Source organism: Pecten maximus, chromosome 14, assembly GCF_902652985.1.
Source record: "Pecten maximus chromosome 14, xPecMax1.1, whole genome shotgun sequence".
In the NCBI taxonomy this organism is placed as follows: Eukaryota; Metazoa; Mollusca; class Bivalvia; order Pectinida; family Pectinidae; genus Pecten; species Pecten maximus.
The window spans coordinates 2,871,444-2,930,097 of NC_047028.1; the positions used below are offsets into that span (position 1 = coordinate 2,871,444).

General features: G+C 35.5%; 3 protein-coding genes across 4 annotated transcripts; 2 read left to right on the forward strand and 1 right to left on the reverse strand.

Moving 5' to 3' along the window:
* The first annotated feature begins 17,155 nt into the window (after nucleotides 1–17,155).
* On the forward strand, nucleotides 17,156–20,839 carry LOC117341682 (solute carrier family 22 member 6-A-like). Its single transcript, XM_033903545.1, has 4 exons — nucleotides 17,156–18,393; nucleotides 18,934–19,051; nucleotides 19,247–19,319; nucleotides 19,588–20,839. Exons 2-4 carry the CDS (start codon nucleotides 18,942–18,944, stop codon nucleotides 19,777–19,779), a joined length of 375 nt encoding a protein of 124 aa, XP_033759436.1. The 5' UTR covers nucleotides 17,156–18,393; nucleotides 18,934–18,941; the 3' UTR covers nucleotides 19,780–20,839.
* Nucleotides 20,840–27,198: 6,359 nt separating this feature from the next.
* On the reverse strand, nucleotides 27,199–28,215 carry LOC117342616. Its single transcript, XM_033904814.1, has one exon. It carries the CDS (start codon nucleotides 28,213–28,215, stop codon nucleotides 27,199–27,201), a length of 1,017 nt encoding a protein of 338 aa, XP_033760705.1.
* A 7,260-nt stretch (nucleotides 28,216–35,475) lies between these two features.
* LOC117342925 (solute carrier family 22 member 21-like) lies at nucleotides 35,476–43,314 on the forward strand. 2 transcript variants are annotated; one of them, XM_033905224.1, is made up of 8 exons: nucleotides 35,476–36,033; nucleotides 37,533–37,954; nucleotides 38,322–38,552; nucleotides 39,185–39,319; nucleotides 39,961–40,043; nucleotides 40,569–40,686; nucleotides 40,898–40,970; nucleotides 41,238–43,314. In XM_033905224.1, the coding sequence occupies exons 1-8, from the start codon at nucleotides 35,716–35,718 to the stop codon at nucleotides 41,427–41,429; spliced, it is 1,572 nt and encodes a 523-aa protein (XP_033761115.1). In that variant the 5' UTR covers nucleotides 35,476–35,715; the 3' UTR covers nucleotides 41,430–43,314. The 2 variants fall into 2 exon arrangements, with proteins under 2 accessions (XP_033761115.1, XP_033761116.1); XM_033905225.1 differs by lacking the exon at nucleotides 39,961–40,043 and having other exon boundaries at nucleotides 41,238–41,347.
* The last annotated feature ends 15,340 nt before the right edge of the window (nucleotides 43,315–58,654 follow it).

Sequence of the window (58,654 nt, forward strand, 5' to 3'; positions counted from 1 at the left end):
ACAGGAAAATCCGTGCTGTTTTGTTAATTCCTTCCACAAACAAAATGTGATTTGTGAGCATGATTGTAATTTGTAATTATCATCATGAATATGAAATTATCACAGAAAGCGCTAACTTACTTTTCCTTAAATTATTCATTTTATGTGAATGATACTGTTGAGAGTCAAAATTTAGATTTACAGAATATACTGCCCTCATAAGGTTGTAAACTCATTTAATCAGTGTCATTTTAACAAATCAAAAAAAGCTCATGACAGTGCTAAGGATGCTGTATTAAACCTAACCACATTTATTTAAACACGAAATAATGTGGAAGATCAAAAGTAAGATTTCTTGGATGATAACAGCAAATGTTATTAAGAGTACATTCTGTATGTAATGAGCATAATTATATAAACTGTTAGTATCAAAACATAAAGGAGAAAAGTATCATTCTAACTGAAATATGGGAACCAGTATCACATTGTATCAGTAAAAAGTGTGAAAATGTGATGTCTCAATTTAATTGGCACTAATGAAAACATAAGCGGTGCGATAAAACAATGTCGATCGTAAGTTCAGTGTTATATTGTTGCCTTGCAATGTAAGCATTTGTAATCAACCAGCTCTATATTTTATGCAATTCAAATTATACTGATAACCCATATCATATATGCAATATAGCCAGGTAAAACATTACTGAAAAAAAAATCCCACTGAAACACCTTTATATTAATACAGAAGAAACTATGTTCAGTCTAACTAAATAAAACAACGTCCGTCGAAATTAACATAATGTGTGATAAGGACACTTTCTCTACCACTTTTATATATCTACATCGATTAAGTATTGTTGCTATCGTTCTTTGCAGTGGACGCTGATATGTGACAAGGACTGGATAGCCTCTACAATCACGACTATTCAGATGGCCGGCTTACTGATCAGTTGTGTATTATCTGGGCATTTGGCAGACCATATTGGCAGGAAACCGACATTTTTTCTGTCGTTGGTCGTACTGACGGTACTTAATGTTGTGGCAGGGTTTTCGACGTCATGGCAAATGTTTGCAGCTCTTCGTTTCCTTCTAGGTTGTGGAATTGGCGCCAACCTGACTGTATTCTATAACTACTTGATCGAATTTATACCTACAAAACGAAGGTCCCTCACAGCAGCATTTCCCTCATGGTCACTATGGGCATGTGTGTTTGGGTTTATGTCGATGTGGCTACATGACTGGAAGTACCTCCATTTCTCAATATCTAAACTGGTACTGCCCTGTCTGTTTATGTGGTGGTAAGTCATGATCTTATTCCATATTTCATCATATTTCGATCTATCTTTATTCGTTATTACACGACTGTATAATTATATACTTAAATAATTGTTCCCAACAAAGCTAATGTCGTATGTACATGAATACTACATAACTTCAGCAGGATCTACATTTAAGTTATAGTCACAATTTAGCCACATTTACACCCGGAATAATCAGCCCATTGGTAATGGCAGAAAACGTCGATTTTGACGTTACAACATGTATGGTACATGCATAATAGATAATGTTAGACTTTTTTTAAATGACACCTTTTTGAGAAATATTACCCGATGAGATTATTAAGGAGTGTGACGTTGTTCCTGTACATTTAATTATTCTTATCTTATCTTGAATCGACTCCTATTTTTTTTTTTTTATAAATACTTGCCATGACGGTTGTGAACAGGTTCCTGCCAGAGAGTTTCCGTTATCTTGTCACCCACAAACGACTAGATGAGGCAAAGGAAGTCATTAACAAAATAGCACGAATCAACGGCAAACCGGAACCGGATATGAGTAAGATGAGTTACCTTGTTGAGGAAGACCTAAAAGTCGACTCTGAACGGAAGTACAGTATACGAGATGTAGCTATGTCCCCACATTTACTGAAGTGTACGTGCTTACTGGGCATTGCATGGTACGACAATTAATTTATTTGTTTTTATAACAGATATATTGCTATTATATCTGTTAGTTAAGAACAATGTAAGGTATGCAGTTTTGGTAATGTATGTTTTTCAGTCCTAACTTTTAAATTATCATTACTTTATAATTTCGTTTGGTGAATAATTCAGGGGAACTAATCTCAAAGTTCCTTTTATGTGCTCTTAAAAAATTGCATCTTCGATGGAAACATCAACAAAACATGAAGTCAGAAAAATTGTATACATTGTATTAATCATATTTGTATGTATTGAAGGTAAGTAGTATGTGTAGTCCAAACGGTAAAATTCCCTATGAATGGGCAGATATGTCCTGAATTTCGGTTCTTTTCCAAAAGAGAGTCCAAAATGAATCACCGGACTAAAATCAAGTGTTTCTGAAAAAAAGTACGTTTTCAAAATTTGAAATGTACATTATACTAATGTATGACAGGCCACATATACGCAAGGTTTTTTTAGTGGAAGAAATGGAGCACATTTGAATTGTGCTATTTTGTTTATCAAACATGATGACTTATTGACAATAATAAGATTGATCTTAAATAAGACAGAAACAAAAGAGTGTGTGAATCTAAATATGACTATGAGATAAATGATACTCTTTATACGAAATTAATTATCTTTGATTGCACAATGTAATATGCTATCTTTATTTACAGAACAGCTATATACCAGGCGCCATGTACTTTATTTTTAGCGGTGTAATGGTTATATCATCAATCGGTATGTATTTCATCGAGGAAACAAACAAAAACCTATCGAAGATGGTATAGCAACAGACGAAAAGGGGAGAAAGGAAATGCGGAATGTCCAAGGCCTTTCAAACGAAGCGTCTGACACCAGGCTGTAACATTATCTTATCAACATGTTGATTTCGCGTTTGAAACATAATGGTTATAGAACATGTATTTGAGTATTACTACATAATGCGTTTGATTTCCCCTAACTTTACGCATGCGTTATATTATACAGTTATTGTATGGGTGTGAGTGAAATAGCACTATTATTTCCCCCTGAGACAGTAACTATTTCCCGAGGCGAAGCCGAGCGAATTGTAAATATCAAGTGGGGCAATTAAAGGGCTATATCACCCACACACATTATTGTTTTACTATATCCACATTTGAATGATACAATTTTCCTCAAGACTCATTGTACGTTATAAAAGCATAGTCTATTTCAATGATCAAAATTAATTTTAATAATATAAATTCAAAATTACCAAAAACTTTACTTGTTGTGTGTTAGCGCTGTCTATTTCAGAAACATTTTTTTTCTAACGCTTCTTCATCCAGATTATCGAATCTCATAGATGATCCATTTTTCGAAATGTTCCTGAAGTATTCTCTCGAACGCTTTTAGTAACAAACTGTGTCCGCTTCGTCTTGATCTCGTAAACGCTTCGCATCAGAAAATAGTTCATATATCGGGTAACAATAAAAGTATATTTCCCTCACACGTATATAATAACTGTGTACTATTACACAGCTTAAATTACTATTGCACGGTCACGTGCGAGTGATTGAACACCAGTGACGTTTCGTAATTTGGCCACGTGCAAACTATTGAACACCTGTGATATTTCGGAATTTAGTCCTGCCCTTTGCAGCGTCTAGGTGGCTTAGATGCCAACACTGGCAAACGACAGTAATGACGACTCCTGGGCCAACAGGAAAGTCGAGATTTCAATGATTTTAAGCGTGTTTCAGTGATTATGTAATAAGACAAGTATATCATCGGTGTCTGTGCAATATTCCAGAACACTTGACCCTCGGCCTCGTGCAATAGAACATCGTTCGACTACCAGTACCTCGTGTCAAATATTCTGGACTATTGCACAGACACCCTTAATATATATTTCTATAATATATATATGGTTGCTGTTATGAAACAGATACTTTTGGGTACAAACAAAGCCGTGTCAAAGTAAGAATGTGCATTGTGTGTATGGAATTGATGCATGTTCTTAGCAGCTAATAACACAATTATGTAGGAATATAAAGTAATACTACACTTAAAAATCACAATGATTAAATCATAGAAATGTTTCAGCTCCTGGTCTTATTTCAACATTTGGTATTACCAATTTAAAATTTCTAAAAAAATCAGTTATTGATATCCACACTCCTGTGAGGCCAAGACCATGAAATGGTGCAGCTTTGTAATGATTATTCCGATGTCGCGTTGATTCTAGATTCATGTTTACAGTGATGACCTAGTGTGTCTCTCTCTGTGGAATCCTTTTGGTGTGATGTCAATCCTGTCGTTGCATTTCAACATATTTTATTGTATAACATCTATACAAACGGGTTAGATAGCAGGCTAGGCCTATATAAGTCTTCCCCAATATAAACAGAACAATAGTAGAATTATACTAAAACAATTGAAAGTGAAGAAGTATAAGACATATGCATATAAATAAAGACAATGGAGATGAAATAGTTATGGAGATGAAATATCTTTTATGAATACAATGATTGTTTGTAATGAGAAATAAGAGTTTGTGAAAAGGGGAGGTAATAAGGTTCTAGTATATACTTTGTCAAGTTATGTTGATGTTGTTTCAGAGTTACAAAAAGTTTTTGTTCTCAGTTAATAGCTATTGCGAAGATACAGGATTGGCACCCAATCTTAAATCCAGCAACACTAGGCATAAATGTTCGTTACTCCTCTTTCTGTAGCCATCCATCTAAGTGTGCTAGATCCAGACTGAATGCTTTCATCAGATATAACAAACTCTGTGTATTGATACTTTAGAATAAAAAGACTGTAGTTGAATATACTAGTTTTAAATTAAATAAATCAATCAAAGATATTTAGGGATCAGCTGACTTTTGAAGCACATTTCTTATATCATAAATATGAACAATATAGAATATATGTAAAACAGGATAAAATAATAATCAAATACTAATTGAATGAGTCTGGGTCTAGATAATTACATGCGAATAAACATGGTTATTTTTTAATTTGATCAAATCGCTTAATACCTTTAATGAATTTTTGAACGACGTTCAGAATGTTGATATCAATATCACCAGACAAGTAAATTCAATGAGTTAATACTATAGTGGTTAGATGGTGCTGGTTATTGATATTTTGTTTCAATTCTTGCCTTTGCTATTCATATAAACAGCAATCAAAAAAGTAATGGTATGAAGTTTCGTCCCCTTGATTACATCTGCACAAAGGTGAATCTATACGATGATCTTTAAAACGGTCAAAATTTAAGTTACTTGCATTATTTCTAAGTTGACATGATATAATATTTTCTTTTCTATTACCTTTATTTTTGAAGATGTCCGTTATACGGAGTAGACCCTGGTCTAAATTGACGGGAGTGATACGTTTCTTAAGAACACCTAGAGATGGTGCATTTAGAATTTCAGTGTCTATGGAATTAAATTCACGTAGCATAGTTGGAAAAAGCTGTTTTAATAGTTTTCGGATCTACATAGTGGCGGAATAAACGTTACCTACAGAGATAATGTATTGTGTTTTCAATGTCATTTAAGTATTGCGTGACTATATCAATTAGGTATTGGGGTGCATTATGATGTAAGATTTAGCGTATTAAGATAAGTTCATGTTTTTTCGACGACTGTTCTCTGTATACTATATTATGTGGAGTTCCTTTCCTAAGTCCAGTGATAATAAGTGTAGCTTCTACCTGTATTGATTCAATCAATTGTTTACATATATTATTACAATTATCCCAAACTACAGATGCATATTCTAGTATTGATCTTATAAATGCTACGTACATTGTTATTAATGTTTTTCTATTTAATTTATATTTGAAACTTTTTAGAATGTTCAATCGTTTGTAGGATTTTTCAAAGATATTTTATATAACCCTGTCGTTGAACGTAAAATTAGTCATAAGTATTGCACAATGCCCATTACTAAATATATTTAAGGTTTTTGATTTTTGAGAATGTATTGCATTTGTAAAGAACAAGATGACTGGTTTTTTTTCTACGGAGAGAAGGATAATAATGTAGTAATACATTTTGTGTTAAAGATATACAGAGGGATAACGTATCTATATATGTATTTATTTAATAAGTGATAAATTAATTACAGGGTACTGAAAATAAAACTGCATAGATCCGCATTAATGTAGGGAATACATGAATATTCGGCTACTGTAGTGACACCTGTAGGTGACATACCCCGTGGTAGCCCAGACTACAGTATTCTTACACTATGATATACTTGTAGGCAGAGTTACAGACACCAGGTCACATATATCCTGACCCCAGATTTGCAAACTACGGCTAGTGCATTAATAGCTTAACATAATAACAATATCGACGACAATCTAGAGTATTTAAATAAAAGCGCTGTCCATAAATATTCAATATTTTCACATACAGTTAATTAATCAATCTTACTGTAAATAGTAAGGCAATCATTCTATCAAATAGATTTTGTAAGTAAATCTGATCATGCTGTAGGAAAAAAGCAGGTTAAACCTGTCAAGGCAAAAGCAGTAGCAATCTTAGATTTTTTAACTCCTGGAAATAAGAAAGAGGTGGTGCGATTTCTTAATATGGCTGGATATTTTCGAAAAGTCAGTCAGAATTTCTTTTCATGTTATAGGAGCCCCACTTAATGCTTTGTTAAAGAAAAAAATGTTAAATTCATCTAGACAGACAAATGTAATTCTGCATTTGAAAAACTGAAAGCCATACTACCACGCTCGCCAGTTAAAAATGCTCCAGATTTCAGTAGGCAGTTTAAACTTTTTGTTGATGCCTGTGATGTTGGTGTTGGTGTTGTTTTGATGCAGGAAAATGGTGAACAAAGTGACCACCCCAATTGTTATTTCTCGGAAAAAGTTTGACAAACACCAGAGAAATTATTCAACCACTGAGTTGGAATGTTTCTTCATTCATTCTAGCTCTGGATCAATTTGATGTCTTAATATGTACTACTATTATGCATTTAATAGTTTATACAAACGGAGTTTATACACGACCAAATAACTTCATTGGGTAAATGAAAAACAAAAATCAGAGAATTTTCAGGTGGAGTTTGGCATTGCAAGAGTACAATCTTGACCTAAAGCACATCAAAGGTAAAGACAATAGTTTAACTGATGCTTTATCCATACTTTAGATGTGATTTGATAGTTAAAGAAAGTTTCCTTTTCAAGAGAACATGTTTTTCTTTAACGAGGGATGTGTTATACAATTGTATATACCAGTGGTTAAAGAGGGACAATCCTTACAGAAATATTAAACTCTTGTTACCTTGTATGTAAATAGATTTTTCTGGAATCTTCTTGAGAGATGTGTCATGATATTTTGCTTACAAGTATTAACTTACAAGTGGTTGTCTACAAGATGTGTTTTAGAGAATTCTAAAAAAGAGATCATTGGAAAATGTACTTGAAAGATTTGGCAACATAGTATAAATAACAGGAGAGACTAATTGTTATCCAGAACTGGTATACAATTGCCAAGAAGAGCTATATGAATTCTATTGGACTATTAATCTCCTGATACTGAGAACTGATTTACAACTGTCAAGTACATGTAGCGGTATATGAATTCTATTGGACTATTAATCACCTGATACTGAGACTGATTTACACCTGTTTAGGAGAGCTGTGTGAATTCTGTTGGATTATTAGTTGAGTAGAACTTTGAACTATCGGATCTATAAACATTCTTAATTCTGGAGGAACAGATAGGAAAGGATTATATCAAGGAAATCTGTTATAAGATAAGTGATTAACAGTGTTGATTTAATACACCAACTTGTACACCACTTCATGTTAATTGTGAATTATTACTGAAATTGGCTTAGTTTTGTATATCGCATTAAATTTTGTGTTGAACCTAGCTGCTGAGTTTCATCTTTATATTATTATGACATACCGATTGTGTAGAACACATGAAGGAATGGAAGGTTTGCAGTTATTTAATTCTGAATGGAGTTTATTAAGATATGAAGGATCATTTAACCTAGTTTGTGTTTTGTTCGGGTTATTTTTGTAATACAGGTAAGGTGTGCAATAGACGGGTATTTTTAGCAGGTACACAACTATATAAAACGGTCACCCACAACTATGGTTATTCACTTTTAAGTCAACATATTTCAATAAAATCTGCATAACATATTTTTACATATGATGAGATTTCAGACACACACATAGGTAGAATTGGCGTTAGAGACCAAATGCAGATGAACAGGTTCAATTGTGTTTATATCTGCCGTAGGGATTTGCGGGTGACAGTCAAATAACAGCAAACAACATACTTGATAATTAGTTACAATAAAGATTACGCTGAGATTTGGGGAAAAATTCAAATAATATATATATCTGTATTGTCCTTCAAACTATTGTCCAATAGGGACACAGGTCAAAGTACCTGTAGCATTATTGGAACCACGGAACTAAATGATTCCCTATTGACGATAATGTTAACGTTTACATATGTCCTGCTTAGATGGAATTTTTAGCACTGATCCACCAACCCTATTTTGAAGAATGTCATATCACACACCTGTAAATTTACCATTTAAATTATTCTATCAATTTGAACTTTCGTTTGAATGGGTCGCCATCTACGCACTTAATGAACTCCTCTTTACAAGAAATGATTTTTTTTATATGTATACATTACATCTACATGTATTGTCCAGCCCAAACATAAAACTTTTTCTCACCCGAATATCCAATCAGTATTTCCCGAAGAATTCATCTTATTAAATCTTCCGTCCAGACAGGGAAAACTCACAATCTACTTTTAATTTGATTCTGTGGTACTTGAAATAAAAAAAAATACTTCGGAAAGGCGGTGTGATCAGAAATCCAATATACCTTTTCCTTTAAACGGCAGTCAGAAAAAAAGTTATGCTGTATCTCCTGCATGTGTATTTAAAACAAATGTCTCCCTGATCAGGTACTGTACCATTGATAAACTACAGCCTAAAACAGAAGTAAATCAGAGTTATATAAAGGAATTTGTTTTTCAAACAAACTGCCTTCGTAAACACACGTAAAAATATCACCAACATGTTTTTAAATTCCAATCAGGTATTCCAATGTATATTAACGGTGGTCATTGTAGCACGAAATTTTGGGAATTCTGCCATTATTGGTATCTCTATATGACGAAATCCCAGGCTATTTGTAAGAAAACCCACGTTGGAGATGCTTGGTAGTGCATATCAATAAGTAAGTTCCAAAAGTGACAATAAGTAGGACAATGCATGCACATCCATTACGGCTTTTACCGACCAGTTTGGTTTTTAGTAGGATCTGACTTTGCCTGGTTTTTAAGTAAGGCACAGATGACAGTATAACTTGTTACAAACAGAATATTTCGATTACTTTCCATACATTATGTACTGAATTAGGCCAAAGACTACGTTTATTGAACTCATTTTCAATATAAAATACCTATCCGATAGCACGACTTCAAGGAGATAACTCCATGATTTGCAATGTATACTGCCATGCTTAATTTAATCTAAGCATAGTCTCCACACACGTTTTCTGTTTATGATTTAATCATGCAAGCTATGCAAATTCATTGCTTCTGACGACGTATGAATCATATACTTTATATCTAGAAAATTGTGTACTTGCGTTTGGTTCTATTTAAAACCGTTAAATAATATATACTGTCAGGTAAACATTCAACAAAGCGAATAATACAAGCAAGTTGCCTGTTGATGTAGAGTGTTTATTCACAGAAAAGATAATACGAACCATTTAGAGGTATAGCAGTGGATAGATACGATAGCGTACATTTAGATGTAGTATTCTTGTTTCGTATTACACGTGTTCAAGTATATTCTGAAGTGTCTTTTTAGAAATAAACCTGACAGTTATTGTCATTTTTAAACAGTATGGTACAACGAGAATATAGTATTCTCGAATTAATTCACATGATCGGTCAATATTATATAACACGTTGTTTTTACTCTTTGTACATCATCTACGTATTTAAACTGTGAGTGAACAATAAAGCTGGGGATATCTAACATAAGAAACGCGGAGACTGTTGACAGCAGTATAGGTATACATACTAAATACTCATCTGTTTGTGAAAGGATTTGAATCATAATCTCAGACGTTAGTTGATTTCCAGTTCTCCCATTGTCGCGGGTTCGCTATTCTCGAGGCAGCAAAAAATGTATAATATACGAGCGGTATTTATTTACGTCATTCGTGGATAACTTGTTAAGCTGCTTTCAACAGTAATAAATAAAATTATTAGTCATTGTCTCTCAGCTAAATACCATTCTTACAATAACAATTACGACACAAACCGCTTTCAGAATCACGAAATAATGACAGACGGGCTATATTTCTCCTGTTACACTAAATAATAAAACAATAGTTTGTTACATAATATGTCTACAAATAAAGGAAAACTGAGCACAAAAAATGCATCTAACCTGTACATCAGACCTAATTGAGTGACCTGTCAACCCGACCGTTGCGTCAAATCTTATCCCGACATCTGAGAGATCTCAGTCTACACCACAGAGGTGATTCATTACTTTGCTTACATACGTTAGCTACTAGAAGGTGTAATGCTGACGCTGAATGCATCATTCAGTTGTCTTTTCAGAACAATAGTCGGTGTGACCTGGTTTTTTTTCGCTGGTTGAAATGTCCCCTACATGTACCAACTTACGTACAACGTTATTGTAGTCCCTGCAACGGTTGTGACCAATACGTCCTGCTTAATTTCTCTTTACTTACATGTGATATCACGATATTACAAATCACAAAAAAACGCTCGCACACTGACTTTAAAACGTATAGAAGACTATGCAATATGCGGATGTCGTGTAACTAATAAGTATTCATTGTTGGTCACTATCAAGATACGAGTTATCCCTCGTATTATTTATATCTATCTTCTTTTCCAAGTTTTATACATAATAATTTTAAGGAAAGTGAGAGTTTTACTGAGCTGGAAAAATTTACAAAAATATTTTAAATTTTGGTATGTTTCATTTCATATATGATAGCATATGATAATAATTTTTATTTGCTTATCTTTCCTACATTTGTATTTGTACATTATGATATTCCATTAAAATGGAAAGTATTATTGCCTGCTTTAATTTATGCTTAGACAAACAGTTAACAAAAGATGAATTAAATATCATCAACAATAATTAAATTGTTCGCAACAGTTTCTAAGATAACACAGCGAACAGTTGCTCTCTTAAAACGTTTAAAGAAATATTACCTCGAGTGAACAAACTTATCTTCCAATTGCTGTCACTGTCGGTGTCCGTAGTATTGTATGAATCATTAAAAACAACCATATAAAGTAAATTGCTGAATTGAGACGGTTTATTTTTGACATAAACAAACAGCAGCTGATGTTTGGTTTGGTTTGGTTTATTTGGTTTAACGTCTTATTAACAGCTAAGGTCATTTAAGGACGGCCTCCCGTGCGTGCGACATGCATGTGTGTGGTGAGTGCGTATGTGTGTTTTGGGAGGCTGTGGTACGTTCGTGTTAAATCTCCTTGATGAAAAGCGGCTGGAGTGATATATATCTAGGGGACATCTTTCTTGGGGAGATAACGTACTCGTTAACATAAAATGACATCTATCTCGGGGAGATAACGTACTGGTAAACATAACATGACATCTATCTCGGGAGGATCACGTACTTATAAACATAACATGACATCTATCTTGGGAGGATCACGTACTAGTTAACATAACATGACATTCATCTCGTGGAGATAACATACTGGTAAACCTAACATGACATCTATCACGCGGAGATAACGTACAGGTTAACGTAACGTAGCATTTATATTCGAGAGATAACTTAACATCTTTCTTGTAAATGAATGTAAATAACAATGTAATCTTTAATTGATATACATTTCCTTACATAATGATCAGCTTCTGTTTAGCATTGTCCACCACAATATTGATATAAGGCTGGTATAAATGGTATGCAGGCTTTGTAATGCATACGCCGTGAAGAACTTTCCAACTGATCAGCGATTATTTAAATCGCCTAATAACAGCGTCAGCAAAAACAGACGTGTAGTCAATGACATCTTCTAACCGCATGTGATTGTTATACGTGTGTACATAAAGACAATAGACAGGTAAAGCTGTGTTCATTGTCACAATGAAGACGCGATACCGAGCGAACCTTGCTGACTTCTGGATTTACAGCCAATCAAAATACAATCTGCTTGCACTTTTACACATTAACTTCTTGGCTAGGTTATATGCCAGTATTAATGCTTTCTTTATAGCTGGATGACATAAAGGCAACGTAAAGGGGATTTGGATTACGTTTCGAGTCTGTGACAAAGTAACATAAAGTAAAGTTATCTTACAGAAGATAAGTTCACTAGCCAAACATCCGAAATAAAGATGTCGGCTACAAGTGCATATTTGGAAAATCTAATAGAGGAATGCGGAGGATTTTCCAGATTTCAATGGATCATGTTTTCCTTTATGATGTACAGTAAACTCTCTGTGACTGGGACGATGATGATGATGACATTTGCCGGCGCGATTCCAGATTGGCAGTGTGGATTTACAAACTATTCGAATCTTAGTACGGACCCATCAATAGAAACAAAGAATATATATTATATAGATGAAACGTGCCATCCTCCAACAGATTCATCTATTGAGAATTGTCAGGAATTTAGATTTTCGGAAAGTATGCATACTGTTGTTGATGAGGTACGTTATTCAATTTATTCATCCAAATTTAGTTCAATAGAATAACATTAAGTTGATTTTGAACACGTAGGGCGAATCAAGGAATGGACGGGATGGGAAACATCATGAATTTCACCTTTTTCACAAGGTACTTACTGTTGCTTAAATTATTCATTTTATGTAAATGATATTGTTATAAGTCCGTATACACATACAAAATGTACATTTTCAGAATAAACTGCTTTCATAAGGTTATAAACTCATATCATCAGTGTCATTTTGATAAATCCGTTTGCACAAAGAAATATTTGATAACGCAAATTAACATAAGACAGGGGTAAGGATGCTGTAGTGACATCGTATTTAACCGCATGTGGGTTAATGTTGCGTCCCGTTTTGTTGCTCATTAGTGTATTCATTTAAAATATACATTGTTGTACATTGTTGCAACTTGTACATTCCAATGACGTCACAGTGTTTACAGATCCCGCGTTGTGTCTGCACTGCCTGACACGAAGGCTTCATTCTGTGTTTTTTAGTGTTTTTGTTAGTTTTCTGATAATTCAATTGATCAGGTAGGATTAAACAACCCCAATCAATATGAGTTGTGAATGTAATTTTAAGTTTAAACGGCATGTTGCGAAAAATACTTCAACTTTCACTTTGTCAGTGCATTCGTGATCGCAGCTTCGATCGGCTGTCATGGCAACGACGAGGACGGTGGTTTTATCATAGTGACGAATTTACAAACTTGCATGTGTACAGCCGAAAACTTCTAACTATACCTTATGTCTTTGGAAATCATCTGTAAATAATTAATTGAATTAATTCCGATCCATTGCATTCGTTTATTAACGTTTGTTCGTTTCTATATGCCGATTTCGATACTTAAAACACTGAAGAGTTCCAATATTGGAGAATGAACATTAACACTTGCTCTATGAATCGTCCTAGAGCACCCGACTACCCTAAATCAATACTTATGAAACAGGTAAGAGCGTGAAGGTAATTGTATGAGAACAACGAAAAGTGCTGTACATTCTTACGAAAATGACAAATATCGTCAAAATTACTTAAAAAGTAGTAAATTAATCGGCACTTCTTCAATTAACACCAGTTTATAACGCCGTTATGTAACCATACTTGAATAAATAGAAGAATGTACAGCACTTTTTCTCGGTTTCTTAGCACGATGAATAAGTGTATCATATTTGTTTGTACGACAAAATACGTTAGTCGGGTGTTCTGGCCATATTTACCGACCACGTGTTTATGTAGTCCTTCGTGCCGGTCACGTGACCACGCGAGAACACGAGGAACGACGAAAACATCCCGATAAAGACGTTGGACACCTAACATTAAAATCCGATCAAGAAAACAAACAGAACTAACCGGGAAATCATTAAATATTGAATTTATATTCAAACATGACGTTTTTTGTTCTTTTTAATTATAAATGCAACATTAACCCACATGCGACCTAAACACATATATTTCAACATGAAATATTGTGGAAGATTCATATAAAGATCTTTTGGATGATAACATAAAATGTTATTAAATATAGGAATTGTAAATACTCCCATGAACATTTAGTCTGTATAAATAAACAAGGGGAAAAGTATCATCAAACTGAAATGTAGGCACCAGTATAGTCTTGTATCACCTTTCACACTTAATAGACGAATAAAAAAAAGAATGTGAAAATGTAATGTCCCAATTGATAATAGTCTTGAAGATATTCAGAAAAATGAATTGGCACGAATGATGGCGATTGTAAGTTTCTTGGTCTTTCTCTGCCACTTTGATAGATTTGATAGATGTACATCGATTAAGTATTGCTGCTATCGTTCTTTGCAGTGGACGCTGATATGTGACAAGGACTGGATAGCCTCTACAATCACAACTATTCAGATGGCCGGCTTACTGATCAGTTGTGTATTATCTGGGCATTTGGCAGACCATATTGGCAGGAAACCGACATTTTTTCTGTCGTTGGTCGTACTGACGGTACTTAATGTTGTGGCGGGGTTTTCGACGTCATGGCAAATGTTTGCAGTTCTTCGTTTCCTTCTCGGCTGTGGTATTGGCGCCAACCTGACTGTATTCTATAACTACTTGATCGAATTTATACCTACAAAACGACGGTCAGTCGCCATAGCATTTCCCGCATGGTCACTCTGGGCATGTGTGTTTGGGTTTATGTCGATGTGGCTACATGACTGGAAGTACCTCCATTTCTCAATATCTATACTGGTACTGCCCTGTCTGTTATGTGGTGGTAAGTCATGATCTTATTCCATATTTCATCATATTTCGATCTATCTTTATTCGTTATTACACGACTGTATAATTATATACTTAAATAATTGTTCCCAACAAAGCTAATGTCGTATGTACATGAATACTACATAACTTTCAGCAGGATCTACATTTAAGTTATAGTCACAATTAGCCACATTTACACCCGGATAATCAGCCATTGGTAATGGCAGAACAACGTCGATTTGACGTTCAACATGTATGGTACATGCATAATAGATAATGTTAGACTTTTTTTTAAATGACACCTTTTTGAGAAATATTACCCGATGAGATTATTAAGGAGTGTGACGTTGTTCCTGTACATTTAATTATTCTTATCTTATCTTGAATCGACTCCTATTTTTTTTTTTTTATAAATACTTGCCATGACGGTTGTGAACAGGTTCCTGCCAGAGAGTTTCCGTTATCTTGTCACCCACAAACGACTAGATGAGGCAAAGGAAGTCATTAACAAAATTGCACGAATCAACGGCAAACCGGAACCGAATATGAGTAGGATGAGTTACCTTGTTGAGGAAGACCTGAAAGTCGACTCAGAACGGAAGTACAGTATACGAGATGTAGCTATGTCCCCACATTTACTGAAGTGTACGTGCTTACTGGGCATTGCATGGTACGACAATTAATTTATTTGTTTTTAAAACAGATATATTGATATTATATATATTAGTTAAGAACAATGTAAGATATGCAGTTTTGGTAATGTATGTTTTTCATTACTTTAAAATTTCGTTTGGTGAATAATTCAGGGGAACTAATCTCAAAGTTCTTTTTATGTGATCTTGAAAAATTGCATCCTCGATGGAAACATCAACAAAGCATGAAGTCAGAAAAATTGTATCCATTGAATTAATCATATTTGTATGTATTGAAGGTAAGTAGTATATGTAGTCCTAACGGTAAAATTCCCTAATGCTGTATGAATGGGCAGATATGTACTGAATTTCGGTTCCTTTCCAAAAGAGAGTCCAAAATGAATCACCGGACTAAAATCAAAGTGATTCTGAAAAGATGTACGTTTTCAGAATTTGAGATGTACATTATACTAGTGTATGGCAGGCCACATATATACGATTTATTGCGATTAGGATGTCTTGTGGGTATGGATATTACGCAATTTCATTTGGAGTTCAGAGTCTATCTGGAAGTTTGTACCTCAATATGTTTCTGCTGAACGTAGTTGGAATTCCAGGACGTGTGTCATCATACTACCTCACTAATCGGTAAGTGAATTTGGTTGACATTGATTTTATATTATTATATCCTACTAACAGCATTACGTACATCATAAGCATGGTAACAATAGTGTATGTTTTAAAGTTCATGTTTAAGGTTTTATATCGCGACTATCATTTGATAAGTTTCAGGGTTTAGCGAGCTGAAAATAGCATCGGTTTCGTTATTCGTTATTTTGAATTCGAATAACAAATCCGCTACAAGCAGCAGATTCGGGATTCGAATAAAGAATCAACTGTCAGTAGCGGATTGGGGAAACGAATAGCGAATCCGTTGCAGCGGATTGGGGATTCAGTTCTTTACGCTTAACTGATATTTTTATTGACATTTTGAAGTTTGAATTCATATAACGAATCCGCTGCAGTAGCGGATTGGGGATTCAGTTTCTTGTGTTCAATTATTATTTTCAAATAATAAATCCGCTGTCAACACGGATTAGAAATTCAGTTCTGTATATGATGCACGAACGTGGTAATGCCCCTTTAAATGCAATGGTCCGAGGAGACTACCCCGATTCGGGCACCATGACTTCACTGGCGAATCATGTTTTCATTCAAAGCCCACACTTAGTTTGGTTTGATTATATTGTTTAACGTATTGTGAACAGCTAAGGTCATTTCAGGACGGCCTCCCGTGCGTGCGATATACATGTGTGTGGTGAGTGCATATCTGTGTTTTGGGAGGCTGCGGTTTGTTTGTGTTATGTCTACCTCACTGAAGCATACTGCCGAAGACACCCAGCAGGACACCCCACCCGGTCACATTATACTGACAACGGGCGAACAAGTCGTCCCACTCCTTATATACTGAGCGGTAAGTAGGAGTAGCAACTACCATTTTTAAAGACTCTGGTATGTCTCGGCCACGGAACAGAACACAAAGCCTTCTTCACAGGGGCGAACGCTCAACTAAAGGCCAAAAGTGAGGCATTGTCAAGGGAGACATTAGGAAGAAGAAATTTGTTAAGAAAGAAGAGAAAGGAAAAGATCCCAAACTTAGTCGCCTCTTACGATCATGCAGGTACAATTTGTACGCCCTACCTACAGGGCAAAACCCATACCATTGCAATGGAATAGTGTTATTTTTATTCCCCGCACGTTTTAAGTGAGCAGGGGGTATTACTTGTGGATCGTCCGTCTATCTGTCCGTCAGTCTGTTGTCAAACTCCCTTTCCTTCCTTGTTCAAAATGACACACAATTCTTAAATATCATTTAAAATAACATTTGAACTTCTAAGCAAGTTCAACAAGTTCCTTTTAGCTGAAAAGTGGTAAGAATAAAAATGAACCAGGACCAGGAAATAGTATGCCGCTTGCGTAAGCAGTCGTAATACTGATATCAAAAGATACTACAATGATATCAAATAATAATATCAATAACGTGGCTGCTGTCAGATAAGTATTATTACCTATGCAAGTCCTTTGAAACTGGACGTACCAACCGGACCGAACCGGTCCAACTTGAGGCGGTCCGTTTTCTGAAGCGTGTCACCTAGATCCAAGATAATGGGAGTGTGATTCTTGTTTTATCGAAATGTAAATTAAGTTACAAGGCAAACATAATCTGACATAACTTTTGTGTAATGAAGTGGCAAAAAATGTATGGTGGCTGATTACGACCATCTCTGTTAGCGCTTTGGCGTGTTGACGCGGTTTGAAATACGCGACATTGTGAGTAAATCTCGTGTTGTCGCGGTTTGAGAACGCGCCAACACGAGCGCCAACGAGCCAATGGTACAAATCAATGAATGTTCCAACTATTCAGATATTAATTGTATAACATTTGTGTTGAATGAAAATTAGTTTTTGTCTTGCCTTCGACGAAAGTCGAAGAAAGCAAGACTGATATGTTGCTTATTTCGACGGCCGCAGAGGCGGTGGCGACAGTTGGGTTAAAGTTCTCTTGTGACACTGCTACATGCATTGCTATCAAAATCAATTGAAATTTGGCGATAGCGAGATTATTGATACTATCCCACAGAAAACCTAATTATAGATTCATACTTTTGATTTGTTTATCAATTTTGTCATATTTTTATATTTCTAGTTTTATTATATATACAATATCATTGTCAATACGTTAAAATGCCATTACTTAATCCACTGTAGATTTGGTAGAAAATGGGTGACGTTGTTTTTGCTGTTGTCGGCAGGCGTAACAGGATTTGTTGTGGCAGCTTTACAAATATCTGGTAAAGGAATTAAAGGAACTGATACATGCTTTAAGCTTGTTTCCTATCCTAAATTGAAAAAATGTATGTATACTTTAATGAATATTGAATAACAGATTGTTAAACTAAAACTCTGGTCATGTTACGGCCTATGTATATTTAGTCAAGACCCGTAGTTTAGTCTGTTGTATTTAAAGTCAAATTCATCTTAATAAAAGGAAATGCAGCATATGTGAAATCCAAACATATACGATGTGGGAACCGTACATCGTTCTAAAATGTCCAATATGTTTATATTGAGTCTGTGATCTAAACATATGTTTGAGCAATGTATATAATTACAGACGCAAGCTTCAGGACAGTATTGTGTATTGTATGCAATCAATATATTTTTTCTGAATGTCTGTTTTTTATTCGATAAATTCTACCGTTACTGTTAACAAGCCAGTCGTTTTCATTACCAGTAAGAAATGACAATTAAATAGTTCAACATTAATACTATGCTACTAGATTTTTTTTTTAAATAATTCATGAAATAATAAAGTAATTTTGTGACTTCAGATTTGGAAATGAAGGACACCCTGATTAACTGGTTCGCCCTTGCATCAAAGATGGGTGTGGGCGTTGGCTGGGGAACACTGATCATCTTATCTACGGAGACATACCCTACTGTAGTCAGGTATGCTAATACGTACGAACACTAAACATCTCACTAGCTCTTTACACTTACCATAACGGCACTAACGGCAAACATTAACAATAATTGTAGTTTTTGCTCAATCATAGCAAATCAAGTCCGTTTAATTATTTACTTACTTAAATGAAGAAAAAACAAAAACAAAAAACCCCTATCAGTAAAGCCAATATATTCCAGGAATATTGGGTATGGAATGCTGAACTCGTTTGCTAGGATTGGAGCGATGGTGGCGCCACAAATAGTATACTTGGTAAGTATCCTCCTCAACGCCAACAACAACATATAGTATACGAAAGCTTTAGTTTAAAAATGGAGCACATTTAAATTTTGTTATTATTTGGTCAAATCGGATAACTTATTGCAAATAATAAGATCGATCTCAAACAACTCATTAAACAAAAAGTGTTTGGCTCACAAATATGAATATCAGATAAATGATAATTTCAATACGAAATACCATTACCATTTATGTCACAATGTTACGTGTGATATATCTAATATTCTATCTTTATTTACAGAACAGCTACATACCAGGCGCCATGTACTTTATTTTTAGCGGTGTAATGGTCATATCATCAATCGGTATGTATTTCATCGAGGAAACAAACAAAAAACCTATCGAAGATGGTATAGCAACAGACGAAAAGGGTAGAAAGGAAATGCGGAATGTCCAAGGACTTGCGAACGAAGCGTTTGATACCAGACTGTAACATAATCTCATCAACGTGTTTACAGGAACATGTATTTGAAGCGTCTGAGTCTCTTAGATGTCAATAATGCCAAACGACAGCCATGACGACTTCTAGGAAAGTTGAGACTATAGTGATTCTAAGTGTGTTGTAATGATTATAAAGTAAAACAAGTGTATCATGGGTGAGAAACATGATTACTTTTATTAAGCAGAAACTTTTGGGTACAAATCTGAACTATATATAACAGTGTAAGGGGTGAATATACATTGTAAATATGTATTTGATATATGTTGTTAGTAGAACAGTATAAAACTGCATGTAACCGCATTAATGTAGGGAATACATGAATATTCCGCTACTGTGATGACACATGTAGGTGACATACCCCGTGGTAGCCTGGGTCATGGTATCTAACAGTACGATATACATATTTGTAGGCAGAGTAACAGACACCAGGTCACATATATCCTGACCCCAGATTTTCAAACTGCGGCTGGTAAATGCATAAACAGCTTAACAAAATAACAATATCAGCAAACTAGATATGAGTGCCTATATAAATCAAAACGCTATCCACAGAGATCCAACGTGTTAACTTACAGTTAATAAATACATTTTTTACAACGTACTGTAAATATTCAGGCATACTTTCTCTTAAATAGATTTTGTAAGTTCTGTAAAGTTAATAAGATTTTAGTGTGAATTGGTAGTGATTACAATGTGCTGTGTAACGACATCCGTATTAATTAATTAACCGGACGATTTTTTATGATGAATGACGGATATAAAGTTACATAACGATGCATCATCAATGCATTTGTGGTGATTTAAAACAGCTTTCTATGTGTATATTTTGTTCAAGACGATCAATTGCTACAGCAAACTGCGTGCATATATGTATTGCTATCATTGCACATTAGATATGGAAAAAATGATATTGTGATTTGCTCTTTGTGAATCTATGTCTACTACAGTTTATATCACGGTATGTAGTAGGACACCACTTACTACGCTGAAAAAGTAGACATTATTTACATTAATGTCGTACATTGTGTTAATACAATGTCCACAATCCTCATGTCTTGTTTTTTAATGTTGATGATTTAACGAGTGGTTGTAAGTGAAGATGTTTCGGAGGCATGCAGTAATTGCTTTGCACTTTATAAAAGGGTCAACTACAAATCTGCGGTCGGCAATATAAACGGAATACTTTCACCTAAACCACTCTAATCATGTTGTGTTGTATACGGCATTTTTTTTTTGCCCGCTTTTAAACCAACAAATGTCAGTATGACAAATTACACAATTTCCAGACTTCGAACATATATATCCTGACCCAAGATTTTCAAACTACGGCTAGTGCATTAATATTTTAACATAATAACAATATCGACAATCTAGAGTATTTAAATCAAAGCGCTATCCATATAGATTCATCATTTTCACCTACAGTTAATGCATCAATCTTACTGTAAATATTTGGGCATTCTTTCTATCAGATAGTTTTTGTAAGTATTGTAAATCTGGTCACGTTGTAGGGAAAAGGCAGATAAATAAAACCTGTCAAGCCAAAAGCAGTAGCAATCTTGGATGTTTTACCTCCTGGAAATAAGAAAGAGCTGGTGCGATTTCTTAATATGCCTGGATATTTTCGAAAATTCTGTCAGAATTTCTTTTTATGTTATAGCAGCCCCACTTACTACTACTTTGTTAAAGAAAAAAATATTAAATTCATCTAGAGATGCGAATGTTTGCATTTGAAAAACTGAAAGACATACCATCAAGCTCACCTGTTTTAAATGCTCCATTGTTTGGTAGGCAGCTTCAACTTTTTATTGATGCCAGTGATGTTGGTGTTGGTGCTGTTTTGATGCAGGAAGATGGTGAACAAATTGACCACCCCAATTGTTATTTCTCGGAAAAAGTATGTAACCAATACCACACTGACGAGTAATCAGTTGTTAAATATTCTTTATTCTCCGATTAGAGACCTAAAACAATATAATAAAATACGATTACACTCTTACTAACATTCCTCTCACACACATTATCTTACAATTGATCATAAATAGATAAAATATGTTAGAGGAAAATAAGAGTGACTTACCAGGGATCCTGCGAGTGTTAACGATTACATGTCTGTTCACCTGGGCAGGTATCGCAAGAGTGATACCTGTACAGGTAAATGTTGGACAGGTGGCGGGAAAAGAAGAATGGGATGGTTTAGCCAATCGCACGCTCACATGCTCACGATACATGTATTGCTACATCTACCGGTCACCCCATGACCTGAATATATAATATATACCCAGGTTACATATTCCCGCTCCGGAAATAAATGTCTCTGGCATTTATGACAATTATACATATATATATATTCAGACGATATGCTATAAAAGAATCAAAGAATGCCATTATTGCGCTAGCAGCAATGTTACAAATGCTGAAGAGGCGAAAACATCAACCACGTGGAATTATATATCAGTGTTATTTAAATGATAAAAGCACCTCAACTCACATCTTACTGAGAGCAGAAAGGTCACTACAAATAAGTTAAATACAGAATTCAATTTTGCAAATGAACTCGCACTTATATGTAAATATAGATTACTCTCATGATAAACCCTTTAAGGGCATGAGACAATCACATGTCATATACACTGTCACCATATAGACAGGATACCCTCACACTTTACAAAGTGTAATAGGTGGAATGTGGAATTTTATTTCCAGACACACTCTAAAAATTATATAAATTTTATCACATAACCATTCATAAACTACAACCTTTACAAGTTGCATGTGAATATACCCTTAAGTGATACATACACATAGATATATATCAAAACCAGCCATATGGGATGAGATTTTGTAAGTTGTGGTGGTGGGGGAGGTCCCTACCTAGACCAGTTACCCATCCAGCGAATAAAGACATTAAAAACAATATTATAGTTAATTAAAAGTTACAAGAGATACATCTCAATCATCGCCAGTGGTTGGGGAGGTCCCTACCAACTGAGACACATGAGATAAATTATAAAATATACCATTATCTTCTAAAATATGTAAAATGTTGATAGAGATAAAATAATAATCTATAAACTGAATGAATTTGTTGTATAGCCAGGACTTCAAACGGATATCTCCTTGTATGTAGCATGTCTGGTCTGTTGGGTATATGCTCACTCGCCGTACCTTTCGGGAGGACGACAGTTCCGTCCGGAGCGTCGTGGTTCTCGGTCTGTAGACATATTACCCACAGGAGCGGTTATTTCCGGTTCCAGGACCATTTCCGGTTCCGGCACCACATCTGGTTGCCACGGGTCTATGGTATCCCCGATGAAATATTCATCTCTAGTGCCAGTTACACTAGGCGGGGAACTAAATTCAACCAAACCAGATGGTACATGATCCGTAATGGAATTCCGGTTTACTTTTCTCCTTGGATGCCTCCTCAGACGTGGAGGGACAGGTGACGTTTCAGAGCTACTGCCAGAGACTGTGGATTCTGAATCCTCCGACTCCATCTGTGCAGGTTTTGACTGAGTCGATTTCACCTTGCGGTGACCATCCTCAATGGGAACCTCTATGGGTATAGAATTGAAAGGTAGCAACATGTTTCGGTGTAGGGTTCGCGACTTCCCTTTTCCCGAATCCTGTTTTACCTCATATACCGGAATATCACTGTTTGGAATATTCACCACCAAACAAGGTTCCTGTTCCCATTTATCAGCACGTTTCTGCTTACCTCTAAGGCCGACATTTCTCACTAGGACTCTGTCTCCTATTTCGAACTGAACGGTCATACCGCTCTTTATTTCGAGATGAGACCTTTGCTGCTTCATCACGTGCAACTTTGTAGGCATATTGCATCCTACCCTTAAGTTTGCTTACGTATGAATTTTGGTCAGCTGTCTCATGTTCGTGAGGATCAGTTCCAAGGAATGCATCAACAGACAGACGTGGATGCCAACCAAACATCAAATAATGAGGTGAAAACCCTGTGGCATCATTCTTGGTGGCATTGTAAACTTGGACAAGTGGTGCAACGAAGGACTTCCAGTCAGCTTTCTGGTTTTCCTGAAGGGTAGCAAGCATCCCTTGCAGAGTGCGGTTAAAGCGTTCTATTGAGCCATTCCCCATACGATGGTAAGGGGTGGTTCTGGTTTTACGAGCATGAGCTTATCTGCATAACTCTTTTATCACTTTGCTTTCAAAGTTTCGACCTTGATCACTATGAAGCCGCTCGGGAAAACTGTAGAATACTATGAAGTTTTCATACAGAGCTTTTGCGGTGACCCTCGCCGTTTGGTTGCGACAAGGTATCGCTTGAGCATAACGAGTGGAATGGTCAGTGATCACCAGAACATTTTCTATGCCACCCTTTGATGGCTCAAGACCCATGAAGTCAATGCAAACCAACTCCAAGGGTCGAGTGGATGGATTGGTACCAGCCCAGCAGACATTTTTACTGGTGCCTTTCGCCTGATACAGCGACCACATGTCTCTACTTTTTCGTTCACTTCCCTTTCTAGATGAGGCCAGTAAAACCGTTGTCTTGCCAACCAAAGGGTTTTCTCCTTTCCCTGATGACCAACGTCATCATGTACACCTTTTAAGGCAAGGGAATGGTACGCCTTTGGAAGCACTAGTTGGTTCACGTCATGACCGTCTAGAAAAGTGGTTCTGTATAAAACACCGTTAAGCAAACGAAACTTCTTCCAAGTTCCCAAGCATTTATGAACATACGGGGTTTCCTTCTGGAGAGGTTTCCCCCTGGGATGAAAACCGCTTTGAAGCAGGTCACACACTCTCGCTATATCCTTGTCCTCTCTCTGCTTTATCTGCCAATCTATTAACCCCAGGTTGCCCCCCACCTGTACACTTTCACTGGCCACATGAGGTGCACTGGCAGTGGCAACTCTGTCAACTAGCGGTTCATCAATAGTTACTGACTGGCAAATCGCCTATATGACGTCAGAGCTTGCATGGGACAAACGAGAGAGACCATCCGCGTCAGCATTGTTCTTCCCAGCTCGGTACTTTATTGTAAAATTGTAATTAGCCAAAGCGGCAACCCACCTATGACCAGTGGCATCCAGTTTAGCTTTTCCTAGCACATATGTCAGAGGGTTGTTATCAGTAACAACTTCAAACGTATTACCATAGAGGTAATCATGAAGTTTGTCTGTTACTGCCCATTTGAGTGCCAAAAACTCAAGCTTATGAGCTGGATAATTGCGTTCACTTGACCTAAGCCCCCTACTAGCATATAAAATTACTCTTTCTTTACCATCTTGAATCTGGTAAAGCACTGCCCCAAGTCCTGTACCACAGGCATCGCTATGGAGAATAAATTGTGTAGAGTAGTCAGCATAAGCTGTGGTGGTTGTGTAAGTTTCGTTTTAATCAAATCAAATGCCTCCTGTTGGGAGTCTGCCCAGACCCACTCAGCCTTTTTCCGAGGCTTTTTGGACTGTTTAGGCTTCTCAGATACTGACTTTATCTTCGAAGAAGACTTCTTAGTTAAGTCATGACCTTGAAGGAGTTGATTAAGAGGTTGTACTATCTTTGCGTAGTCCTTAATAAAACTCCGATAGTAACCACAGAAACCCAGAAATTGACGAACCTCCTTTGCATTGGAAGGCTTTGGCCAATCTTTGACTACCGACAATTTCTCTGGGTCGGTTTCTATACCATGTTCAGACACTACATGACCGAGGTATGTCACTGACGGTTTGAAAAATTCGCACTTGGAAGGTTTAAGCTTCAAGCCATGTTTGACAAGTCTATCGAAAACTGATTCTAGTCTCCTGAGATGTACATCAAATGTTCTGGAAAATATCAGTAAGTCATCGAGAAAAATGAGGCATTCTCTCAGGTGCATATCCCCCATACATTTCTCCATGAGCCTCTGGAAAGTAGCAGGGGCACATGTTAACCCAAAACCCATACGAACTGTCTCGTAAAAGCCAAGGTTACCAACAGAAAATGCTGTTTTCTCCTTGTCAGCTTCGGCTTCTTCCACCTGCCAATACCCAGCCCTTAGATCTAACTTCGAAAAATAACGGGAACCACTCAAAGTAGCGACCGTATCATCGAATCTAGGGAGCATATAGGCATCTTTACGGGTTTTTGAATTTAGCATGCGGTAATCAATGCAGAACCTGAGAGAGCCATCCTTTTTTCTAACTAAAACTACATTAGAAGAATAAGGACTATTTGATTCTCGAATAACCCCAGCATCGAGCATTTCTTTGATATGTTGGCGGACTTCCTCATACATACCCTGTGGTATTTTACGATAAGGCTGCTTGAATGGCATATCATCTATGAGGTCGATCTTGTGCTGGACCAAGTCGGTATGTCCCAAATCAAAGGCACTCTTGGAAAAGGCGCATTCCGACTTCCCCAGAACTTGTCGAACACGCAACAGTTGTTCATCTGTCAATATACTAGTGTCTATGTTAACACCAAGTTCTTCAGGTAGAGACAACTTGTCTCCCTTACCCTCAACTGGTAACTGAGAAGCAAGGTTATCAACCACCTTTACTTGGGCAACTTGACATATAATTGACTTAGGTGCTATAACTATAGGCTTACCCGTAGTGTTACAGAGTTTCACTGGAATTTTCTTACTAGATACACCATTTTCCACTTTGATAACTCGTGGGCATACCATATATCTAAGTGATGAACTACTGCGATTCTCAGTGACTAGATTCTTTATTTCAGGAGTAAGTCCTCTGGCTATACCGTTGACAATGGCAGCTGCATACGGTTCTATTCTTACAGCCTTGCTACCTACAGCATGAACGTCATAAGTACAGCTAATGCTGTCGTAGGCTACATTCCACTCTGATGGAATAACAATATCATTTGGTGACAAATCCCTGGCGAGTCTGATAATGTTTGTACCCACTATTAGAGGACAGGACCGGTTTTGATCCGTGTCCGGTACTACCAACATAAGTACATCTAAATTGACAGATCCCAAATAGGGTATCTGTACTGTACACTCAATATACCCCAAATAGTTTAACAATGAACCATTCGCAACAGTAACCTATAGGTCCAAAGTAGTTATGGGGTAAATCTCAGGTCTTGTATCTAGTGACTCATAAAAAGAACTTGATATGGTGGATATATTTGAACCACTATCTATTAGGGCATTCACTCTCTTACCTTGAATTAAGACAGTACTAATGTTTGACTCCCCTACAAGTCTTTACAATATATCAGGTTACCTGTGTCATTTCTCACCTCTGACTGGCCATCCACAGAGGCCTCTAGGCTTTTGGGTTTTTCGACCCAGGATTTTTATCTAGGTTCCTGTTAAAACCTTTGCCTCTACCTCTTCTTCGGCCTCCGCCATATCCCTGATTTTGACTTTGATGGTGACTTTGACCATGACCTTGACTATGACCTTGACCATTACTAGACTTGTGATATTTGTTTCCAGATACAGTCAAGTTTACTCAATATCTGTTCAAACTTGGAATCCACCTTAGCCTCTAATTTTTTCATCTTTTCCTCCAAAGTCTTTGTATCATTAGAAGACTTATCACTGACTGCCTGAGTACTATCACATGTGATAGCATTGTGGTGAGTTTTTTTTCCTTTAGCAGCCTCAGATCTGCTGGAACTTGAAGAAATATTTAACTCCTTTTCATCAATTCTAATCTCGCGCAATAGTAAGTTATAATCTGTGACATTGTCATACTTGTGTCTTGTCTGGCTTTTGAGTTTATCACTATAGAGTGATGTCCAAAATTTATGCCGGAGAAGATCATTTTTGGACGAAAGTTGTAAAAAACCATTTTCGATTGCAGTTTGCAATAAAGTTTCCAATCGACATCCAAAGTTGGTAGCAAACTCGTCAGGTCTTTGGGAACAATTAAAAAATTCTTGCATGATCATCCCATGTGTTGAAATGTCACCAAACAACATGTCCAGCTTCTCCAAGATATCAGTTGGAGTTGCAGTGGAGCCTAAAGGAATCAACATTCTCCTAGCTGTACCCCTTAACGACCTTCGGATAGCTTGTACTACAGCACTATCCGGAATATCTGGGTCGTTAATATAACAAGAGGTTTCGAACCTCCACTCTATGTAAGTAGCCTCACCTTTTTCAGGAGGGTCATCCCCAGAGAATATTGAAATGATCCTTGGGCGATTGGCACTGTTCGCAGTGCGACTTAATGTTCGCTCCAACTCGGACAAATCAAATTCTCCAGGATTCTGACTGCCTAGCTTAGGAGTCTTAGGGGTGCTTACCATTTTAGGTAAAACAAAAGGTTGCTTAGGAACCACATCCCAATTACCTAAAGACTGGAGTGCCCTTATTAGTTCTTTTTCAGTAAAGTTCTCTAATTTGACCTCCTTCCCCTCTTCCGACCCCGGCTGTATACCGCCTGCTGTCATTTCAACTCCATCAGTATCTTTTCCTGACATAACTAATTGCTAAGATACTTTATGTATAGTGAAAAGAAAAAACAATCTCATTCACTCCTATACAAAAATACCGGAAATGTACAGATGTACTATAGTGACATATCTAAGAACAGTTATGAAAAATTTTCACAATCAATCTTTTCATCCATACACGTGCAAGTAACACATCAGGATGAGTGCCATCCTTATACAAACTAAAATTGACAGTTGGCTCACGCCCTGACCTTTTATATGACAAAAGGTCTTTCCTAAAATCAAGTGATAAGGACCCAGTCAAAGAATTCACATGGGAAATTTAAGTATTTATAATACCTACTCTTTCTAACAAAATGTTGTCTTGGTCCCTAAAACTCTCAGGGCTTTTGTGGCCTTTAAAAGTATTCCAGGTCACAACTGAGTAAGGTGGAATCTCCAACCACACCAACTCTACTTTACTAGAATATTTTGAAACCAAACTGATAATCTGGTCTACATGATGTTTGACATAGTGTTCACACTCATCATTGGTAGAATGTCGGAGTGATATGTAAGGACCTTGTTTCTGGGTAAGGTCACATGTACCCAGCCAAATATATAATACAACAGGCTTTTCCCAACTATTTATCTCCCACAGCAACTTACTCAAGTCACTATAACAAGTGTCTAGCCTTCTGCCAGCCTTACAGTTGAATTTAACATTATAGCCTAAATCTTGGATAAGATCCAAGTTCCTTTTCAAAGAAAATCCTTTACTGCTTGTAAATATTACAGGAAATTTATGTAGTGAAGCAGGAACTTCTGAAAAGGGTTTGTCTACAAATTTTTGTAACTTAGACACACTCATAGCCTAGATATAGAAATACAGATCTAGAGAACAAGGTAAATATCAGGCCATAGGATCACCAGTTTATGTTGTTAAAAAAACTTGCACACTCACTGTCATTCAACATACTCACTAAACTGTGCATTTTCATGATGATGATGATGATGATGAGTGCAGTGCTAGGATCAAAGAAAAATGGCTGGTGACAGTGAAGGGTATTCTACGTGAATGGTCCCTGGTAATTACCTGCAGATGAAAACAAGAAATTAGAACATAATTAACACTAGAGCGGTAGGCATAACACAATCTACGTATACAGTAGGCTATACAATCTCTTTCACTTATCAAACTTTACCAAATACATTATATTTTGAAATAAACAAAGCAATTTTCACACATAAGTTTCATGATATTACAGATAAATGAAAATATCCACAATGTCTATATATTATACTGCAGTATGTAGATGAAAAAGTCTCAATCTAGTAGCAACACGGTCTGTCCACTTCTGTTCCGATACGTCAACGACGTCTGAACTGTCACTCAGGAAAAAACACGTTTATATACGTTACATATAATGTTCGGCATCAAGAACATCCTTCTAATGAGAAGTTCTCAATCACATCAGTTCCTTTACCGCATACGTACTCTGGACTGGACTGGACATCTCACGTCTCACGTTCAATACACAAGGTAAATACACGAAAGTAAATACACATATAATACAGCACAAGTGATGACGTAGTGCACAATAAAATGTTGCTTCGGCTTGCTTCCTCTTGGCGAAGCAGCCCGATCTATCTGCCTTCCATATTTATCAGCGTAAATGCCGGTTGCATTGCCTCCGGTAAACCCCTGGTCTCAACAACCTACATGGGCGCCATTTGTAACCAATACCACACTGACGAGTATTCAGTTGTTAAATATTCTTTATTGTCCGATTAGAGACCTAAAACAATATAATAAAATACGATTACACTCTTACTAACATCCCTCTCACACACATTATCTTACAATTGATCATAAATAGATAAAATATGTTAGAGGAAAATAAGAGTGACTTACCAGGGATCCTGCGAGTGTTAACGATTACATGTCTGTTCACCTTGGCAGGTATCGCAAGAGTGATACCTGTACAGGTAAATGTTGGACAGGTGGCGGGAAAAGAAGAATGGGGTGGTTTAGCCAATCGCACGCGCACATGCTCACGATACATGTATTACTACATCTACCGGTGACCCCATGACCTGAATATATAATATATATCAAGGTTACACAAACACCAGAGAAACTATTCCACCACTGAGAAGGAATGGGTTTTTTTTTTTCATTTATTCTAGTTCTGGGTCATTTGTATGTCTATATATGTACTACGATTATGCATGTGACAGTTTATACAGACCACAACCCTCAACTTCATTTGGTAAATGAAAAACAAAACTCAGAGAATTTTCAGGTGGAGTTTGGCATTGCAAGAGTACAATCTTGACCTAAAGCACATCAAAGGTAAAGACAATAGTTTAACTGATGCTTTATCCAGAATTGAGATGAGATTTGATAGTTAAAGAAAGTTTCCTTTTCAAGAGAACATTCTTTTCTTTAACGAGGGATGTGTTTCATATACCAGTGGATAAAGAGGGACAATCCTTGCAGAAATATCAAACTCTTGTTACCTTGAATGTAAATTTTTGTAGATTTTTCTGGAATCTTCTTGAGAGATGTGTCATGATATCTTGCTTACAAGTGTTAACTTACAAGTGGTTGCCTACAAGATGTGTGTTAGAGAATTCTAAAAGAAAGGGATCATTGGAGAATGTACTTGGCAACATAGTTTAAATAACAGGAGAGACAAATTGTTATCCAGAACTGGTTTACAATTGCCAAGGAGAGCTATATGAATTATATTGGACTATTAATCACCTGATACTGAGACTGATTTACACCTGTTTGGGAGAGCTGTGTGAATTCTGTTGAATTATTAATTGCGTAGAACATTGAATTGTGGGATCTATAAACATTCTTGATTCTGGAGAAAAAGATATGAAAGGATTACTCAAGGAAATATGTTATAAGATAAGTGATTAACAGTGTTGTTTTAATACACCACCTTGTACACCACTTCATGTTAATTGTGAATTATTACTGAAATTGGCTTAGTTTTGTATATCGCATTAAATTTTGTTTTGAACCTGGCTGCTGAGTTTCATTTTTATATTATTATGACATACCGATTGTGTAAAACACATGAAGGAATGGAAGATTTGCAGTTATTTAATTCTGAATTGAGTTTATTAAGATATGAATGATCATTTAACCTAGTTTGTGTTTTGTTCGGGTTATTTTTGTAATACATGTAAGGTGTGTAATAGGTATTTTTAGCAGGTACACAACAATATAAAACGGTCACCCACAACTACGGTTATTCACTTTTAAGCCAACATATTTCAATAAAATCTGCATAACATATTTTTACATATGTTGAGATTTCAGACACGCACATAGGTAGAATTGGCGTCAGAGATCAAATGTAGATGAACTGGTTAAATTGTGTTTATATTTGCCGTAGGGATTTGCGGGTGGCAGTCAAATAACAGCAAATAACATACTTGATCATTCGTTACAAGTTTTGGGGAAAAAACAAATATATCTATATCTGTTTTGTCATTCAAGCTATTGTCCAATAGGGACACAGGTCAAAGTACCTGTAGGAACCACGGAACCAAAATATTCCTATTGACGATAATGTTAACATTTTCATCTGTCCTGCTTAGACGGACTTTTCAACACTAGTCCACCAACCCTAATTTATCATCACACACACACACACACACACACACACCCACCCACCCACCCACACACACACACACACACACACACACACACACCTGTAAATAGAACATTTAATATATTCTACCAATTTGAACTATCATTTGAATGGGTTGCCATCTACACGCTTAATGAACTTCTCCAGACTAGAAATGTTTTTTTTTATATATATACATTACATCTACATGTATTGTCCAGCCCAAACATAAACTTTTTCTTACCTGAATATCCATCAGTATTTCCCGATGAATTCGTCTTCTTATTAAATCTTCCGTCCAGACAGGGAAAACTCACAATCTATTTAAATTTGATTATGTGGTCCTTAAAATAAAAACAATACTTCGGAAAGGCGGTGTGATCAGAAATCCAATATACTTGTTCCTAAAACGGCAGTCAGAAAAAAGTGTATGTTGTATCCATTGCATGTGTATTTAAAACAAATGTCTCCCTGAGGTACTGTACCATAAATAAACTACAGCCTAAAACAGAAGTAAAACAAAACAGAGTTATATAAAATAATGTGTTTATTAAACAAACTACCTTTGTAAACACACGTAAAAATATCACCAAAATGTTGTTTTTTTTCCAATCGGGTATTCCAATGTATATTAACGGTGGTCATTGTAGCACGAAATTTTGGGAATTCTGCCATTATTGGTATCTCTATATGACGAAATCTCAGGCAATTTGTAAGAAAACCCACGTTGGAGATGATTGGTAGTGCATATCAATAAGTAAGTTCCAAAAGTGACAATAAGTAGGACAATGCATGCACATCCATTACGGCTTTTACCGACCAGTTTGGTTGTTAGTAGGATCTGATTTTGCCTGGTTTTTAAGTAAAGCACAGATGACAGTATAACTTGTTACAAACAGAATATTTCGATTACTTTCCATACATTATGTACTGAATTAGGCCAAAGACTACGTTTATTGAACTCATTTTCAATATAAAATACCTATCCGATAGCACGACTTCAAGGAGATAACTCCATGATTTGCAATGTATACTGCCATGCTTAATTTAATCTAAGCATAGTCTCCACACACGTTTTCTGTTTATGATTTAATCATGCAAGCTATGCAAATTCATTGCTTCTGACGACGTATGAATCATATACTTTATATTTAGAAAATTGTGTACTTGCGTTTGGTTCTATTTAAAACCGTTAAATAATATATACTGTCAGGTACAAATTCAACAAAGCGAATAATACAAGCAAGTTGCCTGTTGATGTAGAGTGTTTATACACAGAAAAGATAATACGAACCATCTAGAGGTATAGCAGTGGATAGATACGATAACGTACATCTAGATGTATTATTCTTGTTTCGTATTACACGTGTTCAAGTATATTCTGAAGTGTCTTTTTAGAAATAAACCTGACAGTTATTGTCATTTTTAAACAGTATGGTACAACGAGAATATAGTATTCTCGAATTAATTCACATGATCGATCAATATTATATAACACGTTGTTTTTACTCATTGTACATCATCTACGTATTCAAACTGTGAGTGAACAATAAAGCTATGGATATCTAACATAAGAAACGCGGAGACTGTTGACAGCAGTATAGGTATACATACTAAATACTCATCTGTTTGTGAAAGGAATTTGAATCATAATCTCAGAAGTTAGTTGATTTCCAGTTCTCCCATTGTCGCGGGTTCGCTATTTTCGGGGCAGCCAAAAAATGTATAATGTACGAGCGGTATTTATTTACGTCATTCGTGGAAAAGTGGTTAAGCTGCTTTCAACAGTAATAAATGAAATTATTAGTCATTGTCTCTCAGCTAAATACCATTCTTACAATAACAATTACGACACAAACCGCTTTCTGTACCACGAAATAATGACAGACGGGCCATATTTCTCCTGTATACACTAAATAATTAAACAATAGTTTGTTACATCATATATGTCTACAAAAGAAAGAAAACAGAGCACAAAAATGCATCTTACCTGTACATCAGACCTAATTGAGTGACCTGTCAACCCGAAGGTTACGTCAAATCGTATCCCGACATCTGAGATATCTCAGTCAACACCACAGAGGTGATTCATTACTTTGCTTACATACGTTAGCTACTAGAAGGTGTAATGATGACACTGAATGCATTATTCAGTTGTGTCTTTTCAGAACAATAGTCGGTGTGACCTGTTTTTTTTTTTCGCTGGTTGAAATGTCCCCTACATGTACCAACTTACGTACAACGTTATTGTAGTCCCTGCAACGGTTGTGACCGATACGTCCTGCTTAATTTCTCTTTACTTACATGTGATATCACGATATTAAAAATCACAAAACAAACGCTCACACACTGAGTTTAAAACGCTTAGAAGACTATGCAATATGCGGATGTCGTGTAACTAATAAGTATTCATTGTTGGTCACTATCAAGATACGAGTTATCCCTCGTATTATGTATATCTATCTTCTTTTAGTTTTAAGTTTAAGTTTTATACATACAAATTTTAAGTAAAGTGAGAGTTGGAAAAAATTACAAAAATATCTTAAATTTTGGTATGTTTCATTTCATATAAGATAGCATATGATAATAATTTGTATTTGCTTATTTTCCCTACATTTTTATACGTTTGGAAGTTAAAAAATAAAAATAAAAAAAAATGTTCGGCTAAAATACACATTATAATATTCCATTAAAATGGAAAGTATTATGGCCTGCTTTAACTTATGCTTAGACATACAGTTAACAAAAAGATGAATTAAATAGCATAAACAATAATTAAAATGTTCGCAACAGTTTCTAAGATAACACAGCGAACAGTTGCTCTCTTAAAACGTTGAAAGAAATATTACCTCGAGTGAAGAAATTTATCTTCTTATTGCTGTCACTCCCGGTGTTCGGATATTGTATGGAACATTAAAAACAATCATTCAAAGTAAATGGCTGAATTAAGACTGTTTAGTTTTGACATAAACAAACAGCAGCAGACAATGTGTCTTCAGTTTTAATTGTGTTCATGCTTTAGAATAAAAGTAATTCATTAAAATGCTTTTTAATGGATATCATAATATCAACTTAATAGAGAAAACCTATTCACAGCTTACCAACGTCCGATAAGGGGGTCAGCTGTTCACAAAAATGAAAAGCGGCTGGAGTGATATATATCTAGGGGACATCTTTCTTGAGGAGATAACGTACTGGTTAAAATGACATGACAATCTATATCGGGGAGACAACGAACTGGTTAACATAACATGACATTCATCTCGTGGAGATAACGTACAGGTTAACGTAACGTGGCATTTATATTCGAGAGATAACTTAACATCATTCCTGTAAATGAATGTAATTATTTACATTCATTTACAATCCTTTGTAATCTTTAATTGATATACATTTCCTTACATAATGGTCAGCTTCTGTTTAGCTGTATCCACCAAAATATTGATATAAGGCTGGTAAAACATATAGCTTTGTGATGCATACGCCGTGAATATCTTTCTAAATGATCAGCGATTATTTAAATCGCCTAATAACAGCGTCAACAAAAACAGACCTGTAGTCAATGACATCTTCTAACGTCATGTGATAGTTATACGTGTGTTCATAAAGAGAATATACAGGTAAAGCTGTGTTCATTGTCAGTGTGAAGACGTGATACCGAGGAAACCTTGCTGACTTCTGGATTTACAGCCAATCAAAATACAACCTGCTTGCACTTTTACACATTAACTTCTTGGCTAGGTTATAATGCCAGTATTAATGATTTGTTTATAGCTGGATGACATAAAGGCAACGTAAAAGGGATTTGGATTACGTTTCGAGTCTGTGACAAAGTAACATAAAGTAAAGCTATCTTACAGAAGATAAGTTCACTAACCAAACGTCCGAAATAAAGATGTCGGCTACAAGTGCATATTTGGAAAATCTAATAGAGGAATGCGGAGGATTTTCCAGATTTCAATGGATCATGTTTTCCTTTATGATGTACAGTAAACTCTCTGTGACTTGGACGATGATGATGATGACATTTGCCGGCGCGATTCCAGATTGGCAGTGTGGATTTACAAACTATTCGAATCTTAGTACGGACCCATCAATAGAAACAAAGAATATATATTATATAGATGAAACGTGCCATCCTCCAACAAATTCATCTATTGAGAATTGTCAGGAATTTAGATTTTCGGAAAGTATGTATACTGTTGTTGATGAGGTAAGTTATTCAATTATTCATCCAAATTTAGTTCAATAGAATAACATTAAGTTGAGTTTGAACATGTAGGGCGAATCAAGGAAGGGACGGGATGGAAAACGTTAACTGGATGATCAAATCCAATATGTATTGTTGGCTCATTTCACGAAAAAATACTGTTTGCAAACATGAATGTAATTAGTAATCATTATCATGAATTTCACCTTTTTCACAAGGCACTTACTGTTGCTTAAATTATTCATTTTATGTAAATGATATTGTTATAAGTCCGTATACACATACAAAATGTACATTTTCAGAATAAACTGCTTTCATAAGGTTATAAACTCATATCATCAGTGTCATTTTGATAAATCCGTTTGCACATAGAAATATTTGATAACGCAAATTAACATAAGACAGGGGTAAGGATGGTGTAGTGACATCGTATTTAATCTAAACACATATATTTCAACATGAAATATTGTGGAAGATTCATATAAAGATCTTTTGGATGATAACATAAAATGTTATTAAAGAGGCTTGCCCGCAGAGAGATCAGAAAAAACAGATTTTTTTACACATGACAGATTGTTGGAATTGTTGAGTTTTTCATTTTAGTTTCCTTATAAAACGCTGAAAAGTGATATTAAAACCTCATTTTTTTAAAATATTTTTTATTTAATCGCAACCCGCAATAAGTCCCCGCTATAAAATGGAGTCTAATTTGATTGACACATCAAAAAAACAAGCACATGCACAGTGCCGCACAGTGATAACTTCAAAGGCAGCGGCGATTTACAAAGAAGATTTGCCGTTATATTCCATACATTTCCCTCTCAGGTTGAGTTTTAAAACGTCTTTTAAATACATATTCTGTAATTGTTTTCAAGAAATAAAGTCGGAAAGCCTCTAATTTTGTCACATAGAAAAGTGTACTGAAGTTTATTTAGTAATCGGAGATATGCCGTTTACCGGTCTGTCTGCGGGTAAGCCTCTTTGAGTATATGAATTGTAAATACTTCCATGAACATTTAGTCTGTAAAAATAAACAAGGGAAAAGGTATCATCAAACTGAAATGTAGGCACCAGTATAGTCTTGTATCACCTTTCACACTTAATAGACGAATAAAAAAAGAATGTGAAAATGTAATGTCCCAATTGTTAATAGTCTTGAAGATATTCAGAAAAATGAATTGGCACGAATGATGGCGATCGTAAGTTTCTTGGTCTTGGTTTGCAATGTAAGGATTTGTAATTAACCAGCTCCAAATTGTATGCAATTATATTTATACTTATAACCCTAAATCATATATGAAATATAACCAGGTAAAACATTACTGACAATAATCCCACTGAAACACTTTTATATTAATACAGAAGAAACTATGTTCAGTCTAACTAAATAAAACAACGTCCATCGAAATTAACATAATGTCTGATAAGGACACTTTCTCTGCCACTTTGATCGATTTGATAGATCTACATCGATTAAGTATTGTTGTTATCGTTCTTTGCAGTGGACGCTGATATGTGACAAGGACTGGATAGCCTCTGCAATCACAACTATTCAGATGGCCGGCTTACTGATCAGTTGTGTATTATCTGGGCATTTGGCAGACCATATTGGCAGGAAACCGACATTTTTTCTGTCGTTGGTCGTACTGACGGTACTTAATGTTGTGGCGGGGTTTTCGACGTCATGGCAAATGTTTGCAGTTCTTCGTTTCCTTCTCGGCTGTGGTATTGGCGCCAACCTGACTGTATTCTATAACTACTTGATCGAATTTATACCTACAAAACGACGGTCAGTCGCCATAGCATTTCCCTCATGGCCACTCTGGGCATGCGTGTTTGGGTTAATGTCGATGTGGCTACATGACTGGAAGTACCTCCATTTCTCGATATCTATACTGCTACTGCCCTGTCTGTTGATGTGGTGGTAAGTCATGATCTTGTTCTATGTTTCATCATATTTCGATTTATCTAAAACTTAAATGATTGTTCTCAACAAAGCTAATGTCGTATGTACATAACTACTACAGTTATTGTCGCCATGTTCCACATGTTCACCCTTAATGATCACCCCTTTGGCAACGGCAGAAAACGTCGATTTTGACGGACAACGTGTATGGTACATTCATAATAAATAATGCTAGACTTTAAATTACACCATTTGAGAAATATTACCCTATTGTATTATTAAGGAACGTGACGTAGTTCGTGTTCGTTTAATTTTTCTTCTCTTGATATTTCTTCGAATCGACTCCTTTTGGTTTATAAATACTTGTCATGACGGTTGTGAACAGGTTCCTGCCAGAGAGCTTCCGTTATCTTGTCACCCACAAACGACTAGATGAGGCGAAGGAAGTCATTTACAAAATAGCACGAATCAACGGCAAACCGGAACCGGATATGAGTAAGATGAGTTACCTTGTTGAGGAAGACCTAAAAGTCGACTCAGAACGGAAGTACAGTATACGAGATGTAGCTATGTCCCCACATTTACTGAAGAGTACGTGCTTACTGGGCATTGCATGGTACGACAATTAATTCATTCGTTTTCATAGCAGAGATATTGATATCATATATATTAGTTAAGAAGAATGTAGTGTATGCAATTTGGTAATGTATGTTTTTCAGTCCTAACTTTTAAAGTCAATTTACTTTAACATTTCGTAGAAATAATCTCGTAGCTCTTTTCGGGTTTCTTTAAACATTGTATGCTCAAAGGTGACATCAACCAAAACATAAAAGCAGACACATTGTATACACTTGTATTAGTCAGATTTATATGTATTGGAAATAAATAGTATATGTAGTCCTAATATTAAAATTCCTATTGCTGTATGAATTGGCAAATATGTCCTGGATTAAACTTTCAGTTCCTTTCAAAAGGAGTACTTAGCGAAATTTATCAGCGAAAAAAATCACCAGAATAAAATCCAGTGATCCCGAAAACAAATGGTACTTTTTACAATTAAAGTATCGAGATGTTTATTATACTATTGTATCACATGCCAAAAATACATACGATTTAGTGTCTGATATACGCATATACATATGATATTAGTCACATGATGTATGATATATCAATATGTGACAACCCATACACCGTTTCTAGGATGGCGTGTGTATGACAGGCCACATATATACGATTCACTGTTTGTAGGATGTCTTGTGGGTATGGATATTACGCGATTTCATTCGGAGTTCAGAGTCTATCTGGAAGTTTGTACCTCAATATGTTTCTGCTGAGCGTAGTTGAAATTCCAGGACAGGTATCGTCATACTACCTCACTAATCGGTAAGTAAATTTGATTGACATCGATTTTATATTACCCTATACTACTGGAAACAGCATAACCTAATCTACTACTACATATATGCTTAAAACTTCATGTTTGAAATATTTTTTTATATCACGAGAATAATTTGAGAAGTGCCAGGGTTTGGAGATGATCTGGGTTCATCTCCCCAAGAAGATACAATCTTTCACATAATGTCTCCACTCATTTAATCTGACACGATGATAATCTAATACACGCATTAAGGACAATTTAATTTAAATAACAAATCCATAGTACTGTAAGATGAACAAATCGTTCGGTCTAAAGGCTGATTAAAATTATTTCTTGTCTTGGCATTTATTTATAGTTCATATATATTTTATTTAATTGATATCGAAAGTCTATCAAACAAAAATGTATCTCCTCTAATGACAACGTTTTAGTACAACGAATGCAAAATAACATCTGGTTAACATGCAAGTTTGCCACCCTGTTTTTTATTGATTACGTTGGTCCAGTACTAACATTGCTGGCGTTATACCTCCTTATAGATTCATCCTTTTGATTATTTATCATTTTTGTCACATGTTTGTATATTTTATACCATATACAATATCATCGTCAATACGTTAAAATGTCGTTACTTTATCCACTGTAGATTTGGTAGAAAATGGGTGACGTTGTTTTTGCTGTTGTCGGCAGCCATAACAGGATTTGTTGTGGCAGCTTTACAAATATCTGGTAAAGGAATTAAAGGAACTAATATATGCTTTAAGCTTGTTTCCTATCCTAAATGTTAAAAAATGTATGTATACTTTAATGAATATTGAATAAAAGATTGTTAAACTAGAAATCTGGTAATGTTACGGCCTATGTATATTTGGTTAGGACCCGTAGTTTAGCCTGCTGTATTTAAAGTCAAACAATTCATCGAAATAGGAAATGCAACATTTGTGAAATCCAAACATATGCGATGTGGGAACCATATATCGTACTAAAATGTCAAATATTATTATATTCATTCTGTGATCTAAACATATGTTTGAGCCGCAAGCTACAGGAAAGTATTGTGTATTGTATGCAATCAATACATTTTTTTTCTGAAGGTCTGTTTTTTATTTGATAAATTCTACCATTACTGTTAACAAGCTAGTCGTTTTCATTACCAGTCAGAAATGACAATTAGATATTTCAACATTAATACTATGCTACTTGATTTTTGTTTCAAATAGTTCATGACATCCTTAACTAATTTTGTGCCTTCAGATTTGGAAATGAAGGACACCCTGATCAACTGGTTCGCCCTTGCATCAAAGATGGGTGTGGGCGTTGGCTGGGGAACACTGATCATCTTATCTACGGAGACATACCCTACTGTAGTCAGGTATGCTAATACGTACTAAAACCGATAAATCATAACGCTAAAACATCTCACTAACGCCTTACACTAACCATAACGGCACTAAAGGCAAACATTAACAATAATTGTAGTTTTTGCTCAATCAAAGCAAATCAAGTCCGTTTAATTACTTACTTACTTAAATGAAGAAAAAACAAAAACAAAAAACCCTATCCGTATAGCCAATATCTTTCAGAAATATCGGGTATGGAATGCTAAACTCGTTTGCTAGAATTGGAGCAATGGTGGCCCCACAAATAGTATATTTGGTAAGTATCCTCGTCAACGTCAACAACAACATATAGTATACGAAAGCTTTAATTTAAGAAATTGAGCACATTAAAATTGTGCTATCTTTTGGTCAAATCGGAAAGCTTATTGCAAAAAATCAGATCGATCTCAAACAACTCATTAAACAAAAAGTGTTTGACTACAAATATGAATATCAGATAAATGATAGTTTTAATACGAAATGCATTACCATTTTTTTCACAATGTTGCGTGTGATATATCTAATATGCTATCTTTATTTACAGAACAGCTACATACCAGGCGCCATGTACTTTATTTTTAGCGGTGTAATGGTCATATCATCAATCGGTATGTATTTCATCGAAGAAACAAACAAAAAACCTATAGAAGATGGTATAGCAACAGATGAAAAAGGGAGAAAGGAAATGCGGAATGTCCAAGGCCTTGCAAACGAAGCGTTCGACACCAGACTGTAACATTATCTCATTAACGTGTTGATTTCATGTTTGAAACATAATGTATATAGGAATATGTATTTGAAGCGTCTGAGTCTCTTATATGTCAATAATGCCAAACGACAGTCATGACGACTTCTATGAAAGTTGAGACTATAGTGATTATAAGTGTGCTGTAGTGATTATAAAGTAAAACAAGTGTATCATGGGTGAGAAACATGGTTACTTTTATTAAGCAGAAACTTTTCGGTACAAATCTGAACTACATGTATATATAACAGTGTAAAAGGTGAATATACATTGTGAATATGTATTTGATATATGTTGTTAGTAGATAATCACACAGTTGTGTAGGCTTTAAAAGTACTACTACATTAAAAAAACACAATTATTAAATAATAGAATTATTTTAGATCCTGCTCAACATTTGGTTTGACCCATTTTAACTTCCTAAAAGTCCTGTGATGCCACGACCATGATTACAGTGATGACCTCGTGTATCTCTGTCTTTGCAATCCTTTAAGTGTGATGTCAATCCTGTCGTTTCATTTCATTTTAACATATTTTATTGTATAACATCTATACAAACGGGTTAGATAGAAGGCTAGGCCTATATAAGTCTTCCCCAATATAAACAGAACAATAGTAGAATTATATTATAACAATTGAAAGTAGAGAAGTATAAGAAAATCGCATAATGTACATTGTAAAATCCTTGTAAGGTGTATTGCGTTAGGAACAAGGTATTGCATTTGTAAAATAAACTAGGATGATTGAATTTTGAATTTTTTACAGATAAAAGAAGAATACTGCTTTTGTAATACGATTGGTGTAAAATATAGCGTATTTATTTGTGTTGTTATATAGTAAGTGATACAATAGATACCAAGTACTGAATATAAAACTGCATGTAACCGCATTAATATAGGGGAATACATGAATATTCCGCTACTGTAATGACACATGTAGGTGACATACCCCGTGGTAGCCTGGGTCATGATATCTAACAGTATGATATACATATTTGTAGGCAGAGTAACAGACACCAGGTCATATATATCCTGACCCCAGATTTTCAAACTGCGGCTGGTAAATGCATAAACAGCTTAACAAAATAACAATATCGACAAACTAGATATGAGTGCCTATATAAATAACTTACAGTTAATAAATACAACGTACTGTAAATATTCAGGCATACGTTCTCTTAAATAGATTTTGTAAGTTCTGTAAAGTTAATAAGATTTTAGTGTGAATTGGTAGTGATCACAATGTGCTGTGTAATGACATCCGTATTAATTAATTAGGAAACCCGGATGATTTTTTATGATGAATGACGGATATAAAGTTACATAACGATGCATCATCAATGCATTTGTGGTGATTTAAAACAGCTTTCTAGGTGTATATTTTGTTCAAGACGATCAATTGCTACAGCAAACTGCGTGCATAAATGTATTGCTATTATTGCGCATTAGATATGGCAAAAATGACATTGTGGTTTGTTTTTTGTGAATGTCCACTATATCATGGTATGTGTAGTAGGACACCACTTACTACGCTGAAACAGTCGACATTATTTACATTAATGTCGTACATTGTGTTAATACAATGTCCACAATCCTCATGTCTTGTTTTTTAATGTTGATGATTTAACGAGTGGCTGTAAGTGAAGATGTTTCGTAGGCATGTAGTAATTGCTTTGCACTTTATAAAAGGGTCAACTACAAATCTGCGGTCGCCAATATAAACGGAATACTTTCACCTAAACCACTCTAATCATGTTGTGTTGTATACGGCATTTGTTTTTGCCCGCTTTTAAACCAACAAATGTCAGTATGACAGATTACACAATTTCCAGACATCGAACATGCCTTTTAACATTAAACAACACTGTTTCTAACAAGTTCAAAATCATAATTATTTATTTCAACATCCATACAACACTTGCCTAAACCTAAAAGGTGTATGTCCATACAATATGTCCTTAAATATGCAAATCAGGTAACATCGGCGATAGTAAAAACGCATAAATAGTCATGTAATTGATGTGGAAAATAGTTTTATTCTTCTTACATTGTGTATATCATAGTGCAAAGTGTAACGCGTGCAAATGCATATGTACAGGTTAAATTGAGTTAATGATAAATATGTAACAATGTCAGACAGGAGTCAGACAGGAGTAAACGATTTGATGACTAGCAGGGTTACAGTCAAACCACAAAACACAGGATTAAACGTAACAATACGCACGTGTGTATCGTCCATAAAACAGGATACGGTCAAACCACAAAACACAGGATTCTTTACACTATATATTACACTGTGATGTGCTGTTTAGGAAAGGGCGTTGTTCTGTATCGAAATACGTTTTGTTTCATTTGACTACTGAAACGGAAAATACATGATAGTGCATTTTAGTAAACAATTTCATTTGGTTACAATAAACTTGACAATACACACGTGTGTGTGGTCCATAAAACAGGATACGTCTGTCAAACATCAAGGTTAACACGGTAGTTTGTAAATAACCAACATATTTCAATATGAAGTCTTCACTCTTTACGTCACCACGATGCTTATTTTTTGCCGAGGTCCTGTTTAACGTTAAATAAACACGCACACCTGCTCTTTGTTCTGCAGATTTCCAACAGCATTGCTAAACGGGGACATGACACAAACCTAATTTAGTTTCCATATGTTTGTTAGGCAGTGCATATTATCAAACGACAGATGCAAATTTATCCCGCCAGAATTATGTGTAATACAAATTATGGATTTTGGAAATAAATCAAGAATTTGAAAATTTTAATAATTTTGCTGTTTCAAAGATGTCTTTCAGGTACGATGACATGTCAAAGATATATAGTTGGAAGTAGCATGTTGATATATCTGGCGAAATAGTATCTGCATGTGTTGCTGTCCAAAACAGGTCTGTTATTTGATTGTACTACATGTTTATTGGTGAGCATTAGCGAACCAAGTAAAGTATAGTGTTACCCTCATAGTATTTTACAGAAAATAATTATATATACATCTTATACTGTACTGACACATGGCAATAATAAACGGCTTTTTTAGCAAAATGAGAAAAAATTACATTATACACATCGTTTGAACAGCTGTGAGTTTAATAGAACAATTTAACTATACAGGAAGCTCTAGGTGGCGCTGCTGCAGGTGTCAATGACGACAACAGTAAGCACAAAATACAAAATAGTTTGAAATGAAATGTTGTTTTTTTTTCCTAATAATTTTGGTTCTTTATTCGATTTTGGATAGTACATGCATCTAAGTTTAGCATAGCTGCATATTCTAAAGTAATACTAAAAGAGCATCGCACATCTATACTCTAAAATAAATAGTAACTGGAAGTGTGACCAAGGCGTTTGACATTCATTGTGTCTCCCAATATTCCTCTACTCTCTCAAACTCAATTCAGTGAAAGCATCAGGCCCCTATAATGTCCCGTTCCAGCCCACTAACGTAAAACATTAATTATCATTTCGTGTCCGCTTTAAACATGGTCATTTTCATTTAAAAGTTTGTTTTTATTTTCAGTTTAGCCATAATAATCATTATTTTCTTTAATATGGATACTCTTTTACATATTTTAATGATGTATCGAATGCTAATCTTCCGATAGAGTGGTACATGTCACTCGCTAGGGTGTTATATCTCTGTCATCTCCTAGGGTGATATATGTCTGTCATCTCCTAAGGGTGTTATATCTCTGTCATCTCCTAGGGGTGTTATATCTCTGTCATCTCCTAAGGGTGTTATATCTCTGTCACCCCCTAGGGTGTGTTATCTCTGTCACCCCCGAGGGTGTGTTATCTCTGTCGTTCCTAGGGTGTGTTATCTCTGTCGTTCCTAGGGTGTGATATCTCTGTCGTTCCTAGGGTGTGATATCTCTGTCACCCCTAGGGTGTGTTATCTCTGTCACCCCCGAGGGTGTGTTATCTCTGTCGTTCCTAGGGTGTGTTATCTCTGTCGTTCCTAGGGTGTGATATCTCTGTCGTTCCTAGGGTGTGATATATCTGTCGTTCCTAGGGTGTGATATCTCTGTCACCCCCTAGGGTGTGTTATCTCTGTCGTTCCTAGGGTGTGATATATCTGTCGTTCCTAGGGTATGATATCTCTGTCATCCCCTAGGGTGTGATATTTTTGTCACCCCCTAAGATGCGATATCTGTAGCTTATGATATCTCTGTCACACCTAAGGTGTGGTATATCTGTCAAACTGAAACTGTAATTTCTCTGTTAACCCCGATAATATGACAGATAAGCGCGTGTCTGCATCAATACTATGACATAAAGTTTATAATTCAACCTCATCATGTCAACACGACGATGAATCTACAAGATTCGTTTAATATTTAAACAACTCGACCCATGTTTTAATTAATCATCATTATGAGAGAAAATCAGCCATCCCCCTTCCTTGAGGATATGTTAATCTCATTCAATGGAGAAAGCCTTGGATTAGACAACCAATGATATTCCTCTGTGAGTTGGATATTTCTCTATCACAGCCTTAAGGTAGGAGAAGATGATATTAATAACCTGATCCAATAGTGGTATTTAACCAAATTATTGCATTAATTATCTGCTAGTAAAAATATTACATATTTTCGATTTTTGTAAACTTTTCGAAAGATTATCTTACTCCTTAAATGTATAGATGTCCTATACAGTCTACTATCGGCGACATGTATGTGTACTGCACCATATTGATGAGTTGTCACTTGTGTCATAACATGATTACTTCTCAATGTTCGCCAGCAATTACACAGATAAACATTTAGCTAAACTTACGAAATGTCGTCAATAAAGCAACGTTTGCTAATTGAGTAGCCTAAATGCTTTCATTGAAGAGAAGAAGCTACAGTGTTGCTTAATCGAAAGTTTTATTTCAATTACCAGGGTATCAATTTACATTTTAGTTGAGCTACTTAAGTCAAATTGATAATCCTTTATTCAAACATTTAAATTAAATGCAATACCATAACAATGTAATAAAACCTTATTCTTACAACATAAATTCACTAGCTGTTATGCTACTTAGAGGAACAATATTGACAGGAATAGGCATGATCGCAATCAATTTTATTTCAATTATTTTTTTTATTCCGTATGCAAATAGCATATAGGATCACAATATACATACATATGACAACGTTTTACATTTGTGCAAGACGGCGGAGAACACAGCCAATGTAACACAAAGTATTATACATTTCAATAAAGCATGTGTTAATATTTTTTGCCATCACAAAATGTGTATATCATACAATTACAATATTACAATTGCAATTTTAAACTACACGAATTTTTAAGACATAAAAAGACAATCACATACTTGACATTATATTCCTAGGCATATTTTCTCTAGAAGGTTCTGATAAAGAAAATACTGTTGTGCAATTACTAATTAATTAACTATTAATCAAATATATAAATACTTATTAACTAAGTAACAGTCACTTCCTTTTGGCCGTTGCCTGAATTAAATATTTTCCAAAATTTCTTAAAGTTTTTATATTGGTACTACAGAACAATTCAGTCATTTTGAAAACAGATCGACGGCGATAAAAATATGATTTTAAATACTTCACCCTTAAATCCAAATACTTTGGACATAACAAAATAAAATGGACTTCATCGTCAACTTCATAATATAACATAAGATATAGGACATACTATGACGACGGTACTGGTTACACCTGGCCAGAGAAGCTCCTGACCTTCAGCGGCCTCATGCCTGAAACAAAACTATGTTTTTGCTGAAAATTGGCACAGTGATGGGTAAAAGTTGTGTGGTCCAAATGATGTATTAATACCTGTTGTTAAATGCCGTTTTTCTAGACTTTCAAGAAGTTTTGTTAATACAATAGACTACACGCACGTGAGCTCTATCTGGCTATTTATAGCCACCATACCTGTGTGTCTTATTCCCAAAGTTTGGATACCTCATCTGTACGACCGACCTGTCGTCACGCACTATTTGACTCCTATATTCACCTTTATCATTCATGTATAAGGTTGGTACCAGTGGCTACTTGTGACATCGTCTAACAGGTTTTTTGGGTATGCATACTTAAAATTATTGAAATATTGACTTTTGATGTATATTTTGATGTATATTTGTGTATCTATAAATAGCCATAGGTACCGAGTTTACCTGCCTACCTGTTCATTGTATGTTGACACGCCTCATTGCGTATCTTCGTCACGGTCTGTTGACTTCTATATTGTATGTCTGTCCCAGTAGAAGTCGGCGCGACCAGACTTTATATTATTGAAGTCCAGGTGAAAAAAATAGATGATATTCAATCGGCATTAAATTCGCACTCCGTTAGAGTTCAAAAGGTCGAGGTCAATGTTAATGATGTTACTGAGGTTACACAGGAATTAAAAGACAGTACTAAATTTATCAGTGACATGTATGATGAAATAAAAGTAGCTTTAGACAAAAAAACGATGACATTGTCAAGGTCGATGCTAAGTGTAAGGACTGTGTAGTTAAAGTCGATGGTGTTTCAAAGGATTTGAGCGCACAGGCAGACGAACTTAGGGAAGCTGTCACTGACCTACAATGTAGATCTATGAAATGAAACCTGGTGTTTTCTGGTCTGAAGGAATCTAGTGGGGAGCATACTGAATCATTGGTACAACAATTTATACAGAATGAGCTGTGGATTGACGATGTTCTGGAATTCGGCAACGTTCATCGGTTCGGTAGACAACTTGGTAACAAACCTCGACCTATTGTAGCGCGTTTCCTATACCAACATCAACATGACATGGTATTGAGTAAGGCGTTTCGGTTAAAGGGCAAGCCTTATGGTATTAATGAACAATTCCCCGAGTCGTCGAGGAGGTACGTAAAACACTATATCCCATCGCAAAGGAATTGCGACAGCGCAGACATAGTGTGAAGTTCGTCAGGGACAAAATGTTTGTCGATGGCAAACTCTATGACGGCAGTGTTACTGCAGAAGTGCAGGACCATGATAATACATCTTTTCAATCTTCTGCAACTAGGGATCGCGCATCATAAAGCAGGAGAAGACAACGTGAGCCTTCTAGGTCTGATGGGAGAGTGTCCTCCAGGCAACCGCCATCTCAACGCGCCAAATATGACAACGTCACACGATCGCGTGACAGAAGTGTAGATGAGGATGAGACGTTAGAAAAGATCGTCACCAGATAGGATATACAGGAGAACATACATACATGTATCCACTGTTAAGATATGCTCCTAGAATATACACAGAGATTTTTGCAATAAAATCGTAAACAATGATTTTTTGGGAAATTTTGAAGGATGTGATATAGTTTTCCTTAGTGAGTGTTGGGTAAAGGATGATTTCTCAGTAAATGGGTTTGAATTTTTCCCGCCGTTCAAGAGAAGTAGATGTAAGGGAGGGGATATGATTTGCTTATTCAAACCATGGATTAAAGAGTACATTTCACTAGTTTCCGTTAAAGCTGATAGTGTCGTGTGGATTAAATTGGATGGTAAATTATTGGGTAATAACATTGACACATACATATGTTTTGTTTATATTCCGCCAGAAAGAGCGACCTTTTACGATAATTATGACGTTGATATTTTTGAAAGATTGGAATCAGACATTGCAAAGTTTACTGGGTTAGGTAACGTTTATGTTACAGGGGATTTTAACAGTAGAACTGGTAGGGATAAAGATTTTATTTCCTTTGATGTATTGCCGAATACTATACATAACATTTTAGAGAGCTTTATATCATATGACGATGGAAATTACAGTCTTATTCGTAATTCTGAAGATGCAGTTGTCAATCAATTTGGGCGTCGCTTACTAGAGATGTGCAGATCAACTGATTTTAGAATCATGAATGGTCGAACACTGGGTGACAGCAATGGTAAAATAACATTTTATAACGCTTTAGGTACAAGCACCATAGATTATTTACTTTCTCATAGTGATCATATGGATGATGTGAGGGATTTTAAAGTTGGAAACTTCAGTGACTTTTCTGACCATGCCACGTTGTTTTTCAACTTGTCGGCATCTTTAAGTAATACTTGTAATTGTTGTGTCACTAGTGAACGGTGTAAAGTCAGTTCGGTATTATGGAAAGAAGAGGCAAAATATAAATCTGATGGAAAAATTGATGAGAATAAATCTTTAATAACCGCCTCATTAGATGAATTAGAGAATACTGCAGAAAGTATTGATTTATGCTTAGAATTGTTGACGAACAATATACATTCTGTTTTTGATGAATTTTGTGTCAATGACAAATTTGTGTATAAATGTGATTGTTCATGCCACCAGATGACTAAACGTAAGGTTCAAGAGCCAAATAATCCGTGGTTTGATAGGAAATGCAAAAGATTGTATAATGAGTATAAAAATTAATTGTATTCGTTTGATAATTGTAGATCCCCTGGCAACAGAGAAATATTAGTTCGTCAAAAGAAAACGTATAAGGTTTACGAATCAAAGGTAAAACGTAATTATCTCCAAATGGAAGGAGATATGTTAAACATATTAAAGACAAATGACCCCAAATCGTTTTATAAGCATTTTTCAAAAAGGAAGAGTCGAAATGCAGGAAATTTATGCCTGGACCAGTTTTATGATTATTTTAAAGGTATCGCTAATAATACGGTTGAGTGTTCTGAAGTAAATTTGGATCAAATAAGAGATTATGAGTGTAAATATCCTGAACTTGACAATGCTTTTAGCCTTGAAGAATTATTAGCTGCAATTAAGGGGTTGTCTAGAGGTAAGTCTCCAGGGCTAGACGGGATCCTTAATGAATATTTCATTGAGTACAGCGATGTCTTTGCACCAGTTTTATTGAAACTATTTAATACGATTTTACATGTTGGTTATTTTCCTAAAGCTTGGTCTGAAGGAGTTATCATCCCTTTGCACAAGAAAGGAGATAAAAATGACGTTAATAATTATAGGGGCATCACTTTGATTAGTCATATAGCAAAGCCATTTACATCACTTTTGAATAAGCGTCTGTTAGAGTGGAGTAAGAGTGAGGGCGTCATATCTGATGCTCAATTCGGGTTTAAGCCAGGAAGTGGTACCAGAGGCGCCATTTTTGTCCTTAATAGTTTAATTACTAAAACATTACAGAGCAATAAAAGATTGTATTGTGTATTCGTTGATTACAGAAAAGCGTTTGATAGTATATCACATGGTAATTTATGGCTAAAGCTTTGGAAATCTGGGGTGAGAGGGCGTTTGTTAAATGTTATTAAATCGTATATAATAGTATCAAATCTTGTGTAAAATTACATGGCGAGATATCTCCTATGTATGACCTAGAGGTCGGTTTATTACAAGGCGAATCTTTGTCGCCGATAATGTTTTCCCTGTTTGTAAACGATATGGAATCAGAACTTATTGAATCTAATTGTCAAAGTTATCAAATACAGATGCTTAACCTTTTCTTGATCATGTACGCAGACGATACTATTTTGTTGATGACCTTCAAAATATGCTTGACTTCTTGAAACGATATTCTGATCGATAGAATTTGTCCGTCAATGTAGATAAAACAAAGATTGTGGTATTTAGAAAAAATAAGCGTTTGTTTCCGAATGAGCAATGGAAATATGATGGTAAAGTTATTGAAGTAGTAGACAAGTTTTGTTATTTGGGTTTAGTTTTTAAATACAATGGTAAGTTTACAATAGCACACAATAATATTGCTATACAAGGCAGAAAATCATATTATCTTCTTAATCGTAAAATGAAAACGTTTATATTAAATGAAAATACAAAACTGTCATTGTTTGATACCTACGTATCATGTATTTTGAATTACGCTTGTGAGGTGTGGGGCTATACCACTGCGCCACAGGTTGAAAAACTACACTTGATGGTTTTAAAGTCGATTTTGGGCGTTAAAAGATCTGTTAACAATTCTATGGTTTATTTTGAACTAGGACGTTTTCCTTTTTATATAACGAGAAAGATTTTTATTGTTAAATATTGGCTACAACTATTGAAGACTGAAAACTGTATATTGAGGGCTTGCTATAATGAATTATTTGAACTTAACATTAAAAAGCCTAATAGCAAAGCAAATTGGGTTCATCATTTGAAAAATGACTTATGTTCACTTGGTTTTGGCGATGTATGGTATTCACAGAACGTACCAAATAAAAAGATATTTTTGTTATTGTATAAACAACGTTTACAAGATATTTTTATCCAAGAAATAAGAGCTAGTTTAGAAAGCTCGTCTAAGTGCATCATATATAAACACATCGTTGATACGTTTATCATACAGGACTATCTCAGTAAACCATTAACTTTCAAAATAAAACGAGTTATATCCAAATACAGATTAAATGCTCATTCGTTGAATATTGATTCGTTGAATACTATTGATCAGCTCTGATCATATACCACAGAGGTTTTCGTATATACAAAGTGCGGTATCAATCTGTAACCGTGCTATATAACGGTTTTATACCAGGTCGGGTATTACAGCCAGACTAATGTAATCCAACTCAAATATCGACAACTGTTTTTGATGTCTTTTCTGTAGCAGGTAATACTTCAAGGGTAAATTCCTCTGACTGTGGATCTTCATCTCTATCCTGCAAAAAACAACAACCAAAAAAAAAAAACCAGAACTGATATTTGTTTGTACCGAATAAGCTTGTCCAAGAATGACAACACAAAAGTCAAATATTTCATTTCACAAATGTTTTGTAATGCGTTTTCTTCTATAATCTATAAAATTGAGAATGGAGTTTAATAAACACAGCGATAAGGAGACAGATAAATAGATAAATAGAGAGACAAAGACACATATAAATAGAGACACAAATACAAATATCAATAGAGACACAAAGACACAGATAAATAGAGAGACAAAGACACAGATAAATAGAGACAAAGACACAGATAAATAGAGACAAAGACACATAAATAGAGAGACAAAGACACAGATAAATAGAGAGACAAATACAAATATCAATAGAGAGACAAAAACACATATGAATAGAGAGACAAAGACACAGATAAATGAAGTAACACAGACACAATTAAATAGAGCGACAAAGACATCAAACCAATTGAACACTTCATTATCGACAAAAATGTATTTCCCCTGAGTTCAGACAAAAGAAAATAACTTTTCGTTGGGGATTTAGTTAAAAGTGCAGAAAAATGAGCTTCCAACTATTGAATAGCTTACTGTTGTACCATGATTCGCTGGGGAAAATGAATGATAACCACGTGGAAATCTAGTAAAAAACTACAATTAATGTATTAAAGTGTACATTACACAGAAGCAGAGTGTAAATATTATAATTGCACAACATCCAGGCTCAAATGTACTACAACTAATATTAAACTTCACATTGAACTTAAGCTAGCGTTAAAGCATTACATTGTACTACAGCCAGTGTCAAAACGTTATATTGTACTACAGCCAGTGTTAAAACGTTATATTGTACTACAGCCAGTGTTAAAACGTTATATTGTACTACAGCCAGTGTTAACACGTTACATTGTACTACAGCCAGTGTTAACACGTTATAGTGTACTACAGCCAGTGTTAACACGTTACATTGTACTACAGCCAGTGTTAACACGTTATAGTGTACTACAGCCAGTGTTAACACGTTATATTGTACTACAGCCAGTGTTAACACGTTATATTGTACTACAGCCAGTGTTAACACGTTATATTGTACTACAGCCAGTGTTAACACGTTATATTGTACTACAGCCAGTGTTAACACGTTATATTGTACTACAGCCAGTGTTAACACGTTATATTGTACTACAGCCAGTGTTAACACGTTATATTGTACTACAGCCAGTGTTAACACGTTATATTGTACTACAGCCAGTGTTAACACGTTATAGTGTACTACAGCCAGTGTTAACACGTTACATTTTACTACACCCTGTGTTAAAACGTTATATTGTACTACAGCCAGTGTTAACACGTTACATTGTACTACAGCCAGTGTTAACACGTTATAGTGTACTACAGCCAGTGTTAACACGTTACATTGTACTACAGCCAGTGTTAACACGTTATATTGTACTACAGCCAGTGTTAACACGTTATATTGTACTACAGCCAGTGTTAACACGTTATATTGTACTACAGCCAGTGTTAACACGTTATATTGTACTACAGCCAGTGTTAACACGTTATATTGTACTACAGCCAGTGTTAACACGTTATATTGTACTACAGCCAGTGTTAACACGTTATAGTGTACTACAGCCAGTGTTAAAACGTTATATTGTACTACAGCCAGTGTTAACACGTTATATTGTACTACAGCCAGTGTTAACACGTTATATTGTACTACAGCCAGTGTTAACACGTTATATTGTACTACAGCCAGTGTTAACACCTTATATTGTACTACAGCCAGTGTTAACACGTTATATTGTACTACAGCCAGTGTTAACACGTTATATTGTACTACAGCCAGTGTTAACACGTTATATTGTACTACAGCCAGTGTTAACACGTTATATTGTACTACAGCCAGTGTTAAAACGTTATATTGTACTACAGCCAGTGTTAACACGTTATATTGTACTACAGCCAGTGTTAACACGTTATATTGTACTACAGCCAGTGTTAACACGTTATATTGTACTACAGCCAGTGTTAACACGTTATATTGTACTACAGGCCAGTGTTAACACGTTATATTGTACTACAGCCAGTGTTAACACGTTATATTGTACTACAGCCAGTGTTAACACGTTATATTGTACTACAGCCAGTGTTAAAACGTTATATTGTACTACAGCCAGTGTTAACACGTTATATTGTACTACAGCCAGTGTTAACACGTTATATTGTACTACAGCCAGTGTTAACACGTTATATTGTACTACAGCCAGTGTTAACACGTTATATTGTACTACAGCCAGTGTTAACACGTTATATTGTACTACAGCCAGTGTTAACACGTTATATTGTACTACAGCCAGTGTTAACACGTTATATTGTACTACAGCCAGTGTTAACACGTTATATTGTACTACAGCCAGTGTTAACACGTTATATTGTACTACAGCCAGTGTTAAAACGTTATATTGTACTACAGCCAGTGTTAACACGTTATATTGTACTACAGCCAGTGTTAACACGTTATAGTGTACTACAGCCAGTGTTAACACGTTACATTGTACTACAGCCAGTGTTAACACGTTATATTGTACTACAGCCAGTGTTAACACGTTATATTGTACTACAGCCAGTGTTAACACGTTATATTGTACTACAGCCAGTGTTAACACGTTATATTGTACTACAGCCAGTGTTAACACCTTATATTGTACTACAGCCAGTGTTAACACCTTATATTGTACTACAGCCAGTGTTAACACGTTATAGTGTACTACAGCCAGTGTTAAAACGTTATATTGTACTACAGCCAGTGTTAACACGTTATATTGTACTACAGCCAGTGTTAACACGTTATATTGTACTACAGCCAGTGTTAACACGTTATATTGTACTACAGCCAGTGTTAACACCTTATATTGTACTACAGCCAGTGTTAACACCTTATATTGTACTACAGCCAGTGTTAACACCTTATATTGTACTACAGCCAGTGTTAACACGTTATAGTGTACTACAGCCAGTGTTAACACGTTATAGTGTACTACAGCCAGTGTTAAAACGTTATATTGTACTACAGCCAGTGTTAACACCTTATATTGTACTACAGCCAGTGTTAACACGTTATATTGTACTACAGCCAGTGTTAACACGTTATATTGTACTACAGGCAGTGTTGACACGTTATATTGTACTACAGCCAGTGTTAACACGTTATATTGTACTACAGCCAGTGTTAACACGTTATATTGTACTACAGCCAGTGTTAAAACGTTATATTGTACTACAGCCAGTGTTAACACGTTATATTGTACTACAGCCAGTGTTAACACGTTATATTGTACTACAGCCAGTGTTAACACGTTATATTGTACTACAGCCAGTGTTAACACGTTATAGTGTACTACAGCCAGTGTTAACACGTTATAGTGTACTACAGCCAGTGTTAAAACGTTATAGTGTACCAGAGTCAGTGTTAAAACGTTATAGTGTACTACAGCTAGTGTTAACACGTTATAGTGTACTACAGCCAGTGTTAGCACGTTATAGTGTACTACAGCCAGTGTTAACACGTTATATTGTACTACAGCCAGTGTTAACACGTTATATTGTACTACAGCCAGTGTTAGCACGTTATAGTGTACTACAGCCAGTGTTAACACGTTATAGTTTACCAGAGGTATAGTGTTTAAAATTAATACTGTAATGTTTACCCGATTTATATCTGGATATTCGATTCCGCATCGGAACTTTCGTCGGATACTTTCCGGGATACAGCAACACACATAGTCACACACGGGTACGACCAGTCCTGGATCAACATGCTCCTCGGCTGTTAATAAGGGAAAGTTTTAGTTTTCTGTTTCAAATCTAAGACGTACTTTGTATGTTGCATGCATAATTGGTAAGGATTTCTAGTATGTTTTCGACATCTGTTAAATTATATGTGACAAATCTAGTTGCGTCCGATCTAATATGACATGTATTATGATAAACAAGCACTATTTCTGCGTATAGATACAATTCAATATCATATTTTACCTTGTAGACGGCTAACCAGAGTTCCAACAATGAGTACCAAACATATCCCCATCGGCGCTAACTATTTATAGGATAGAGAGTATAATATATCTAGTCCTTGTCTGTAAATGCAGGTAGAATACAAATACATTAAATTTTTCTTTGAAAATGAGAATGTATATAAAGATTTATTTTTTTTATTTCATTCAGACCACGCATCTGTTAATATGTTAGATAATCTCAGTATTTAAGACCTTCTTTGTTAACCTATAACAACTTTATGACTCTTGCCCTGACCGGGCCTCGAAGTCACGATCTACGGCATTAAGATCAAATTCCAGTCTATTTTTAACTGTGTTTTAATTCTTTTCGTGAAACTTACGGCCCGGACATGACTGGAGATGGAGTTGTCATTGTTATATAACTTGAAGTATTCCCTGTTGCTCCAGCTGAAATAAAAAAATCGGCAGTGGTGCTATTAAAACCAGGACAACTCTCTGTTGAAGCCGGCTCCAATTTTGAATGCACTCGCGTTCCTTTCGAAACCAGCTTTCCGAAAGATACCCATCCTACAAAGAGGACACACACCACACCACCGACTAAGCCGCCCTGGAAAATCAGGATGAAACCGCATATAACATGTGTACCACTTATGGTGAAGAAATAGTCATTTTAGTCGAAGTACATATACATTTTATATACAATGCATTGCCATTCTATTTTGCAATATTCAGACTCACCAGTGCGTTTGCTTTAGGTACAAACCAGCCGAGGATGAATAAACCTCCGATTGTACCACCCAAACACGCTCCAGTTATATCCAGTATCTGCATTAAACATGTTTAATGTAAAGAAGAAAAAAAAGAGAAAAAAAATAATAACAAAAAATAAACAAAAAACAAAAAAACAAAATCTTTCACATCTTTAACGAAAAATTTCTGTGCGTATTTATAAACTTTTTACAATTACCATACACACTTTTCTTTTTCGCTTCAAAAATCAGGTCAGTTGGTTCGAAATACAATTTACAGAAACACAACATTTGTTTTATCAATTTCAGAATGTATTCAAATCACAATTATTCACAATTTAAAATATCAGATAAACCTCATATTGACACGAATCTGATTGAAAAAAAAAAAATACTTATCATACCCTCGACACCGGCCCTTCTATGCCAGATATACCAAATGCAATTGCTATTGCCAATCCTCCGAAACCTAGCACTGACAAAAAAAAATCATTTTGTAAAAACTCAATAAAATAATCAAGTCATTATTACTATAGGAATTGCGCAAATTGTAAGAACATTCATCATTTTCTTTCACTAAACGTTATAACTTTAAAAGTTATGTCATTGCACATCTTAATTTGTCTAAATAGTTTAAATGATGTATCGAAATAACACCAACTATGTTATGTATTAGCTACAGAGATTTATTCAAACCACAAAACTAAATGAAAATGTTTTGATGTAAACACAATAACAGATTTCGAACAGAAAGGGGGGGGGGGGGGGGGGGGGGGGGGGGGGGGTAGTATTTAAGTATGTTCATGATTAAGTAGGGAACTGGAACGTCCAATGATTGTTGGCAAAAACTATTTATGCCGGGGATTTGCTACAATATTTCAAAAGAATGAAAGACTATTTTGCCATTTTGAACCATCTACCGTACATAACACGATTCAAGCATACAGAATTATTGAATATTGCGTGTGAAGGTATATGATTAGATTGTGAAAAAAGGACGTGTATATAATCTTAATGAATCTAGTAATACTGTATATCCCGAACAATGAATGGCAAACCGTATCATACAGCTGTTTCGTCCCAAGTGATATCAGGCATTGAGTAGTACTGTCCCAAATAATGAATGTTCAACTTTATCATTTAGCTGTTCCGTCCCAAGTGTGATATTAGGGCTCAAAAGAAGGAAACCCAAACTGAAGCTTAGCAGCTGTTTTAAATATAAACAACGGATGATACAGTCGTCTCTTAGTTTAAAAGTAATTAAAAACACATCATATTCCGCGCTGTTAAAATTATTACAAAGAATCTGAATGCAGTATACATTATAACTTACAATTTTGTTGTATCGACGGCAAACGATCTCTCTGAAAATCAAATTTACGAAATAGGCATATATGTGTCGAAAATTGAAATTTAGATATAGCCGACCTGTTCTCCTATTAGGATATTGACGGGAAAAATGAAATTTCTCTACCTGATAATTGTGCGATTCGAATTGCCCGTTTTTCAGACATAGGCTTGCAGTGTGGTTTTACAATATCCTCCCAGAATATGGCAGACATCCCACTTAACACCGAGGACATCGTGCTGTAAGGAATAAGAACATATGCTTCCATTGCTTGTTTCATGCTATCCGTATAATTAATGTCACAGGAATGTCTTACATGTCGCCAAGCAAGGTAGAAACTAGATACTAAAAATAAAATGAAAACAAACTTAAGGTGTATTTTATCACATAATTTAAAAACTTAAATTTTGAAAGGATTTAAAATTTAAAGTAAAACTATAAAGGACATTATCAAACGCAGGCAGACATTTTGTTGTGCGATTTTTAATATTAATGA

Coding starts and splice junctions, on each gene's coding strand:
- LOC117341682 (XM_033903545.1), top strand. CDS start 18,942: ATGAAGGACACCCTGATTAACTGGTTCGCCCTTGCATCAAAGATGGGT. Junction 19,052..19,246: donor ACATACCCTACTGTAGTCAG/GTATGCTAATAC, acceptor AATATATTCCAG/GAATATTGGGTATGGAATGC. Junction 19,320..19,587: donor CGCCACAAATAGTATACTTG/GTAAGTATCCTC, acceptor CTTTATTTACAG/AACAGCTACATACCAGGCGC.
- LOC117342616 (XM_033904814.1), bottom strand. CDS start 28,215: ATGTCAGGAAAAGATACTGATGGAGTTGAAATGACAGCAGGCGGTATA.
- LOC117342925 (XM_033905224.1), top strand. CDS start 35,716: ATGTCGGCTACAAGTGCATATTTGGAAAATCTAATAGAGGAATGCGGA. Junction 38,553..39,184: donor TGCTTACTGGGCATTGCATG/GTACGACAATTA, acceptor CACTGTTTGTAG/GATGTCTTGTGGGTATGGAT. Junction 39,320..39,960: donor TCATACTACCTCACTAATCG/GTAAGTAAATTT, acceptor TATCCACTGTAG/ATTTGGTAGAAAATGGGTGA.